Source organism: Malaya genurostris, chromosome 3 (genome assembly GCF_030247185.1).
Source record: "Malaya genurostris strain Urasoe2022 chromosome 3, Malgen_1.1, whole genome shotgun sequence".
NCBI classification, from domain to species: Eukaryota; Metazoa; Arthropoda; class Insecta; order Diptera; family Culicidae; genus Malaya; species Malaya genurostris.
This window is the reverse complement of record NC_080572.1, coordinates 218,986,365-219,058,453: the sequence shown is the minus strand read 5'-3', so window position 1 is coordinate 219,058,453 and position 72,089 is coordinate 218,986,365. Positions and strand designations below refer to the sequence as shown.

The 72,089-nt window shown below is 37.4% G+C and overlaps 7 protein-coding genes across 7 annotated transcripts; 4 read left to right on the top strand and 3 right to left on the bottom strand.

Moving 5' to 3' along the window:
* Positions 1 to 2,708: 2,708 nt before the first annotated feature.
* On the top strand, positions 2,709 to 13,422 carry LOC131434209 (uncharacterized). The gene is made up of 5 exons (XM_058600863.1): positions 2,709 to 2,758; positions 2,836 to 3,167; positions 11,986 to 12,268; positions 12,936 to 12,992; positions 13,074 to 13,422. The coding sequence occupies exons 1-5, from the start codon at positions 2,750 to 2,752 to the stop codon at positions 13,377 to 13,379; spliced, it is 987 nt and encodes a 328-aa protein (XP_058456846.1). The 5' UTR covers positions 2,709 to 2,749; the 3' UTR covers positions 13,380 to 13,422.
* A 7,304-nt stretch (positions 13,423 to 20,726) lies between these two features.
* On the top strand, positions 20,727 to 21,303 carry LOC131436499 (cuticle protein 19-like). Its single transcript, XM_058605230.1, has 2 exons — positions 20,727 to 20,798; positions 20,915 to 21,303. The coding sequence occupies exons 1-2, from the start codon at positions 20,790 to 20,792 to the stop codon at positions 21,287 to 21,289; spliced, it is 384 nt and encodes a 127-aa protein (XP_058461213.1). The 5' UTR covers positions 20,727 to 20,789; the 3' UTR covers positions 21,290 to 21,303.
* Positions 21,304 to 33,867: 12,564 nt separating this feature from the next.
* LOC131436500 (cuticle protein 19-like) lies at positions 33,868 to 34,507 on the bottom strand. The gene is made up of 2 exons (XM_058605231.1): positions 34,432 to 34,507; positions 33,868 to 34,351 (listed from the first exon to the last, which is right to left on the bottom strand). Exons 1-2 carry the CDS (start codon positions 34,438 to 34,440, stop codon positions 34,010 to 34,012), a joined length of 351 nt encoding a protein of 116 aa, XP_058461214.1. The 5' UTR covers positions 34,441 to 34,507; the 3' UTR covers positions 33,868 to 34,009.
* A 783-nt stretch (positions 34,508 to 35,290) lies between these two features.
* On the top strand, positions 35,291 to 35,776 carry LOC131436315 (cuticle protein 19-like). The gene is made up of 2 exons (XM_058604977.1): positions 35,291 to 35,340; positions 35,417 to 35,776. The coding sequence occupies exons 1-2, from the start codon at positions 35,332 to 35,334 to the stop codon at positions 35,708 to 35,710; spliced, it is 303 nt and encodes a 100-aa protein (XP_058460960.1). The 5' UTR covers positions 35,291 to 35,331; the 3' UTR covers positions 35,711 to 35,776.
* Positions 35,777 to 54,164: 18,388 nt separating this feature from the next.
* LOC131434208 (cuticle protein 19-like) lies at positions 54,165 to 54,609 on the bottom strand. The gene is made up of 2 exons (XM_058600862.1): positions 54,601 to 54,609; positions 54,165 to 54,539 (listed from the first exon to the last, which is right to left on the bottom strand). Exons 1-2 carry the CDS (start codon positions 54,607 to 54,609, stop codon positions 54,165 to 54,167), a joined length of 384 nt encoding a protein of 127 aa, XP_058456845.1.
* Positions 54,610 to 60,723: 6,114 nt separating this feature from the next.
* LOC131438082 (adult-specific cuticular protein ACP-20-like) lies at positions 60,724 to 61,301 on the bottom strand. The gene is made up of 2 exons (XM_058607880.1): positions 61,254 to 61,301; positions 60,724 to 61,196 (listed from the first exon to the last, which is right to left on the bottom strand). The coding sequence occupies exons 1-2, from the start codon at positions 61,260 to 61,262 to the stop codon at positions 60,780 to 60,782; spliced, it is 426 nt and encodes a 141-aa protein (XP_058463863.1). The 5' UTR covers positions 61,263 to 61,301; the 3' UTR covers positions 60,724 to 60,779.
* An 8,316-nt stretch (positions 61,302 to 69,617) lies between these two features.
* LOC131434207 (cuticle protein 19-like) lies at positions 69,618 to 70,129 on the top strand. Its single transcript, XM_058600861.1, has 2 exons — positions 69,618 to 69,626; positions 69,690 to 70,129. Exons 1-2 carry the CDS (start codon positions 69,618 to 69,620, stop codon positions 70,062 to 70,064), a joined length of 384 nt encoding a protein of 127 aa, XP_058456844.1. The 3' UTR covers positions 70,065 to 70,129.
* The last annotated feature ends 1,960 nt before the right edge of the window (positions 70,130 to 72,089 follow it).

Here is a 72,089-nt window from a genome sequence, read left to right as displayed (position 1 = left end):
TCCTAGTGAGACCATCAATAATGATGTGTACGAGGAAGAATGTCTGCGAAAGTGGTGTTCTTGAAGCCCTTTACCTAAAGTCACGAGTCTTATACTCTGTTTTGGTATCGTTTGGCGTCTTGCCACTTTGCGAAATCTGACCTGAAATGATTTAAGGTAAAATTGGTCGAATACGTATCAAAAACAACTAATCCACTAAACTGTCCAGAGCTTCGCCCAATAGAGAAGTGCGTTGGCTCTAGTTTAGCGGAAACTCTTCGAAACGAAGAAGAAAGCGAATTGTAGCGATGACTTCAAGAGAAAATGGTGTGGCGTTTCACGGCGGGCGTATCTTAGGATACCGTACCTAATGGTGGGTGTACCGCAGAAAGCTCGAAAATTTTACATAAAGAAGGAGTAGCATCTTAATCAACTAATTCAAGTACATTCTCATATACCATTACCTTAAACACATTGATATACAAGTGTAAAGTGTTATTCCCCGCTCAGAAAGTATAATCTCCACCTACAGGTTCGACACTAACATCCGCTCGATTCTTTCGATCCCCTTCCCTGTCCACCATCTTCATTGGAACTAACAAGATCTTTTTTTGTCACTAACTTTTTCGTTCCCCCTCCCCTGTCTCTTCACCATCTCGATGGCAACTAATTAGATCTCTGTCGTTTTCAGACATTTTGTTCCCACATCCCCCTTTTTACCCCGTTTCCACAATACTTACTTTCTTTTTCATCCTCTTCCGTAACATCACCATAACCGCCCACGGAAGACCGCTCCAGTCGAAAACCCTGCATGCGGGCCACCCGCCGGGCTTTCGTAGCCTGCGGGTGTTTCCCGCGGACCCACACGGACCGAAGGATGCGGCCAGCGCTTAATATTTACCAACGCCATCTGGAAGACTCGTGCAATATTGAATACATCGACCGCTGCCGATCGCCAGCTGAACGCTGTATTTTCGAGAAGCTAAGACCACATATTCTAATGATACTATTCTAGTTTTAAGTTAGTCGTTAATTAAGATAAGAAAATAACCTTGGCATCTTAGAGCTTAAGCAGTGTGCCTAAAAATATATTGTAATATTAAATAAAAAATAAAAAAAGTCTCTTGACTCGAAGTCTCTGTTGTTGGCAGAAATTTTACCGCTATTTTTTCAAACGTTACTTCCGGCGTATCTTGTTCTTGATTGCAGATGATAGATTCGTCGGGGAGAGTATTTCATTGTTGTTGATGGCTCTCTCAGAAGTACTGGGGATGCTTGTGGCCGAAGTAGAAGTTGTCCAGGTACTCACAGCGTTTATCATAGTGAACGAGTTTTTGGAAATATTGACTTGTGACTAGTTTATGCTCGTAGGTGACAAATGATTTACACGAAATTCGTGTGCTCTGGCCGAATGTCACATTAGAAGGTATAGTAATCTTAAAGCGCATGCACAACCATCGTACTCCATTGAGAATACCCGGGAAAATTCTTGCAAATTTACTTTCAGATCTCTCCGTACTGTTCTGTGGTGTCACGAATATACTGTTCGCTGGTACAGTTTGGTATGATGTACTTCATATTTTCATGCTCCACATAGTGAACGTTGTTGTTATTGAGTTCAATTGCATTTCACTTCTCGTAAATAAGTCCAGGTCCAACTGTTCCCTTACGAGTTAAATGCACTCAACAGTGTTCAATATCAAAGAACATGAACAATCCTTTTTATTTGTATCCACATTATCCGATTAAGTATCTGACACTACCCACCCAAAGCATAATTTCATTGCAAACTATTACAATTTAACTCATAATCGAGCAATATTTGATCACAATTATGAAATTTCCACACAATTTTTAATCCACGCGAAGTTTCTCAATAATCTTGACAATATATGAATGACTTTCCAGCAATATTTAGTACGAGAAAAAATTCAGTCTTGATCTCAGTCCAATGTAGCATAAGTACAAGACATTCGATTATACAACATATACGCATCTACGCATGATAGATTATACGTTGGATTTTTGATTTTGCAAGCACAAGACTTTGGTAGCACTGTGAAAAATATTCATATCGAACAGCTACTGGCAACAATAGTGACTACTGATTCGTTCGGTTCGTTAAGGAATTCATCAAGATTAACAACAATGATATCACCTTTATCTGCACAATAAAACCGTAAACAAATCAAAAGCGCTTGTTAATTTCTTTGAACAGCCTAAACACGAATAAAAAGGGTAGACATAACAAATTAAGCTGGGAAACTCGGAAATTTTTCCATCTCAAAAGAGCCGGTCGTCGCTGTCGTCTGTGACATGATATAATAGCGACGCACGGTGCCGTTAATGAACGAGCGAAAGTTTTGGCCAGAAATTGGTACGTTTTGTCATCTTGGCCAATTTATGACTCCCGTGTAAGTGGCACTCGGCGACCGGTGGTGGAGGTGGCAACCAGTGGTCGTCTATTCAATGCTTTGCTAAATCGAACATATCTCAGTTTCAATGTCCCTCAAGGCCAGCTCGTCAAATCGTCCAAACCATCCGACCGACGAAGCGTGCCTCAAGTGCCCCGAAAACTGAGTGGAAAAGATTAAATTTCGATTCGTTTGCATCGGTTTGGTGCCTATTTAGGATACCCATCTTCTGGACGAGCAGCCCAAAGACAGGTTAGTATAAATATTGTTCTCCGAGCTAGCCGTGGCATCAGTTTACTCACTGCAGTTGTTCTATTCACTTGTCTTTGGGAAGCATCCATCACAGGAGATCCAAAATGTTGAAGGTGTGCCGCGTTGTGCGAGAGTTTAGTTAAAAGTGCAAGTGTGACTGATTAATTTGGTTTGTATCTCACCCGTCTAGATTGTCGCTTTGGTTGCCTGTTTAGCCGTTTTCGTTTCGGCCGAATACTACCTGGCAGAACACGTGGAAGCCAAGGATTATTACTCGCACCCGAAGTACAAGTTCGAGTACGGTGTGCACGATCCTCACACCGGAGACCACAAGAGTCAGTGGGAACACCGCGACGGGGATGTCGTCGTGGGATCGTACACCGTGGATGAAGCCGACGGCACTCACCGTGTTGTCTCGTACAACTCGGATGACCACAACGGATTCCAGGCCCATGTGCAACGAGTCGGACATGCCCACCACCCACACGGAGAGAGTTACGCCAACATTGACCAGCATCACTAGCAGACTGATTTCTGGAACTCTGTAGTGGCGTTTTGATGCTTCTCACAAGTCAGTTGTTGTTAGTTATGTAAACTCCGAATGCCAAAACAATTAAATGTTCCTTGTTAGTCAAACAAATTCGTTTGTTTCAATGATGTACAGACACCCAAATCTGTTTTTACACGCTTTTCCGAATGGAATAATTTTTACAGAAACTTTTACGACTTATAACGACTGCTGGTCTGGATAAATAAATGCCAATTTAAAACATTAAGGGGCTCATATACACTTCAGAAATAGGACGTTAAGCCGAAATACTTCATCTTTTCGAATGATTTTTAATATTTTGTTGGTTTCAAATAAGTGAAACTAAATACATACAAACTAAATCGCATCCACTCTTTCTGCTACTAACGCAGAGATGATACCACCCAGTTGACATCGGTCAATAGAAACCAAATGTCATCATAGACACACGGGAAGGCATGAACCAAGAACTATCTGGAGAATTGTTTTAACTTTAGTTAAAGTTTGACAAGCAAACAGTTATTTTGTCATTATCGAGAATAACCTTGCTCGAGAGCACGGCTATTTTTGACAGTTCCGACACAGACAAAAAAAAACAAATTTCAGACCTTTAGTAGAAATTACTTCTGTGTAATTTCTTTTCACCATTATAAAAAGTTTTAGAAAAACATAAAATTTGAAAGTTTCAGTAGAAGAAAACACCACAATAAAAAGTTTCAATACATTGTCAAGTAAGTTTTTCTCTAAACAAGATTTTCCCGAAGTTCTGCTTACGTACACTGTATTGCAATTGTTATACTACTTGATATCATATTATTTCCAGTGCAAAACAAACCCAAATAACTTTCCATTTGTGAAACTTTTGAATTTTTTCACTAGTGTCTTTTAAGTAATACTGTTTTTGACAGATCGAGCGTGAACTGTATCATTGTCAAAATTGTTCAATTTGATCTATAATTTAATCATGAATTAGCGCTAGCAAATCTAAAGGAATATTTACTTTTCTGCCCAAAAAAATTTCATCAAATTTTCTTAAATTTTTTGTGTTATTTTGAAATCAAATACCTCTTAAAAAAACACCCTTTAGGTAAACTACTTGATAAAAAAAACAATAACGAAATTTAAATTTCAATCAAAAGAAAAAATCATTTGCAAAGTGGTTCACAGCCTGATATGGGCTTCTTGGGTTCAGTCGATTAACTGACGTACTTCGTGATCTAATGTTTCTCGGTAATGTAAAATCACAAGGTTTTTTCGAACTGTTACATATGTATGATATATGAATGTTATATGTTACAATGTTCTACGTGAACGATATTACATGACATATATTCATTTCATTCAGTTGCCTGTCTAGATTAAATTTTAGTTTTGTTACAATCTGAAGTAATATATGGGACATTCCACGTAAAATCAGCCACCCACAATTTATTTTCCATCTAACTATTTTTTTGCGGTAAAGAACTCGAAAATATTCGACACGTATTTTTTTACTTCAATATGGTACGTTGATTTTTCGAGATAAGATTTTTTGAAGTTTCGCGTTTACCAAAAAGATCCTTTCTTCAACAGCCTATACTGTAAAATCTAATCAAGATACAAAAATTCGTCCAAGCATCTTATCCTTAGCTTTCAAATAAGCGATTCCATAAAACAACCTTTAGCTTAATTTAATGAAAACAGTTAAAATCAATAAACAAATAAAAAAATTCAAACTTGGGCCTATTGTTTTTCCTTTTTCTAGTTGAAAAAAGAAGCCTAAGCCAAAAAGTAAAAACGTAATTTTTTTATCAAACTTTTGATGTTATTATATTAAAAATCATGAATATCAATATTTTGCAGAAAAACCAATTTGCCCTATTTCACACGGTGCATACGACTGCACATCATTTGCTTGAAAAAAATCGAAATTCTGAAGAAGGGAAGAATAAACTCGACGTAAAGAATGTTTTTGATTTTTGAATTCATTTTCACACGACGATCTTAACTGGAACGTTGCTAACAATAAACTGTCAAAGTTAAAATTCGATCAGTGGCGCGACATGTGTCGACAAGTTAAGCCCGTATTCGAACGAGTTGCACTGCGGTACACTCCTCCGGTGCGGGTCGTGATTGAAAAATTCACTGCTCCTAAAATATTGATCTTTTCAAGCTGAAACTTTGCCAAAATTGAGTTAAACCTCTAAGGCTTTTTTATCAACTTCTTGTACCAGTCGGATTAGATTCAAGAACCATTTTCACTGGGCTGTCATCCGACATCCTTATGACATGCCCAGTCCATCGTAGACGTCCGATTTTAGCTGTCCGTACGATAGGTGGTTCTCCTAGCAGCTGTTGCAATTCGTGATTCATACGCCGTCTCCACGTTCCGTCTTCCATCTGCACTCCGCCATAGGTGGTCCTCAGTACCTTTCTTTCGAAAACACTGAGGGCGCGTTGGTCCTCTGCCAACATAGTCCAGGTCTCGTGGCCATAGAGAACAACCGGTCTAATGAGCGTTTTGTAGATGGTCAATTTCGTGCGATTGCGTACTTTTCTCGATCGAAGGGTTTTTCTGAGTCCAAAGTACGCACGATTCCCTGCCAAAATATGTCTATGAATTTCTCTGCTGATGTCATTATCGGCGGTCATCAGTGAGCCCAAATACACGAGCTCGTCAACCACCTCGATATCGTCACCGTCTATCAATATTCGTGGTAGGAGGCGTAGTGTTTCTTCTCTAGAGCCTCTTCATCTCATGTATTTTGTTTTCGACGCATTTATGGCCAGTCCGATACGCCTAGCTTCAGTTTTCAGTCCGATGTAGGTTTCCATCATCTTCTCAAGGTTACGTGTCACAATATCAATATCGTCAGCGAAGCCAAAAAGTTGTACGGACTTTCGGAAGATCGTGTCACTCGTGTCGATCTTCGCTCTTCGAATCACACCTTCCAGGGCAATATTGAACAAGATACAGGAAAGTCCATCACCTTGACGTAGTCCTCTCCGAGATTCGAAGGGACTCGAGAGCGCCCCAGATACTCGAACGTAGCACATCACTCTATCCATCGTTGCTTTGACCAATCGCGTCAGTTTATCAGAGAAACCGTATTCGTGCATTATCTGCCATAGCTGCTCTCGATCGATTGTGTCGTATACCGCTTTGAAGTCAATGAATAGGTAATGCGTGGGTACGTTGTATTCACGACACTTCTGGAGTACTTGTCTTATCGCGAATATGTGATCCGTAGTGGCGCGGGCTCCAGTAAATCCCGCTTCGTACGGCCCTACGAATTCCTTAGCTATTGGTGATAGACGACGGCAAAGGATTTGGAAGAGTACCTTGTAGGCGGCGTTCAGCAATGTGATTGCGCGGTAATTGCAACAGTCTAGCTTATCGCCCTTTTTGTAGACGGGACATACCACTCCATCCATCCATTCCTGCGGTAGAATCTCCTCCTCCCAAATCCTAGTAATCATCCAGTGCAGCGCTCTAGCCAGTGCTTCTCCTCCATGTTTGAGCAGCTCGCCTGGCAACTGGTCATTGCCCGCGGCTTTGTTGTTCCTCAGCTTGCCGATCTCCTCACTTATCTCCGACAGATCAGGGGCTGGGAATCTGTCGTCGGCTGAGCGTGCACCCAGAATGATTCCTGTACCGTTCTCTGTATCTTGTGCTTCGCCATTCAGATGCTCGTCATAGTACTGCTTCCACCTGTCGATCACCTCACGTTCGTTCGTGAGAAGGTTACCACTGGTATCTCTGCACATTTCGGCCTGTGGCGTGTAGCCTTTACGTGAGCGGTTCACCTTTTCATAGAACTTCCGTGTGTCATTTGCGCGGTACAGCTGTTCCATCGCTTCGCGATCTTGGTCTTCCTGGTGGCGCTTTTTCCTCCGGATAACCGTGTTCTGTCTGTTCCGTGCCTGTCTGTATCGTTCCTCGTTCGCCCTCGTGCGGTGTTGCAGCATCCTCGCCCTTGCTGCATTCTTCTCTTCGACCAACTGCTGACATTCGCCGTCAAACCAGTCATTTCCTCGATTCGATAACCTCGTACCTAGTACGGTTGCAGCAATGCTACTCACGGCGGATCTTACATTCCTCCAGCCGTCTTCAAGAGTCGCCGCCCCAAGCTGCTCTTCCGTTGGTAGCACTAGCTCCAGTTGTTGTGCGTATTCCTCTGCAGTACGAACGCAACGTAGCTGCTCGAGATTGAATCCCGGCGTTCCTGTGCGACGAGTGTTGTGCACCGTCGATAGTTTTGAACGCATACAAACCCCGACAATGTAGGGGTCAGAATCAATGTTGGCACTGCGGTAAGTGCGGACATTGATGACGTCGGAGAAGAATCGCCCGTCGATGAGAACGTGGTCGATTTGGTTTTCCGTATGTTGATCAGGTGATCTCCAGGTGGCTTTGTGGATATCTTTGCGGGGGAAGAAGGTGCTTCGAACTACCATTCCTCGGGAGGCTGCAAAGTTTACGCATCGTAGACCTTTGTTACTCGTACCCCAGCCGGCACCGCGGGAAGGTAGGAATAGGAGTTACTGGACAAGAGGCTAAGAACCACATTGGGGCCTGAATTGCGCATTGTCCAGTCGTTTACCAAGCGTGGTATGTACCATATATTATATGATATTTCACAACAAAGTAACATCAATCATTGAGCTAATCAGAGTTGGACAATACTAACATTATAAATGTCAGTTACCTTGAAAACTGCACGATTTCTTATAACCCCAATTTTATTGTTTTCAACTCTTTTTTGAATCATTTACGTTTCGCATTCAGCTCATCAGTGTATTAGCAGATTATGTTGATCAACTAATGCCACCTCGCGGACCAACATAATCCGCTAAGCAGACGTAAAATCATTGCTTTTTTCTATAAATACGTTTATTTCATAGGCAATATACATAAGTTTTTCTTCGCCTTGGCATACACAATACATAGTACTTTAAACCTAATACATTTCGAATATCATATTAATATTTTGGTATTCATTAGTTAAAATCATTGCTATTTGCAACGCACTTATTTTACACTAAAAGTGCTTTGTCTATTCTGACCGAAAGTAACGAAACCAATTGACATAATCTGCTAATGCACTGATGAGCTGAATGCGAAACGTAAATGATTTAAACTAGTCATGTGCACTTTAGCACAAACCGGAACCAAAGAGGCTCCAAATTAAAGGCTCCCATAAGAGGTTTTCTGAATTTCATTCGAATCCGATTTCTGGTTCCGGAGTGTGACAAATTTTATATCGTGACTTAAAACGGCAAAAAAACAAACAATATTTTTTTTTTTAAATTGAAGTTTGAAACTTCAAGCCGTCGTTAAGAGCAACGACACAAAAAAAGGGGAAAATCATTCTAAATTTGGCTAAAAACTGTTCCAATTTGTCGAACATACAGGGTCCGCCATTTATTTTTTTTTTATCTAGCGGTTATTTCGACATTGGTAACCTTAATGTCACTTCTGATTTGACAGAAACTTAGTTTTATCCTTCCGCTGAACGAAACTGGTTGTGTATACGCTTGAGGAACGCGAGAAAATAGTGCAGTTCTACTTTGAAAATCATGGTAATGTTGCGGAATGTGTGCCAAAAATCATCTTCTCGGATGAGGCACATTTTCATCTCGGCGGGTATGTTAATGAGCAGGAGCCGCCGCCACATAAAAATGAATGTTCTTTCCGTTACTTGAAGAGGAAGACTTGGACACCATTTGATTCCAAGAAGACGGTGCTCCGTGCCACACAGCCAACGCTACGATCGATCTTCTACCCACAGTCTTCGAAGATCTAATTCACAGTCGAAATTCGGGGGCTGTCAAAGATAAGTGTTATATGGACAAGCCAGAGACAGTTTAAGCCTTGAAGGACAACATTCGTGCAACCATAGATGAAATAAAGCTGCATACAATCGAAAATGTACTAAAAAACTGGACCGACCGTATGGCGTACTGCAAGGCCAGCCGAGGCAGCCATTTGAATGAAATTATATTCCACAATTAACCGGAAGGATTGTACTTTAATATGAAAAACTAAATTTTTAAATCAGATGAACCGTTTGTGTTTTATCGCATGTTTTAAAAAAAAGTTACATGGCGGACTACAAACCGACTTAAGTTACGTTTTCCAGTTCATGCTTCCGGAAGTACCGGAAACGGTGGTCAAAAACTAGGAAGCGGATCTAGTTTCATTCTCCCAGAGAAAGCCAAACCCATTTTTAGAAGCTTAGACCCAAGTGGAAGAGATTATTGTCCCAAAGGATGCTACTGAATTTTATCCGAATCAAACTACCGTTTCCGGACCTACTAGATTTTTCTGTTTGAAAGAGTTGCTAGTTTACACCAAGTGTTTCTATTTAATGAACTGTTTTTTAGGAATCCCATAGTAATATTCGTGATGGTATAAGTAATATAAGATCGGCATCATTACACCACTGGGTGGATAAAAAAGGATTCTGTTCTATCAGCTCAGTTTTCTTGAAAATTCAAATTTTAGCTCAATAAAAAAAACGTTTTCATGAAACTATTTGAATGGCAAGAGAAAAGCATTCTGACACTAATAGATGAATTAAGAAGAGATTTTACCTTTTTTTATATATATAAATAATTGGTATAGAATTCACTCAAATATTAGAAAAATTTTCCGAGGCCGAATGTCATATATAAATCGATTCAGCTCGACGAACTGAGCAAATGTCCGCGTGTGTGTGTGTGTATGTGTGTGTGTGTGTATGTATGCGTGTGGGTCTGTATGTGTGTTGTCAACAAAGAGGTCGAGATCTCAGAGATGGCTGGACCGATTTTGATCAAACTAATCTCTAATGAAAGGTCTCCCCGTCACCCAGAACGCTATTGAATGGTTTTGAGATCTGTTGTTTACTTTTTGAGTTATACGAAGTTTTTTTGTCAAAATTTTCAGTTTTTTAACAATATCTGTCACACTTGGCCTTGTAAACGGAATATGTTTGCAGACTTAGATTGCGCACGGTAATAACTATCCAACAAGCCATAGATTGTTAAAATCCGTCCATTTCTAATGGAGATATCGACATTTTTGTGTAAGCGACTTTTCCCCCTATTCCAGCAGCAGGAGTTTTGAGCGCTGTATGTAAAAAGCAATGCTTGGGAGCAACGTGAAACACGATTTTTTATACTGTAACATACAATTGTTTCTAAGTGTCAAAAGGCTGTGTACAGCATCCCTTTTCGTGATATTTTGCTTCGGACCGTTTTTAACACGGTTCGTTTTTGGCAACATAATCGTTCGAATATGACATAAGTTGAAAGCAATACCATAATTATATTGGTTTAAACTACTTACATGCTGGAAGAACATAACACCCATATACCATTCGAATCAGTTCGTCGAGATCAGCAAATGAGTGTGTGATAAATAATTTCACTCAATTTTCTCGAAGATGACTCAACCGTTTACTACAAACACAGATTCATATGAAAAGTCGTACGCTCCCAAACAAGGTTCCTGAATTATGTTTGGATTCGACTTCTGGTTCCGGAACTACAGAATATGTGAAACGAAATTAAAATAGTGTAACTCATTTTTCTTGTAGATGGCTGAACCGATCAAAGATTCAAATGAAATCTAAGAACCATCTAAAATTCAAATAAAAAGTCATGCTTTCTAGTCAGATCCAATTTCCGGTTGATTAGTTTAACAATGTCCATTTCACATAAATTAATCAGGTTTATCGGGTTTGCAGATTTGTTTCTCAAAGCTCAATCATTTTCACAAAAAAGGTCAAATCGAATCTCGTAAACAATAATTCAAATTGAAAGACTTATGGTCCCATACAAAATTGGTGAATTTTATCGATTCCGGCTTCCGATTCTGGAATTACAGGGTGATGAGTTTTTTAAATTCAAACCGATATAGAAGTTAGACTCAACACTATTGCAATTTGTTCGTCATATTAATTTACTGTCGTATGAACCGTTTTGGGTTATGCTGATTCCTGAATACCGGCTCTGGTAGTACCGTAAATAATGACGAAAAACTATAAATAACAACTTACTTCCACATCTCATGGAATGTTCAATCGATTGTCACACGTTTAGATTCAAACTCGATCCGATTTGCAGTTTCCACGTTACAGGGTAATGAGTGATTAGAATCTCAAATTTCCGCTTAAAACGACGGTCATTAAAATAATGCCATGAGAATTAAACACCTAAAAATATTCATGCAAAAAACATATACGAATTGTTCAAAAAAAGGTATCATTTCACTGTAAGGTGGATTAAACACGTTATTTTTGTTATTTTTGAGGGCAGCGGAAACTGTCTCGGAAATACTGAACAAAAGTAAAATTGAATACCCAAAATGGTTTAACAGCTCAAGAAACAACTCAGCAACATAATAATTAAAGTCTAAACACGCAATTAGGACTGGCACAGATTTGTCTCGATAGCAATTTGCACAAGTTTATCGAAATGTGCGTTTACATAATTACCCGCAATGCTTGCGTTTTATTGCGTGTGACAAACGCACCTTTGCGAGATCATTGACTGATCATCATCATTGAAACTCCGTTGCACATTTCATCTGCTGATGCACCCGCCCACATTCATCGATGAGCATGATGCAAGACAAAATTTGGAGACGAAAAAGAGAAATAACAAAATCATAATATATCATAGCCATTTTGAAATTGACCATGAAATAAAGCTGAAAATGGAAAGTCAATGCAACTTTAAATGGACAGAATGTCAAACTAAATTTTTCTTTCTTTCAATTACGCTTCAATCGGGACCCAGAAATTGATTTTCAATAAATTTCTATATTTTCAACAATTGGTCTAGTTCTTTGGTAACGAGTTCAGGTTCAGTAGTGCTGGTGGATGTTGGCATAGCTTTCTCCGTGTGGGTGGTGAGCATGTCCTTTACGTTGGACATGAGGCTGGAATCCGGTTTTGTGATCCGAGCTGTAGTCAACAATGCGGTGGGTTCCGTCGGCTTCATCGAGAGTGTATTGTCCCTTAACGTGATCTCCATCACGATGTTCCCACTGGCTCTTGTGATCGTGGGTGTGCAGATCCTTAACACCGTATTCGTATTTGTACTTTGGGTAGCTGTAGATTTCCTCGTAAGCCGACACGACAACGGCGAGGCAAGCAACTAGAGCGATGATCTGAAAGTAAAAAGTTTTTGAATTTAGATTCCGGAAACCGACTAAACTTCGACTTTTGACTGTTGATTCCGACAAACCTTGAACATCTTGGAGCCTAGCGAATCGAGCGATTGTTGTTCAAAGTGGAACGTTGGAACTTGACTGATACCAACCAGGTGCTGCGATAGAATATTTATACGAAGCGCCTAGCCTCACCGTAGGGTTGTTTTTCCATTCTTGTAACAAGTATGGCCACACGAGTGAACACAAATTTCACTCGACTATTTGTCAAGCAATCAGAGGAAAAAATGCATGTTGCACACACATATGTCGGCCGCCATACATGATTGATTATTGTTCGATCGGGGGAGAGTTGAATTTGCCCGCTCTGCAAGCACGAGATAGTCAGCGAACCATGAGTTTCGGGCTATTTTACATAGACTATAACAAGGTTAATATTGAAAACTGAACGAGCGAAAAAAAATGGACTTTCAATTAGACTGTATGGCACTTGAGTAGGTGCGAAATCGTTTGAATCGTTTATGCTGCGGGCCAACACTGGAACAACCGTGGAAGCGAAGACAACTTGTTTTTGGTATAAATATTCTGCTTCATGCAACACAAGACATCAGTGTCATTCCAGCTTTCCAGTTGCAAGAGTTTTCAGCTCCAAACCAGCATCAGCTTCGAGATGTTCAAGGTAGTGGCAATCTCCTCGGTGCATCGGATAGACGGAAGTAACTGATAAAACTTGTTTTTTATTTTTATCTCTTCCTATCAGATTATCGCCCTGGTCGTCTGCCTTGCTATCGCCGTTTCGGCTTACGAGGATTATCACACCCATCCGAAGTACAAGTACGAGTATGGTGTCAAGGATAGTCACACCCACGACCACAAGAGCCAATGGGAACATCGCGACGGGGACCATGTCAAGGGTCAGTACACTCTGGACGAAGCCGACGGTACGCACCGGGTCGTAGATTACACCTCGGACCACAAAACTGGATTCCAGCCGCATGTTCAGCGTAATGGCCATGCCCACCATCCACACGGAGAAAGTTATGCCAACATTCATCAGCATTACTAAGCAAGTTGATCTCAAGCCAAAGAAATAAATGCTCTAAACTCAACCAATTATGTTTATTTTATTTTTTACATTCTGATAACTATTTTCTGGATGTGTCGAGTTAGGTAATAATAGGTGCCATATCGGGAAGTATTTTAACTAGGTGCGAGATAGTTTTTTGTAAAAAAAACTCGCAACTAACTCCACATCATCCGAAAAAACAACTATATTCCTTGGTTCAAACATTGAACAATTTTAACGGTTTATAGAATGAAGATTTTTATTATCAAGTATCTCTATACAAGGTGAGATGAAAAAACTGCAACAAAGTAAAACGCCATAATTTTTTCATTTTTTTTTAAATTTTATTGAATGAAAGCAAAAAATGTCGGAAATAACATCAAATTTGAGAATCGGTTTAGATTTGTTCGAATTGGCCACCTTTGGCACGAACTATGGCCTTCAAACGGCCAATGAAACCATCACACGCTGCCCGAAAGTGGCTCTGCGGTATTTTGTCCCATTCTCGGCGAAGCGCTTGCTTGAGATGATCGACACTTTGGTATTTTTTAGTGCCAACCTTGCTTTCCAAAATACCCCAGGCACAATAGTCCAACGGATTGGCATCCGGAGATTTTGGTGGCCATTGTGCGGTGGAAATGAAGCGAGGAACCTCATTTCTTAACCATTCTTGGGTGGCGCGTGCTGAGTGCGATGGTGCTGAGTCCTGTTGGAATGTCCAAGGTCTGCGGCCGAAATGTTTGCGTGCCCAGGGCTTCAGAACTCCCTCCAAAATATTTTCGCGATAGATTTGCGCATTTATTTTGACCCCACGGTCGATGAATACGAGCGGCGAGCGACCATCGGCTGTTATGGCGGCCCACACCATCACCATGGCCGGCTTTTGAGTTCTGGTGGCCAACCGAAGTTGCAAATTTTCAGCTGACCTCTCTGGCAAGTAAACACGATCATTTTGTTTGTTTACAAACTGCTGGATAACGAATGGTTTCTCATCGGAGAAAACCAAATTCGGCAGTTCACCACTTTCGGCCAAGCGAAGCAACTCTTTAGCTTTTTCGAGTCTAACTTTTTTTTGCGCATCAGTAAGATCTTGCACTTTTTGGAACTTCAATGGCTTTAGTCCAAGCTCATTTTTCAATATTTGCCGAATGGCATATTGCGATATGTTCAGCTCACGAGCCATTTTTCGGCCACTGCGACGCGGATTTCGTTCAATTCGCTTCTTCACTTTTCGAACCATTTCTGCCGATGTTGCTGTTTTTTTTCGTCCACTTCCTTGACGTCGGGCTACGCTACCAGTATCACCGTAACGAGCGATGGTACGAGACACAAAAGATTTATTCACTTTTAAATGCTGGAGGGCTCTAACGATAGCCACTTGTGGTTTTCCAGCCAAATGCAAAGCAATCACACTATCACACTTGAATTCCATCACAAATAACTTTTTTTCTGAAAAATTCCCACCAAAATGCTTTTGTGCGCTTGTAAATAATATAATGAGCTGTCACTAGAATAAATCTGACAGCTGTGGGACGAGCGGTTTAGAAATGACAGCAGTCTGAAGTTGGTTGCAGTTTTTTCATCTCACCTTGTATATTAACGAACAGAGATATCTATATTTAATATACTGTCAAATCTCGAGATAAAGTCCTTCTGAGAAAATTCTAAATGTGTGTAGAATTCCTGCTGATCTCCATGTTAAGCCCGTCGTTGGACGATACGATACGGAGATTGTGTAAACTTCCGGCATTCTATATTAGGTTTCAATTTCAAAAGTTTGCATGTGAAGCTGTGAAGATTTTGCATTAATTGAATTGATCGCACTACAATTGCAAGTTGACTTACGTACTTAGAGTACTCAGAGTACTTAGAGTACGCTCATCAAACATAATGCCTACTGTTTAATTTCGATATTTGCTTCTTGATCGTTCAAATCTCATCGAAGCAAGAATAGTAACGAGTCAAAATTTTACTCTGCCATTGCGAAAATCCAAACTGCTCGCACGCACCCAAACAATCGAAATTGATGATTGTAGCAAAACCAACTGTTACAAATGTGATAAAATTATTTGTCGATTGCCAGGAAAACTGAATCGGAATGGGTTGAAATAGAACGCCTTAGGGAATATTCAGTAGTGTTTCAGTTCTAGATGCATAAATCATGTCAGTTACAAAATTTAAATATGGATTTTATAACGAGAAAAACTGGCAGCCCCAGCAGTGTTTTACTCGTGTTTCAAATAAACAACAAATGAAACGGCATCGTAGACCAGTTTTAAATTTGACAGAAAAACTGGTCGAATAAATAAAACTAGAACGGCTTACTGGGGATACGTTTGTTTCAGTTTCTGTTCTATTATAGATCTTCCATATAGAACTTCTAGCTGCTGAATTTGCTCTTATGTTGCAAAATTGTCGAAAATATTTGTTTCAAGCGGAACCCCGCAAGCAAACTAGGAATGTCGTCCACAACCGTGCATCGAATTAAAAAAAACTAGCAGGACATCAAGACAAATCTCGCGATAAACAAATCAGTCAGTCGGTAGCGTAAGCAGCTTATGAAGTTCGATTACAGGGTACATGATGATAAAACCTACATCAACACTTTTTGATTTTAAAGTGCTTTCGGAACAGGAATATTCACTTTAAATATACTTGATCATCACAACCGGAATCAAATAAACCAAAAAATTTATGTGCCGAAGCTGCTGGACAAAATTTTGTTTCCTTTTCTCAAGCAGTATAAGTGCTCCGTTCTGTTTAGGCAAGAATTTTAAGTATCTTTAATTAAGGAATGCTATTTCACGAACAACGTCCTGCTCAAAGAAAATCAACTCACTTTCCAAGATTCAGGAAGAAGCAGCGAAAAGTTATTGCTAGCGAATTGCAGTTCAAGGGAAACTGACAAGATGCAGTTCTTCTGGTGCTCACTTTTATTGTGTTTCTTAAAAATCTCACAAGAATTTAATGTTACACAATTAACTTCATTTTCACAACCTGGACCGAATTTAGCAAAAGTTTTTTGAATAAACTTGTTTTAAATACATTTGCTTTGACCCTTTCTCAGATAGATTTTTTTCTAATAGGAAAGCCCATTAGTTGAGATTTATTGCCCGCCTGTTGATCACTAAGAGTTTACTGCCCACTAAAAATAAGCTAGCGCCTACAGGTGAACAGTAGGGACCAGTTTGGGAATCACTGCTCTAACCAATGCCCCCCCCCCCTTCCCTACAAAAGTAAAAAATTATTAGGGGTGGCAGAAGCTAGACCGAACACGGGGTTAAAGCGGACGAACTAAACCTGCAATTATTTCGATTCATGGACTGACTTTGTAAACGCGCTTAGAGTTGACGTGGTAGAGATGACTTGGGTAAAAACCCAGTTGTAATGGATATTTTTTTCAATTTCTAAAAACTGTCCGATTTAGCCCTGGTCTATCCTATGTTATAATTGGTCGAAGCAGTAAGTTTTTTATTGATCGAAATTTGCTGATTCGCGAAACTAAAAATTTTTCAAGCGACAGAAACTGCTAATTTACCACCCAAAATTAAACGACGTCATCTGATCGAAGCGCCACCTGCTTATAATTTTTGGTGTTATCAGATGTATATGGAATGTGAAAAAATTTACAAGTCAATTGTTTGATTCAAACTAAAAATCTAAAATTTGTCTGCAGCAAACCCATCCGTGAGTGTCTATTTTTTTTTCTGTAGTGGTGTGTCATCTCGCGTTGTTTACATTGTTGCGAATAAGAGAAACAGAATACTGGTGAGATCGTTAATTTTTTTATTAACAATGTTATTGTAGACAAGGATGGCTTTAATCGTATCAAATAACGCTCTCTAGCAGCTCTTCACACGATTCAATCAGTGCCATCAAAAAGAGACGGATATCATCGCAGCAACAAAAAACCGGCATGGTTCATTTAACATAGAATATACACCATTGCTAGAGCGAATTTCTCTCGATGACCTGTCTGAGAATCAAAGGTTAGGTCGTTGCTGTGGCGATTCCCTCTGAAGCAACAAACGGTCGCTAACTATGTGCATATAACCTATGCATAAGTTGTGTCTATGAAAATGTATGTGAATGCTCCACACAAGGGTTTTGAAATATTGCAACCTAGTATGAGAATCATCAAGTTGAATCATCGATTTGATTTTCTGCGAAAATTGTCAACTTGCGATTTTCTCTTGATAAATTCCACACAGCATTGATAATTATCAGACTGTAATTTTTTTAAGGGCCGTGAAATACTCAGAGTATGAAGTGGAGCGAAGAAATGTACAAAAATTCTCTCACGATTCATGCATTGAGAGACTCGAGTTCTTGTAGCATCTTCTACCGGATTGAAAATGTTATACACTGAGGTCTTTTTTATGCGGTCTTTTTTTATGCGGTTTTTTACGCGACTTTTTTTATGCGAATTTTCAGAGTTATGCGGTTTTTTTTTATGCGAAGTATCAGAGTTATGCGGTTTTTTTATGCGAATTTTCAGAGCTATGCGTTTTTTTATGCGGTTTTTTTATGCGGTAAATTCGCATAAAAAAAGACTTCAGTGTATAGATAAATATCGAGCCGCATCTGTCAAATTTTCGGCAATCACCAACACTGATTGTAAGATATCGAAATTACTTCGCATTGCGTTAGGTGTTGTTGTACGATTGATGATGATCGAGTGATATTTTGCCACGAATATCTATTGACGCCTATTGAAAAAAAACCTGTTTTAATCTACCTAGTGGTGTAATGATGGCTTTCTCATATCTCTCATATATAAATGTGCGGCATTCTCAAAATGCCTTTGGATGCTTTAAAAGTGGTTCACCGGCTGCAGTCTACTCAGGTGACGATTATTTTGATCCCGGAGTGATATGATGGATCCATGCTTCATCCATTGTCGAATATCGATGCGAAAGTCTAATTTATTACTTGTAAGCATGGCCAAACACTGCTCTGAATCGTAATCGCGCACCCACTTTGAACAAAAATCTTTCTCATGGTCAAATGTTCATGAATAATCATAAACAAACTGACTCCTGATACCTTTACGGACTCAGCTCTCTCAGTCAATTTCAAATAACGATGATATATTGATTTTTGATGTTTTTTTTGAGTTACTACCACAATTTGACGACCAGAACATTTACCATTAATAGCTGAGGACAGTACCGTAAAGTGGTAGTTTTTTTTGCTATTTTCCCGTTTCAAACTAAATTTTCTTGGAAACGGTGCAGAATATAGAAAAACCCACCTGACAATGTCTTCGAAATTTAGTTGAGAATATTCTGTGAAATTTTCAGAATGATTCATTAAGTTTAGCGGTGTGTTGTATTTTTTTCTGACTGAAGAACTGCTGAAAATTGGAACGCTCGGAAATGCATACCTCTACTTGTTCATCGAATATCTCGGCTTTGAAGGCTTGTATCATAAATCTACCGTGACAAAGTCTAGATAATTTAGTTTAGATGCGATTCGTACATAAAAAGATATATATTATCGCGATAAAAATAAAATCTTGTATTTTTCTGTGAAACAAAGTCAGTTTCAATGCATCCGCTATTTTTTTCGCTTTGGTTTCCTGATAGCATTCTGAAAAAGGAGAGAGAAATAAAATTGGCCCGACAAGGCTGCCAAACGCACAGACATTCAATCTTTGTGAAAGTTGAATATTTTTTCATTGTTCATTGGAATCTATGTAATTTCCAACCCATACGATAGATTAATGTAATAAAACTTCTCATCTGAATAATAAAATGTATTATGGCAACCAGGTACAGTTTGCTCATATGTGAGAGAGTACAAGAGAAATACGATGCGCAAAGGGAATTGAGCGAGCCACGTGGTCGATTTAAAACTCGACACGCGACCCTCTGTCCTCAGACCTTAACGGTGTCTGTACGACCACGTTTAAATTCAGCAAACCAGAAACGATTCTTTTCGATCAAACAGATTTCAGATTACACTTTTGATGCTATTACTAAGCTTGTACAATTTTCTGATCAAGAAGCAACTGATAGCTACACTCAAAGTCACTTTTTTTGTCATGAGATTTTTATACATAGTCTTTTGGCAGTTGATACTTGATAAACGTCATATGGATGATATGACAATGACAGTGCATTTGTTTATCAGTAACACGACTTATTCAGTGATGTGTTATACTCAGGGTGACTTGAAATAATAGCTTTTGAACACTTAATTATCTTAGGGAAAGCCGAAAATGACCGAGAAAAGAAATCGCCGAAATCATCAGGTTGAAAGACAAGAAGCAATTAAAAATGATAATGAGTGTCGGTAGGTCTGATGGCAAATGATTAATTGCGAGAAAATTGAAACTACCTGTGCCTATAGCAATATGCAAAATTTAACGAATCCTAATCAATAGTCTGTACCAGAACCAAACCTATCGACAATTTTTTAATTAATCCGAATTGATCAGTGAAAAATGAAGATATTTCAAACAGTTTAGATACATTTTTTCGATTTATTCTATTTCTTACTGGGACATGAAAGCACAATATTTCCGGCTAAAGTAGACTTTTTTCGACTCTGATGTTAAAATCAGAAAGTAAAAAATAACGTATCGAAATACTTATTTCTTAACTAATATTAATTTGCATGAAAAATTTTTGGTCACCGCAACCTGTACATTACCAAAATAGATTCGAATTGAATAATTAGTCATATGGTAGCGAGGGCAAATACCAGTGTTGATAAGGGTGACAAAGGTTTAGGAAAAAAATGATGGCGATCTTGGTGGTTATTTTTTAAAAGTGTAATAAAAGCTCAGACCAAGGGTGATGTTCCGAAATAAATGACTATAACTACTTCTAAGAATACAGTAGGCTAAACTTTTTACAACATTCTTTCTTTCGTCTTATGATTCATTAACAGCATCTCTGGTGTTAGCGCCATTTCTATTGAAATTAGTTTTTACCACTCGGTATTCGGTTACATTTGAAATGCTAATTTCAGTTTAATCAAACCCTGGCTTGAATATACATTACAATTACTAACATGTTTCCTGAAGCACCTGCTGAAATCAACTAATGAAACATAAAACGGAAGTCATGGCCTGAGATGACCAGAGAACTACTTCCCTTAACCAACATCGTATTTTCCCTCCTGGGCATTCACAAGAGCTCATAGTGAATGTAAAAATAACAAAAACCGCATCTCAATGACTGCACCTATGTATGGCATTGTGCAGTAATTTAATTGAACATATGATTACAAATTGCCGCTGGTTTGCCAAATTGAGCCAAATGTTTGCCACGGTTATCGCCCACCTCATCTCGCTATAAATATTCACTGGCCGTGGCTATCTATCATCAGTCAGTCAGCACACAGCATCCGATCAACCATCTCTCGACGAGTCGAACAAAAAAACCAAGTCAGCGATCCAAAATGTACAAGGTAAATTACTGGACGCCACCAATTGATCTTGTTTGTTTATCATTTCTTTCTCTTTCTTTCATTGCAATTGAAACCCTCGCTTTGCTTTATTACATCACTGTTGTTAATACCCGCAGGTTATCGCCGTCGTTGCCTGTTTGGCTGCCGTAGCCGTCGCCCTGCCATACAAACCGGTAGCCCAGCAGCCGGAGCATTACAGTGAACCGAAGGACGGGCCAGCGCAGTACAAGTTCGAGTACGGTGTTAAGGATGATCACACCGGTGACCACAAGGTACAGTGGGAACAACGGGACGGAGACGTCGTCAAGGGTTCGTACAGTTTGGATGAACCCGACGGTGGCCACCGTATTGTCGAGTACCACACCGATGCCCACGGTGGAATCCAGATCCAGGTGAAGAAAGTCGGGGGACATGCTCCAGCTCCGGTTGCTCACCATGAACCCATCCCGGTGGCACCGGTTCCCATTAAGATCAAGAAACATCGGTATTAGGAGCAGTTAATGGTGTGATAATTGCGATTTCGTGTGTTTGAGCGTGTTTGAACAAGCGTTGAGCGGTTTCTTTTGTTTTAGGAAGAACTGAATAAATGAATAGTGATTATCGTGTATCAATGTGAATCGAATGGGTCTTTTATTCATCATTTGAAACATCGTAGTGGATTGGAAACTGTTACTGCTGCATCATATGTTGAACGTTGTATCATTATCAATGTACTTCGAAAGCTTTTTTTTATACTTACAAAAATAATAGAGCAGTTAGCATTACTACTAACTCAACGAAGGAAGCAAGGTGCTGGTAGACACAAGCGAGCTCTTGTATGATTGAACCCTGACCAGGAAGGAAGTTCTTAGTGTCAGTAGAATCGAGACATTAGTCAAACAATAATCATATAAATCTAGGAATCGGTTGCGAAGCCTATTGTAACAGAAGCCCGCCAGTTCATAAATTGGGTTATATTGGGTTGGCAGGAATGTTGCTATTAATTTGCAATCTGATAATGCTGGTCATTTCTCTTCGAGTTGTTAGCCAAAAATTTCTTAATTGATCGCTCGGTAGTTTGGTAAAAGTCTCTAGAGTTGGTATTGATTGCAATCATTTTGTGGAAGCTCTCATCTGATTATTGGCGTACAGAGCCATTGCATAACTAGTGCTAGGATCGCGTTGACTCATAGAATTCTTCCAAGCCGGGGCTCTATAAGACGGCAGTTGGCTTTCAAAACCAGCGTTCTATTGAAACGTCAACCCAAGCTGTTCAACGGTTCGTATGTCGAGGTAGCTCGCCGAAAACGCTAACGTTATTTAGGATTTGATTCATTAAAAAAGTTTACGTTATTAGGAATTTACTTCGTAAAAAAAATTAGTGTAATGAATGTGGAAACTCAAAATCAAACGAGCTAATATCAATAGTCGTTTCTAAGTCCAAGATTGCGACATCCTGTTTATTGATATTTTCTGAAGACCCCTACAATTTGGGTATTTTCGGAACAGGTGGAAAACGATGTTTGAGGTGGCTCTGAAATCCGAGATGGTGACTTCCGATTTATTGGTGTTCTTTGAAAACCTTTACAATTTGGATATTTTCGGAACGGTTATGTTTAGTTACCGAAAAATAATGTTTGAGGTCGATCCGAAATCTAAGATGTCATCTTCCAGTTTATTGATATTCTTCGAAAACTTTACAATATTATTGAGGGCTTTGAAGAAATGTCGGTATACCGGAAGTCACCATATTGAACTCCGAAACGAGCTGTAACATCGGGTTCTGATATCCAATCTGTTCCGACAATACCTTTATTTTAAGGTGACCGTGGATAGAAGCCAAGGAAAATAAATGTAAAAGTATTGGTGAAACAATACTTTTTCATATAGTAATAGTATTTGTGAGTAGAGTGGAATGAAATGATAATATTTGTGTGCTGAAAGGAATACAGTTGCAAGAACAAAATATGAACATTGAAACTATTCAAAACACCTAGCAGAATAGAGTGGACTTATCTCATCTTCATGCTCATTCTGGAGTTAACAAATTGCAATCATGAGAATATAATGATTGTGCCAAAGAAGATAGTTTACTATTTGCCTTCGTTTGGTTCTTGGCATTTTTCTTACATTACAAAGTTAAAAGGAAGCTGTTACATTGACGGATTAAGTACAGTAACACCACACGAAATCAGAACAAACTCTGTTGCAATGGCTTTTTGTATTAATTTTAATTTTTGAATATGAAGCTCACATATTCCAAAAAATACAAACCAACAAATTCTACATTTTCCATTTTGTCGACTACATCATCGCTTTCGGATAGGGAAGCAACCTCACCCAGAGAACAGTCAAGTGGCACTTGACGAGAGGGCTTGATGATAAATCGGCTATTTGCTCTGAAAAGATTTATCATGCAAATTTCAAGATATAATTTCCTATATTGACGAAAATATTTTAGAACTTTACCTATTGATACCAAATTATTGGATCAAGTACAGTTTCCAAATTCTGTGGTATTGTTTTGAACCGGCACTCTGGCAGTTCTTGCACTGTTTGAACTGATGAGTCCCGCACATACTCGCTACCCAAAACACACTCTATCAACGTATTCCATCTATTTTTCTATTGATTTTCGCGAATGAGCGCTGCTTTCTTATTCTTATATGGACGAGGCATTTCGAAAAGATTGCAATACTTGAACTGTTTGTTTATTTTTTGCATTCCATAGCGACGGTAAATAAGACAACAGGGTTGCGGATAACTAGGAGGGGAATCAGTATTTGAAATGGAAATTAGGCAAACGTTATCGTTTTTTTTTAAATATTGAAATTTTAGATGGTGACGTACGAAAGTAGTTTTGATCCGTAATTTTAACTATATCAATGTGCGACTAATTAAAAATATTGCCATTTTTAGTGCACTGCAAGATTTTTTTCTCTAATTATGTATGGCATCACTGCCGATATAAAAGGGTGGTATTACCAATGCTGAAGCAGCCCGGCAAACTTTTTATCGTGGATTTTCGGAAAATTTTCAAAACCAGAATTGTGAGTTATTCAAAGGTTTTATAATAAAATGTTTAGAGCAGATGATAAGTTTACCAGTGAAGAACAACTCAAAAGTGTTTCATAAAGCTTACTTATGTCACAGAGCTATAAACAACAGTTGAAATCTTGAGGTGAGTGAAAAATAATAACATTCTAAGAAGAAACCTTCTAATGAAGGTCCGAAAAAGTTTTGCACAAATCATTCTTCAGAGATGATAGATTATCGTAAACATATATCAATACGATGAGTGATTATGTCACCAAATTGCAGTAGCAATTCTACGCAACATATTTACCCCTACGCGTAGAAAAAATGTTTTTCATGGTTTGTTTACATCAAGAGCAGGGCAAAATAGCGGAAGGTGGAGTGGGAGGGTAGGCGGTTTCTTGGTTGCCATGCCATGGTCACCTTAAGGGGTTTTCAAGAAATACCGATATACCGTTATTTTGGAATTCGAAACGACATCAAGCATCGTTTCCAGGCAAAGAAACTAAAATATCGTTCTCTGATGTCTGTTCATAATATCCAATCCGAAAATATCCAGTCCGGACCAAAAGTACCCATATTCAAGGAATATCTATAAACCGGAAGTCTTGGATTTCGAAACGACCTCAAACATTGTTTTCTAATACCTACACATCAAATCAGTCCAAAAAATATCCATATTGTAAGGGTTTTGAAGAAATATGAACAAACCGGAAGTCGTCATCTTGGATTTTGGAACGACCCTAAACATTGTTTTGCGGTACCTGTTCATCAATGCCGTTCCGGAATAACTATATTGTAAGGGGTTTCAAGGAATATCAATAATCCAGAAGTCACCATCATGGATTTCCAAAATACCTCAAAAATAATTTTCCGGATATTTCCCATTTAATCCCATTCCAAAAATACCCATATTGTTGTATTTTCCATGAAATATAAATGAGCCGGAAATCGTTTTCATTGTATGCTAAAACATAGAAACCGTACCCGACCTGAACCCGACACAGTTTGAAAAAAATTTGTGATATACATGTCTTGAATTCGAATGAAATAAAAAAAGATCGATATCAGCAGCGCGACTTGAACCCTGAAATATTATATCACAAGCAAATCGGTTACTCGACTGGGCCGCAGAGCTCATATCTGTTCATTGAATAGTTGATAAATATAAATCCATACAGCGGCACTTGGTAGTCGAATGCAAATTACACTTGGAGCATGTAAAATTCTGTACGAGTGTAATATTGCGTCACTTGAAAAATTAAGTAGTTGTGAATTGTATCGTTTGTAGAATTCTGTCACCTGTAAAATTCATTATTTTTTTCTGTGGAGATTATTTTTTATTCCAAACTCGAACTCGACCGGTACCCCACGAAAAAATATGAATCTTTGCTTTCGACCTGAACCCGAAAAAAGCTCAGAAACCCGAAAAAACTCGAATCCTGATCAAATTTTTTAACACGTACCCGTTGAAAATGAAAAAATTGGCAACCGGTCCCGATCTTAACAAAAAAAACATTTTTTTTGTAGCCTAACCCAAAAAATATCCATTGAGTTCAAGTTCGAGTCGGGTTTCGAGTACAAATACCCGAGATCCAACCATCTTTAGTAGCGAGGACAGACGTCACTCAAACCTGGGATCTACGCGTTTACCTAAATTGATGACTATATTAAATTACAGGCTTATAAGTCCGTATAGCTTCTATATCAAATTAGAGACTTTTAGATCCGTTTACCTTACCTCGGCTTAACTACACAGCAAAAAAAAAGAATTGTAACAATCTCGATGTGATTATCAATCAGAGTTGAATATACAAAGCAAATAAAAAAAATTGTAACAATCTCGATGTGATTAATAATCGATGTAAGAAAATATTAGACGTACTGAACATCAAAAGCAATAATTTTCTGTTTTGAAGAAATATTGAAGATAAATCACACGTTATTACATCGAAGCAACGTCTTGACTAGATTACATCAGCTTGACTGAATACTTAAACGATTCTGATAAGAAATTATGTTTCTTTTCGTGTGATATTACAACATTTAGAACGACACCAAGATTGTTGTAATATTATATCGTAATCGCTGAACATCAGTAGTGAGTAGTGATGTGCAGCAATTTTGATGTAATATCACAAATGTTGGTTGTAATATCACACGAAAAGATGCATAATTTTCTATCATAATCGTCTTAGTATTCTGTCAAGCTGATGTAATCTACTCAATACGTTGCTTCGATGTAATAACGTGTGATTTATCTGCAATATTTCTTGAAAACAGAAAATGGTCGTCAAATGGTGAGATAACTAAGTCCTCACAAGATCCTATCTCATGCCTCCCCGTGTGTCTATGATGACATTTGGTCAATAGAACGGCGTCGACTGGGTGCTATCGCCTTCTGCGTTAGTAGCAGAATGAGAGGGTGCGAAATGACTTATAAGTTAAAGCCGATCCTAAAGTGTTTATCATAGTATATTACAACATATAATTCTGTTGTTTATTACATCGTGTATTATTATTATTATTATTATTATTATTATTATTATTATTATTATTATTATTATTATTATTATTATTATTATTATTATTATTATTAAAAGAGCATAACTTACATTGCGACATTAACTGTTATATTGTATCATAGCATATTATTTCATATATTATCGTCTTACATTATTTTATTTTATTATATATGTTGTATGGTATTATACTGCATTGCATTACATCATATTATATTGTATTATATTATATTATAGGGTTTATTATGAGTAGTACTATGTACCACTGCGCAACATATAAATTTTTTTTCTTTATAAGTCAAAGTAATTCAAAGTAATCTTTTAACTAAATATCAAGGTCGTCACAAGGTGAGCTTGGTCCTCACAGATTCCTGTCTCATGCCTACACGTGTGTCTTTGGTGACAATTGGTCAATGGAATGCGTTGATGGCAGAATGAGAGGATGCGAAATGGTATATAAATTCAAGCTCATTATATATCACAGTATGTCGCAACATATCATTTTTTTCATTCTATTATTTATTATATATTTGATTGTACTATATTTTATTGTACTATATTTTATTGTTTTATTAATTATTATTATTAGAAGAGAAATATTTTACTTCCTACAGTATTGCGAAGATCGAAGAGCATAACTGACACTCTATATTAACTGTTATTTTGTATATTGTTTTGTAAATAATATATTATAAAACAATATACAAAATAACGGTTAATTATTGTATATTATATTATATTGTATGGCATTGTATTATATAATATTAAATTAAATTTAATTATATTATATTGTGTTGCATTATATTATATTATATTATATTACATTATTTTGTAATCTTTTATATCAATTTCATTACACTATGTTTCATTGTATTTTATCAATATAAAACATTTATTACGGGGACGTAAAGAGGAGGGAGCATCAGGGCATCGGACGAATTGATGACTGGACGAGGGATTGTGGATAGCCAGCCCAAGTCACTCGAAGGAAACTTGTTTCCTTCTGAAGGTTTGAAATGAGTCTGACGCGCCCTTCTCAAACAAACCATCAGGCGGGTTCAAGCATGTATAGCGATATGCTTCATCCATGCACTGGATATTATGGTTGGAAGAGCATCTTTTATTCCCGCGGAATACGAGTAAGTGACTCTACTTACATATCCGCCCAACCCTTTTTGTTGGCTTTTCGGTAACATCTATAGTAAGAAGGTGAATGGATGAGTCATATGTAAGTCTACCCGCATCCACTGGCAAGTCCTTGAACTGATGGTGGCTTCACTTCACATCATTCACATCACATCAATATTTCTTGAAAACAGAAAATTATTGCATTTGATGTTCAGTACGTCTAATATTTTCTTACATCGATTGATAATCACATCGAGATTGTTACAATTCTTTTTTTTTTTGCTGTGTGTATTCAACTCCGAAGATTAATTTAGTTTAATAGTTGATAATTACAGTTGATATTCAACAAACCGTATTCGTTTTTTTGTCTCTTTCGGCTGTACCTGCTCTACCTTACAGTTATTTGACTATTTGTTGCATTCGACCTCTCGATATATTCGAAGTTTTGTTATATAGACTTTTTGTCGTATTCGACCATTTGACGCACTCGGCTTTTTGTTGTTCGAACCCTTTGGTGTTTCGACTTTTAATTCATCGATATTTGTCATTCGACCTTCTGTTATTCGACATTTCAGTACATATTCAGTGTTATAAATCATTCAACTCAATTCGACCAGATTGGAAAATGTTTGTGTGTACGAGTGAATTTTTCCTCGGCACAATTTTCTAAGAGATAGCTTAACTGATTTCTACAAGCTAAAACTTGTTTGGAAGCTATTATTGGGTTGTGAATTCAGTAGCTGTAACTTTCGGTTCCGAAAATATAGTGGTATAGGTGACGTAACTGACAATGCTCAAAAAGATTGTTTTCGAGTGTGCGACGTAAACGTTGAGTCACACGTTGAGTTTTAAAAAAATTATTCTCTTCTGAAAGCTTGGGTCATTGATCAAATTTAAAGATTAAATTTATTTCATTTCTGATTCCGGGGACATAATGGTATAAGTGACGCAAACGGTAAAACTCATTACCAATTACTCAATTTGTTGGATATGGATGAACCGATATCAGTAATTTCAGGTTCGTTCAAGATGTGGGTCATTTTCGAATATACTGTAGCTGACACTTCAAAACCGTACAAGTGACAAAATCGACCATTTTCTTTGTCCGCATTATTACTTGGGATAGTTAAATATGATCTTGTTCAAATGTATTATGGCTGATACGCTTGGTTTAAGATATGTTGCCGAACACGTTACATAAACGCTGAAGCATGCTTTCGTGAACTATCCGAATCAATCTGATTGAAAAAGGAACCCAAATTAGTGTCAGGAATTACTAAAGAATAGGAATCAATCAATGAAATTGTATCGATGAAAGAGAAAGGCATCATCACACCACTAGATGGATTAAGAATAGATTTTTGCCATCGGAATAGTTTGTTTCAATCAATATTTTGATAGAAGAAACAAATATTTTACTTTTGCGTTCCTGCCAATCTCATGACAAACAGTTTCAACAACACAAAAATTTAATTTGAAAAATCAGTTTTCACTGCACGAACTTTGTATTAAGTTAATAATTTATTTATTTTATTTATTTATGTTTAATCAACAGACAAACTAAAGTCCTAATGTTTATTTCTAAGACTATTCAAAAAATCACTTACATTCTGCTACGAGGAAAGTGGACCGTTAATTTCATAGTTAGTATGTTATAACTTAGAGGCACTCTGAAGAGGTTTTTGTTGCGAAAAGCTCTAAAACGAACATTTATGTTGATGAGGGTAATCAATATTGTTAGTCAAAATATTTACCATTGCACGGAACAGGACTCGGCGCATTTGCAAAGTATCGAGACCGATAAGCATCTCACGGCTTCCGTGACTTGGCAGAGTTATACCAAGGGCGAATAACGAAGAGTGAAACGAAACGATTTACAAACTTTTGAGTTGAAACAAATGAACCTAAATCGATTAGTTATTTCAACTAACGCTTTTGTTTGTTAAAATTATACATTTCCGTTTGCTTTTATGAATGAAATGATGCCAGTTCGCTAAGTGATGTTTTGTAATACTTTTATTCCGATTTAAACTCGATTTCAAATTTTTGAAACCCAAGATTTCGATTGATATTGAAAACTTTAAAGACATTTTCGTTATGACTCCGTAATAACCGAGAGAGTAAACAAAGAGTGGCTTGCGCTTGCTCATTTTGTTGCGAGACGATCGAATTATTCAAATACCACATTGAAGGTCTGGTATTTTAATTCTTCTAGTAACCAATGATTCGGTGCTACATTTCTCTGTGTGTATAAATACAAGTACCAACAGATAAAAATCATTGTGAATCGTTTTTACACAGAATACAATTTTTACTGAAAATCGAATATGACTGAAAGGGTCAACAAAACATACAGTTCTGAAACTATCAGGTGTACAACTTTGCTTCCGCCGTTTTCCGATAAGTGGCTGTACCGGCTGAGACTGGTCAAAATACATAGCCATCAAAGTGAGTGTGTACAGTGTCTAAGGAATTGTCGTCGCCGTTTCAGTGACAGTTGTTCTTGTTTTCGTATTATTCACGTTCGAAAATGTCTGTGTATGTGCCCAATTCTCGCCATTTCCGGGAAGTTTTACTTTTCTGTTACAATTCGAAAAAAATGCAGCTGAAGCGCATCGAATGCTTTAAGAAACTTACGGTGATGCTGCTCTGAGTAAAAGAACATGTCGGGAGTGGTTTCAACGTTTTAAAAATGGTGATTTCGATGTCGAAGACAAACATGATGGTCGAAGAGAAAAAACCTTCAAAGATGAATAACAATTTACTACGAGCTCTAAAGACCGGGTGAAACCATCACAGGAGATCGCTACCGAACGCAACTGATGCGCCATAGTCGCGCACTAAAAGAAAAGCGGCCACAGTATCAAGAGCGACATGGCAAAGTCATCCTCCAACACGACAATGCTCGGCCTCACGTCGCAAAAGTGGTCAAAAAGTACCTGGAAACGCTGAAATGGGAAGTCTTGTCCCACCCGCCGTATGTCGCCCCTTCTGACTTCCACCTATTCCGTTCGATGGCACACGGCCTAGCAGATCAACTTGGATTGCTTCATGGATAGCGTCAAAAAAGGACTCCTTTTTTCGAGCCGGGATCCGAAAATTTCCGGAAAGATGGGAGAAAGTTGTCGCTAGCGACGGACAATACTTTGAATAATACATCTGTAAGCACTTTTTCGCAATAAAGCTTTAAACTTTGGAAAAAACGGCGGAAGCAAAGTTGTACACCTAATGTTTCATTAAAATCTCAATCTAAGCGAAATCAATTTACCAGAATTTAATTTGCGCGACTTTTTGGAGCGTTTTATTTGAAACAACGCGATTTTCTATATAATTTACGCGATGAAAAAAGTTTTAGCATGATTCAGAAAATTTTGATTTATGCGTTTACAAAACAACCCAACATGCTTCAGTAAATTGAATTTTATGAAATGTACATTACAGAATTGTTTGGTTTTATAGAATGGAATGGAAGCGGGTCATTTCGCCGAAAGTCATTTCTCCGAATGGATCATTCCGTCGAATGTCGTTTCGCCGAAGAGGTCATTCCACCGAAAGGGTTATTTCGCCGAAAGGGTCATTTCGCCGAGAGGGTCATTTCACCATAAGGGTCATTTCACCATAAGGGTCATTTCGCCGAAAGGGTTATTTCGCCGAAATGGTCATTTCGTCGAACGCCATTTCACCGAATTCTTCAATATTCTTCAAATCGTGATTGGAATTGATTTGAAATAACGACAAATGAAAAATGATCATGTTTATTCCCGTTTTGTTGAACTACAATCGTACTTCTGAAATAATCCAGAAAGGCTTGAATGATTTTTTTGATTTTCTTTTTTATTTTATTTTTGTTTCATAATCTTCAAAACGGAATTCCCAAGAAAACTTGTTGACTTTATTAGAGTATCCGCCAGGCAATTGTTTGCGATATTTCCCGATAGCTGAGAACGATAACAGTGAGTTTCTTTTTGTGGCCCATATTCGTGGTATCCTTCAGAATAACAAAATGTATTAAAATACTTAATCTTCACGCTCCATAATCGCGATTCACAGAAGTCCTTGAATGACTGAAAATGTTCCTGAAACATATCAGAATAATTGACTTTTTTTTATTCATTAATATAATATAATATTAAGGCACACTGCTTAAGCTCCAAGGGTATTTTCAAATCTTAATTATCGTCTAACTTAACTAGAAAACTAGAATAGTATCGTTATGTAATGTAGTATCGGGGTCGCGGATTCTCGAGAATCCAGCTTTCAGCTGGCGATCGGTAGTGGCCGGTGAATTGAATTTAGCATGAAAGTCTTCCAGATGGCGTCTGTAATTATCTATGTTGGCCGCATTCTTCGGTCCGTGTGGGTCCGCGGGAAACAACCCCAGGCTACGAAGGCCCGGCGGGTGTCCCGCATGCCGGTCATCGACTGGAGCGGTCTTCCGTGGGCGATGATGGTGATGTTATAGAAGAGAATGAACAAGAAAGTAAATATTTTGGGAAACGGGGTGAAAAGGGGGTGTGGGAACAAAATGTTTGAAAACGACAGAGATCTAATTAGTTGTCATCGAGATGGTGAAGAGACGGGAAAGGGGGAACGAAAAAGTTAGTAACAAAAGAAAAAAGATCTTGTTAGATCCAATGAAGATGGTGAACAGGGGCGTGGATCGAGAGAATCGGGCGGATGTTACTACCGATCCTGTAGATAGAGATTATACTTTCTGAGCAAGATTTACTTATAGTAAAACATTCTAAGAATATTCTGTAAAATTTTCATGCCTATTTGAACGAAACTCTGGAAGTTATAGTCCTTTATCTATGGCTATCTCATTCTGCGAAGAAGCAAGAACTCGACGCACAGGCCCAAGATTTCTACTTCGGTTGACTTCAAAACTCGACAAAACATTCTTCAAATGTTTCATTATAATAAATTATAAAAGAAAAGATATACTTTTTTTAAAAAGGGAGACCCTACGGGCTCCCTTGAGTAATAGATTGTTTCCATTGATTTCATAGACAAAAACTTTAAACGCGTTTTTCTCGAAAGCAGGTTTCGAAATTCCGTGTCCATCGTCATTCAAAAACTACTGCACCAATTTTTTTCAAATTTTGCACACACTTTCTACATATAAAAAACCAGACCCCAACGTTTTCCTTTTTGTTGTTTGTTACTTTGGGGAGGTTTTACAGCTACAAAATGGCGGATTTTTTTGTGAAAAATCGTAGTTTTCACGAGCAACCACCAAAAATTAAAAATAAATCAAACAAAAACGTTGGGGTCTAGAAAAACTTCTACTCTAACTTTGCAGCTTTGATTTGTTCACTTTTGATTAGTCTGCGCTGAGATACAGTGGACACCGCAAATCACGATTTTTAAGAAGCGTCCTCAAAAATACCTTTTCACCGACCTAGTTCTAAATATTTTTACATGAAAAAACTACAAAATGTTGTTCCTATGATACTTTTTATCATGCAAAACATTGGAATTTATTTTGTTGAAATATAGTTCTGGAAAAAAATCGCTAAAATGATGATTTTTTTCATGGTAGCGCGTATGCACAGAGTGCATAAAAACGCAGGTTCGAGTCGTCTTTTGAGTGACATTTATTTTTCGTATTTTTTGTCAATCTTGAGTCTATGACTTTTAATTTTTCTTATGATGAGAGCTTAAACTATCAGGCCATCCTTTAGAGCGATGATGCAAAAACGTAAGCAATCTTCTAAATTGAGCTCAAAGCTAATTCAATTCATGAATCATGTTCGTTGCTGAGCATTAGAACTGACTTAGGCTTACCGGTCCCCAGACTCCGGTTCCGAAACTACCGAGAGCAGTGGTAGCAAACTCCAAAATATAACTCGTTGACTGGCTGGGCCGATTTTCTCAAACTTAGGTTCAAATTAAAGTTTTTATTGCGCAATGAAAATACGCTCCATTTTATCTGGATCGTACTTCCTGCTTCGGGATTACAGTTTGAAGAGTACCCAAAATTCCAAACCGTCGCTTGAATGGTTTGAAAGGTTTAGACTTTGAACGAAGTCTTCACGTGTTGTCTATAGAATCCAAGAAATATGTTTCGAAAGCATATCAGGACTCATAAACTTGAAAAATATACATCTCTATCACCACCTGTAATAATTATTTCAACAAATATTGTACAACATATCGCGTTTCTTGGTGTTCCGAAAGATCGCGAATGAATAAAAATAAAAATTCATTGGACCAACTGATTCACTAATTCACTTCGAATTCAATCATTAACTCGCAAAAAAAATGTATCCTTTGCAATCAGAATTCCAGTTTTCGAACTTGAACCCGATGATTCATATCTAAACACACCTTTGAAAACGATTCATGACCTCCGACGACCAACGAAAAATTTCTTTCTCCTTACAAAACAAACAGTCGATAGATCACATAACTCTAACAAGTCTTTATTTCACAGTCCACAAAGGGTGCATAAATGCGATAAATGCAACAACACCCTTTTCTTACCTCTCTGCAACGAATGACAGAGTCCATAATAACAACAACAACAATAATAACAACGAGACCTTAGTGATGCTGATCAATGTTGGCATAACTCTCACCACCGTGTCCGTGTCCGTCATGGTGTTCACCGTAAACGGCCGGATGACTGGCGTGTCCAGCGCGCTGCACGTGGGCCTGGAATCCAACGTGTTTGTCCGATTTGTAGTTCACCACCCGGTGGGTGCCGTCCGGTTCATGCAGCGAGTACGATCCTTGCACGGCATCGCCATCCCGGTGTTCCCACTGTTCCTTGTTGTCACCGGTATGGGAATCCTTGACACCGTACTCGAACTTGTACTTCGGGTGGGCATGATATTCCTCGTACGCCAGCACGGCGACGGCCAAACAGGCAACCAGTGCTATAATCTGCAAAAATAATTAGAAAGGAAAACGAGTTACGGTGGAACAAAGAAAACCGGAGGAAAGTGCCCCGCCGTCAATGCTACCTTAAACATGTTGCTTTTCCTGCTTCAACTGCTGAAAAGAGGCTGCTGACCTATTGCTTGAGAGCTGTTCTGAGACTGATACCAAACACCACTGGGCAGTGAATATTTATACACGAAACTGTATTTTGTTTTAACCTGAGGTGAATGTGGTAAGTGAGGTTATTACCAGTGCGAGTGTTAATTTACACACTGCTCTCTTTGCTATGTAATCATATGTCAGAAAGACCGTTCATGTTTCGATCTGTACTGACACGATTTTCCCTTTCGCCTCACTCCAAAAAAAGTTCTTGAACAAGTTTCGGCGACCACTGATGGCTTGCAAATAGCTGAAAATAGCTCTCGAAGAACGGCACCATTATTACTCGGGTGAGTTCAATTTAACACACTACATATTTCCAAACCGGCCGATTCCACTACTTCGGTTCGACGGTCATGACTTTGATGCACCTGCCAACCCAAAATGACAAAATTTTCCCAAAACCGAGCGAGCGAACGAACGAACGAACGATGCAATTTTTCTGCGGCTTCTCTTTCATTACCATCGCTATTTCGTGTCACTGTTTTTACTACGGAGGCCAAGATGTTTCACGGCCCAAGGCTCGTGGCGGTCATCAGCTAAGATGATTGATTTTAATGGAAAATTTGAGCAACGCACTTCGATCGAACAAGCCGATACTTCATTCGTGTAGATTTCGGACCACCGACATCACACACCGTCCAACACGCCCCATCTTTCTGAGTGATTCGTCATTTTAAACCAGCCTAGAGCATCGCACAGTGGTTAATTTCTCCGACGCATCTCACACGAGTGTATAAATACATCAATCTGCTCGGATCAAGGTATCAGTTTCGGTGAAATCATCCTCTAGTAAACATACCAACCGATTTACGCACGGCAAAATGATCAAGGTAAGAATCCAAAGGTCGCAAATTAACTCCAGCCACCCAACATTTGAATGACATTGTTTTTTATGCTTTTGAACAGATCATCGCACTACTAGCCTGTCTGGCTGTCGTCGCTTCTGCCCAATACCCGTCGGGAGACTATAAAGAAGAACATCATTCCCATCCCAAGTACAAGTTCGAGTACGGAGTCCATGATCCCCACACGGGCGATCACAAGTCCCAGTGGGAGGTGCGTGATGGGGATGTCGTCAAGGGTCAGTACACACTAGTCGAATCGGATGGCAGCGAGCGCATCGTTGATTACAAAGCCGACGACCACAATGGATTCGAAGCCGTCGTCAAGAATGTCCACCACGGTCACTCTTTGCATTGATGATGGACCCAGGAACGATTTTCCTTTGAAATTTCAAATTGCTAGACATGTTTTTTCCATACCAAATGTGATATTGTAATTAATAATAGTGAATTTTTATTTATCCAACTCCAAAGTCAAACTGTTTTAATTGGTGTGTTGTGTGTTTGAAAAATTCCATGCGTTTTGATTATACGTGCAAAACAATTTAAACCTGAGATCAAGTAAGTTTTGGCATAATCACATTTCGATGACCCGTTTTATCTTGTGCCATCAACCAGTTCCGCAACAATTTGAATCAAATGAACATTCTGCAGAGACTTTCGATCTCTTGCAGTTGCAAAGTTTCTGCTACCACTGTTAAAATCGAATTTTGAACCGAGGCCCGGAGGAGTGTCATAAATAATTCGAAACAGTTCTTCGAGGTCACCAAATGACTGACAAAAATTACCACTTATTTTTCTCGAAGATGGTTGGCCCGATTTTTACAAACCTAGATTTAAATTAAAAAAAATCTAGGGTCCCATACTAGATTCCTAAACTTCATATAGATTTTCTGGTTCCGGAATTACACGGTGATATGCACCAAATATATGCAAATTATATCAATAACTTTTGTCTGAGGATTCTGAGCCTATTTTCACAGACTTAAATTCAAATGAAAGCTATTATAGTCCCTGAATTTCATCCGGATCCAGTTTTCAGTCCCGGAATTACAGTGGGGTCTCCTACAATGTGGTTGACCAAGGGCGTGAATAAAGAATCCGCATTGTAAGAGACCCAGAACATATAGGATTTCGGCTGATTGGGGTTGAGAACGATTATAATGCACAGATAACCCAATACAGTCTTTAATGAACTTGTTGAAGTTACTTGAACTTAAAATTTAGAACCATTTTGTAGGAAATTAGTTAAGAACTGCTTCACCAGGGGCATAAAATAATGCATTTGTGTACAATAAACAAAATGGTTCAAGAATGAAGAAGCACGAAAGCTACAGCGTCCGGAAGAATTTGAGCTTCAAACAAGGAGCTCAAAGTTTTTGTCAAACGATGAAAACTTTAATTTGGAATCACTCTATCAGATGGAGTTAGTGTGCTAGAATATTTTTACCATATTGCATATAGAAGGGCTATGCAATCGCTGTGAAAACCGATTTTATAACCGAAGCCCAGAGGATCGATTGCCATATACCATTCGACTCAGTTCGTCGAGATCACAAAATATCTGTGAGTGTATGTTTGTATGTGTGTATGTGATAAATAATGTCACTCACATTTTTCAGAGATGGCTAAACCGAATTTCGCAAACGAAAAGCCTTATGGTAGCCTGCTATTGAATTTGATCTTTATTCGACTTCCGGTTCCGGTATTACAAAGTAATATGTGCAAATCTACGAGAAAATGCATCCCCAATTTTCGCAGAAAGTTCTTAATCGATTTTCACAAACAAAGATGCAAATAAAAGGTCTTGATTTTTTTACATCCCCGGAAAGTCGATCCGGATCCGACCTCCGGTTCCGGTATTACAGCGCGATAAGTGAATATTTTTTTAATTTCTAGCGTATTTTTTCACAAGCAAAACGAGGTGCAAATTTATTTAAAAATTACAGATAAATTTATCTAGTTAGCAGATATTGTTGGTTGGGAGGGGGGGGACTACTTATCCCCGTTTTCTGTTTCCGAGCGCACCGATAATAGTGAAGAAAAGCTCCGAGAACTGAGCTCACTTTGATTTCTCAGCTACAGCTTTACAAATATTGATTGAAATTAAAGTTCCCATTGGCTTAAAAGATACTGTGCGATTTCATACAGATCCTGCTTTCGAAACTTTCAAATCGTCATACAAAATTATGATGCAAAACCGGTACTCATCGGTACGTGCGGTACGGAAGAAGAAAACACCACCGCCTTTCCAGTTCGTGTTCGTATCTCATCCGACACAGTCGAAATTTGCTTACGGTCGAGACGACAAAAACAAAGACAATACATTGTAGTGAACAATAGAGCGTACCAAATGGGCAAATACCTGAAACTTGACCAATAAGGCCAAATTCAATATGTATTGAAGTTAGACCAGCAGCAAACGAAATTGAAATCTTACTTACCCAAGTAACAATTTTTGTTACTCCAGCTTGTTTGTGACTAGTTTGCAACCAGATATTTGAGTGATTGTTACTAACATCTAATCACTTGCATGACTTAAAAAGCGCAGTTTCTACTAGTTGTTAGGTCGGCTAAAAATAAGTTGTCGTTACGTTGTAATGTCATACTGAAAGATAACTTGAAAATAACTTGTTTTCAAGTAAACTAGTCGAAACTTAGTCACCATCGATATTATAAACATTGAATGAATACAGAACACTTATCTATCATCAATAAAAAAAACAGAAGAGTGCTTTAAATCACAAACTTGATACAAGGTACAAATTTCACAACGATTTTAAAACTGTCGAGCGGAATTAAATTTTACTTAACTGTTTATAAAGATATAAAAATAAACAGGAAAATAACCCTATGTTCAGAATGCTCAAAATTATTCCAAGTAGAGTGATTTCTCATCATTTTAAATTCATATATCATGGGAATTATAGAATTATCACAATCGATGTTCAATCCCTATATTATTTTCTTCGTGTTTATGACAATGCATAGAACAAAAATGACTATTCTGCCTTTCACTATTTTCGGCAAAAAGTAGTTTTGAAAAAAGTGATATCCTGGTTTTTTTTATGTTTCACACACTTCTTGAGACTTTATATTGTGTTCGCCATATTCAAGCCAACAAAGGTTGTTTTGTTTGCATTTTCGTTATCATAACATTGGGAAAACCTACCGATAACTGTTTGAATCAATGAAGAAATTATATGTTATAATCTTATAATATCTAAGTTATTACTACATCAATTCACAGTAACGATTTACATATACGCTTACGTATTTATAATGGTTTCGCAACGGAAAATAAACCTTTTTTCAACTAGTAGCTAAAAGCATAGCTGTGATTAAAGATATGTTAGAATCAAGTAACGATAACTTACAAATGATAGCTAGTTCAATGTTTACGTTATAAAGAAACATTGCTGTCACCTTGTTTTAACCAATATAACATAAAAAACATGTTCGTGCTCTTGTTGCAACACAGTTGGGTTAAGTAGTATCAAAACTAGTTACGGGTGGCTACTATTGAAGTCAAATAAACTTATTTTCAACTAGTAGCTAGAAGCATTGTTGTGATTAAAGATATGTTTGGATTAAGTAACGATAGCTTATAAATTATATTTAATTCAATATGACACAAAGACGTTATTATTGGAAACCTAAATAACTATTTCGTAACTAGTTATGTTATGATGAAACATTGCTGTCACCATGTTTTAACCAGTATAACATAAAAAACATATTCGTGCTCTTGTTGCAAAATAGTTTGGATTTTGTCGTATCAGAACTAGTTGCGGATTGCTATTTGGGTAAGCAACGAATGCATCTAGACGTAAATGATGTAAATGAGATTCAATTCAACAAGGTTACTAGCTCTTTGTACATTATGTTTAAACGTGAAAGAGATACGATTGCATTCGCTTCGGTTAACAACGAGGTGCACAGTGTCGAGTATAACAATGATAAATTCAAAATCCCTGTGTATGTGGAGCACGATGCCATAGAAGTACATGTACATGACCTCCCCCCGCAGGCTAGTGACGATTTTGTTCGCGAAAATATGTCACATTACGGAGAAATTCTTTCCATCGAAAGGGAAGTATAGCGGATTTTCCCCGGTATCCGGAATGGCGTGCGAGTGGTACGTATGCAACTACATAAGGCAATTCTATCTCACATCATTTGTGGACAACGCGCTACACACCCGTGTAAAACGTTGATTACCTATGAGAATCAGTTGATTACCTCTCAGTTTTGTTAACAACCTGCACACTACGGTAAACCATGCTCTGAAACTTCGAAAAAGACGTCTTCAACCAAAGACAAGGACAACCGTTCAGCAACAGTAACTGGTGAATCCAATACTTCTGCTTCAAAAACACTTTCAGCATCAAACCAGCAGGCAACTGCAATCAATGTCCAACAAAACGTATCTACAGCAACTAGCAATAAGCACAAGACTGCGAACAACAGCGAGAAGAACATGGAAACCACTTATAACAATAGGTTTGGAAACAACAATATCACCGTTGCGGCAATGGATAACGAGACGAGCCACGAACAAAGTGCTCCTCAATCCTCGCTGAAAGGAGGCTTCTCTTCCCCTAGAAAAAGAGTGACAACCAAATCCAATATAAAAAATAAGCTTATTCAAAACTGGACTCAATCGGCCACGTAAAGCTTGTACGCATATAGTCCTGAATAAATATATATATATATATATATATATATATATATATATATATATATATATATATATATATATATATATATATATATATATATATATATATATATATATATATATATATATATATATATATATATATATATATATATATATATATATATATATATAGGTATATTGAATAGAAAAAAACAACCGTCTTAGCGAACGTAGCATACAGGGAGCTTTGTTCAATTTCGTATAGCGTGCAGGGATACCACATTTTGAATTATATTCTTCAGAAGAAAAATCTGTAAAATAATAAGAAATTAAAGTGCAACGAAAGGAAAAATTATTATATCGAATCTGAAAATGACAGCTACGTTTTGTTTGCAAAGTGTCCTATACCATTCGACTCAGTTCATCGAGCTGAGCAAATTTTGTGTGTGTATGTATGTATGTATGTATGTGTGTGTATGTGTCAAATATTGCCATTTTTCTCGGGGATAGCTTGACTGATTTTCACAAACTAAGGCTCAAATAAAAGGTCTTATGATCCCATAGGTTGCTATTGGATTTCATCCGTATCCGACTTCCGTTTTCATAATTATAGGGTAAAGTGTATTTAAAATTGCACTCCATCATTTAGTGCGACGATGCAAAATAAAGTAAAATTCTTATTAATTTGACATAACTGTTTACAAATTGAAAATATTATGTTATTTTCTACCCAAAGAAAGTTTCTAATTTAATTCAAACTTGAAAAAAAAAATTCTTGGCAGAATCTTCCAGCGATATTTTCGAAAATACAAGTAATATGAGAATGGCATCATTATACTACTAGGTGAACGGCGGGTCAGCGGCCAACAGAGTTTTCTAAATATTAAAATAATACACTTATAAAACTAAAAAAAATAGAACGAACTAGTTTTCTAAAAAGATTTTCGGGCTGCCCAGGACTACGTAATGAATAACATGTTAGCTAAGAACTTACCCACCGGAAGGCGCTTATGGACTTGCAAGTTTACGATAGAAAATATTTTATGCTTTATTTATAAAACCTGATTATGTAGAATATTCGATTTGTAGGTAATAATACTCGGGAGTTTAAAACAATTCAATTAGTGTCAGAAGTAATTTAAAATTATCTCACTTGATGGTGCTAGTTGGCAATTCCTGTAATTTAAGATCATGATGACTAATTAAGATGCTTTTTTTCAATAAATTGTTTCAGGGTTTCAAGACATATTATATGATTGCCAGATAGCTCCTGTAATATCTGCCAGGCGTTAGTGAGCATGTAAAGCATGAATTCGGAAACTTTTTCTGTAGGGAGCGATAGTAAGTTACTATGGCATTAAGATAAGTTAGCTATCGACATCTGAAATTTTGAACAGTTTGATAGAGTAAAAGCTCGAACTTCGCACAAAAAATTAGATTGTATATATAGTTGGATGTAACTTTTTGTGTATATTCTGAGCGGGTTCGATAATTAGGAGAGCGGGTCATTTCACCGAATGCCATTTCACCGAAAGTCATTTCACCGAAAGTCGTTTCACCGTAGAGGCCATTTCGCCGAAAGGGTAATTTCGTCGAAAGGGTAATTTCGTTTACATCACATAATGATTGAGAAAACTGCAAATTCTGGTTATTCATCAAAATTATCTATTTGTTTTATGCCTCCTGGATAATTGATGTGGTGCAGTCACATAACCGAAACCATGATGACTCGGTGGTACTAAGCCGCCGAGGTGACGCCAGCTGAGTTGGCCGCCGACCCGCCGTCGGAAGCGACGTCGACCTCTTGTTTGCTCGGTCTATTAAAAGCTAGGTTTCTTTACTTCAGAGCGGTTGCAAGGCCGAATAGCACACGAGCAAAACGATGTGGCCAAGTGGCGAATTCGAGATTTTTTTCATTTGCACTCTGTTATCGAGAAATAACGCAAACAATTGCCTGGATTTGAAATACAAGAATATAAAAAAACCATTCAAGTCTTTCTGGATTATTTCAGAAGTACGATTGTAGTTCAACAAACCGGGAGTAAACATTATCGTTTTTCATTTGTCTTTATTTCAAATCAATGCCAATCACAATATGAAGACTATTGAAGAAGTCGGCGAAATGGCATTCAGCGAGAAGACATTCAGCGAAATGATATTCGGTAAAATAACCCGTTTGGCGAAATAACCCTCATCCGATAATTAAATGCTGGTAAATGATATTTGAAATTTCAAATTCAAATTCCATTCAAATTCTACTGGTTAATTAACATTTCTTGAAAACTCTCACACTAGAAATATTTTCGGTTTGAAATTTTTAACACATTTTACTCTCTAGATCCAGAGCTTATAAGACCATAAGACTTTTCATTCGAAACTCAGTTTGTGAAAAACGACTCAGCCTTCTTTAAGAAAAAGAATTGAGTTCGGTTTTGAGTTTTTGACCACTGTCTCCGATACTTCCGAAACCGGAAACTGGGAATCAGTAGAGCCCAAGTCGGTTCGTATAGCGGTTGTATTGAGTTGAAATTTGAAATAGCTTTGAGTCATATTTAGAAGAATTTTTCCAATTTTTGCAACATAGCTCTAAATGACGGTTCGAAATTTTTAACACAAGCCGGAAAACGAAACTCGCTACTCTTTCTCCGGTTCCACTAAAGTGACGCTCTGTTTTGGCTGGATTTGGCATCGTGTCATGGTGTGATGCAGTGGTAAGAAGTCTACGATGGTAATTATGTGCCGAAGGAGCCAAATGCGGCAAGCTCGAACTTTGTCCAATAGAAAAATTCTGGGTGATTATAATGGGAAATGTAAGGGAGTAATCTCATAACGTCTGACTTAGTGCACATTATGCGGACATCTATACATCAATGAAAAGCTAAAGTCCCTTACTAACAACTGATTAAGAAACTAAGTTGATTCATTTTATTGAAAATAAATTATTATCAATTTAGTAAAGTGATAAATTTTGGCAATTTCAAAAAAGGTGTTCGGTTACCGGCACCCTAAGAAATTTCGGAAAAATATAAGTAAAAACTTGTTTTAATCCACCTAGTGGTGTAATGATGCCTTTCTCATATCAATCATACTATCATATATAATACTGTGGTATTCTTCAAAATAATTTTCTTCGATTTATAAAAGAATAACCGAAATCGGTTTGTTTGACCGTCTACTGATAAAAACTATCAATTGGAAAAGATTTAAGGTCGATTTAGAAATTGTTTTAAGGTTTTTCCCCATTTTAAGTTATAGTATACATTTTTTAACACCTGGGACCACCTTTCATTTGAACCTAAGTTTGTGAAAATCGGTCGCGCCATCTATGAGAAAAGTTAGAACACATATTTTTTTTGCGCATTTTACCCCATAACTCCCGAACCGGAAGTCGGATCCAAATTATGTTTGATTATTTCACCGAAAGTCGTTTCACCGTAGAGGCCATTTCGCCGAAAGGGTAATTTCGTCGAAAGGGTAATTTCGTTTACATCACATAATGATTGAGAAAACTGCAAATTCTGGTTATTCATCAAAATTATCTATTTGTTTTATGCCTCCTGGATAATTGATGTGGTGCAGTCACATAACCGAAACCATGATGACTCGGTGGTACTAAGCCGCCGAGGTGACGCCAGCTGAGTTGGCCGCCGACTCGCCGTCGGAAGCGACGTCGACCTCTTGTTTGCTCGGTCTATTAAAAGCTAGGTTTCTTTACTTCAGAGCGGTTGCAAGGCCGAATAGCACACGAGCAAAACGATGTGGCCAAGTGGCGAATTCGAGATTTTTTTCATTTGCACTCTGTTATCGAGAAATAACGCAAACAATTGCCTGGATTTGAAATACAAGAATATAAAAAAACCATTCAAGTCTTTCTGGATTATTTCAGAAGTACGATTGTAGTTCAACAAACCGAGAGTAAACATTATCGTTTTTCATTTGTCTTTATTTCAAATCAATGCCAATCACAATATGAAAACTATTGAAGAAGTCGGCGAAATGACCCTTTCGGCGAAATGGCATTCAGCGAGAAGACATTCAGCGAAATGATATTCGGTAAAATAACCCGTTTGGCGAAATAACCCTCATCCGATAATTAAATGCTGGTAAATGATATTTGAAATTTCAAATTCAAATTCCATTCAAATTCTACTGGTTAATTAACATTTCTTGAAAACTCTCACACTAGAAATATTTTCGGTTTGAAATTTTTAACACATTTTACTCTCTAGATCCAGAGCTTATAAGACCATAAGACTTTTCATTCGAAACTCAGTTTGTGAAAAACGACTCAGCCTTCTTTAAGAAAAAGAATTGAGTTCGGTTTTGAGTTTTTGACCACTGTCTCCGATACTTCCGAAACCGGAAACTGGGAATCAGTAGAGCCCAAGTCGGTTCGTATAGCGGTTGTATTGAGTTGAAATTTGAAATAGCTTTGAGTCATATTTAGAAGAATTTTTCCAATTTTTGCAACATAGCTCTAAATGACGGTTCGAAATTTTTAACACAAGCCGGAAAACGAAACTCGCTACTCTTTCTCCGGTTCCACTAAAGTGACGCTCTGTTTTGGCTGGATTTGGCATCGTGTCATGGTGTGATGCAGTGGTAAGAAGTCTACGATGGTAATTATGTGCCGAAGGAGCCAAATGCGGCAAGCTCGAACTTTGTCCAATAGAAAAATTCTGGGTGATTATAATGGGAAATGTAAGGGAGTAATCTCATAACGTCTGACTTAGTGCACATTATGCGGACATCTATACATCAATGAAAAGCTAAAGTCCCTAACTAACAACTGATTAAGAAACTAAGTTGATTAATTTTATTGAAAATAAATTATTATCAATTTAGTAAAGTGATAAATTTTGGCAATTTCAAAAAAGGTGTTCGGTTACCGGCACCCTAAGAAATTTCGGAAAAATATAAGTAAAAACTTGTTTTAATCCACCTAGTGGTGTAATGATGCCTTTCTCATATCAATCATACTATCATATATAATACTGTGGTATTCTTCAAAATAATTTTCTTCGATTTATAAAAGAATAACCGAAATCGGTTTGTTTGACCGTCTACTGATAAAAACTATCAATTGGAAAAGATTTAAGGTCGATTTAGAAATTGTTTTAAGGTTTTTCCCCATTTTAAGTTATGGTATACATTTTTTAACACCTGGGACCACCTTTCATTTGAACCTAAGTTTGTGAAAATCGGTCGCGCCATCTATGAGAAAAGTTAGAACACATATTTTTTTTGCGCATTTTACCCCATAACTCCCGAACCGGAAGTCGGATCCAAATTATGTTCAGGAATTTTTATAGGACCTCAAGACCTTTCATTTGAATCTAAGTTTGTGAAAATCGGTTCAGCCATCTCTGAGAAAAGTTATTGCAAAAAAACGTTACATACACACACAGAAATTTTGCGTACTCGACGAACTGAATCGAATGGTATATGTCACTCGTCCCTCCGGGCCCCGGTTCAAAAGTCGATTTTCACAGTGATTGCATAACCTTTCTATATGAGAAAAGCAAAAAGATATTAAACAAGATAAGAAACTTACAATTCAAAATATCTGCTTTGTTTTGTTTTTATTTCCATAAATTTAATCTGAATTTCGCAGCCGGCTTACATCACCACGCAAAGAACCACAATAACATATGTCGAGATAGTTGCACTACGGGAATAGAGTAAGATTGACTAATAAATCTTGTAATTTTGAAAGTTGCTCTATTGGCAAGTCTGTAAAAATCGACGCTAAACAGTGCAAGAGCTCCTGCTACTATTCCTGCGTTCCTCACATGCTTCTAAGGACTGCAACCGTCTCTAAAGATGACAAACACAACACTCTTTAAAAATGACATGCAGATTTGTAAGCCATGTTTTTTCATCTCATAGAAAAATTTACAACTCATGCATTTATCGGCAGAATGAAAAATAAACAATCACTGACAGTAACGGTATAGAATCTGTATCAATTTAAGGAAAAGAAAACCTTTAAAAGATAGGTCACTTGGCGAAAATTTTACCAGTAACTATTTCGTTACAGTTCGGTCAACACTTGCACCCCAATATTACTCGAAAATGTTGAAGGTAAAAAATTAAATTCAAGACTGCAGTTTCAATTGCGATTCTTTCGTTTCCTCAGATTATATTTATAACGTACCTATTGGTAATCGTCTGCCGGGCTAAGTATGCTCCATCGAACGACATGTTCGAACATGGCGTGCAGGACCAGGATTCTGGAAACAACAAGAACCGATGGGAATCTAATGACGGTTACGCTCTGGATGAATCCGATGGAGCCGAACCGCTTGATCTTTATAAAACTTATAAATGGAACGATTTTCAGGCGTTTGAAAAGCGCATTGGAAAAGCCGTTCGCCCACCAACGTACGAAGTACTCAACTACGGACACAATATCTGGAAGCAACCATACGAATGGATTGATCAACAAGCAAGCGCCAGTAATTAATGAAAGACCAAAGCCGGTTCCAGCCTGCCAGCAGCTACACGAACCAGAATATCTACTAGCAAATATCGAGGAAACCGCACTGGGAGAAAGACACGATCCTCGGTCGATGTCGAGACGTTGGGGCCTTACGGGAGCCTGGCGTAATTAGGAAAAATAGTTATTTTGTATTTATCTTCCACTTTGTTAGTTGGTTTATATAATCAGTTGTAATTGAACGTGTTTACTCGCCAATACAACCCGCTCTGCTCCGCACGAACGGCCAGTGGAAAAGCGAAATCTATGGAGTGTGAATTGTCTTGCTTACGTTTTACTTTGGATTGGTTTTGATTGTATCCGATCAACTTGTACCGACTTACGAGCCTTCAAGGCGCGAATCAAGTATCCACCTATTCTGACTGGTGGTAGATTAAAATTCAGCGAAAGCCAATTTGTACCAAGGCAGGAATAACCACCGGAGACCGGTCTTTATAAATAGGTAACTTAATTGAAATAAAGAGTATCATGGTAATAGGCTATTGAAGTAGACAATTCCACGACAAACAAGCGAAACGTTATTGTTTGTAATATCTACAATCCTACTAGGCAAATCTCAAATCAATTAGCCTCTCTTACGTCCGCTTTCCGACATATATTTTTGTAAAAAAATACAACACTAAAACGTAAAAAAAGTAATTTTGATTGCTTCTAATTTGTATGCTAGAAGCAAAAAATGAAAAACTATTATATGCGCTACTAAATAAGGGAACAGCAGTAAGAGCTGATCGATTTGTACGAACATGAAAAAGGCCTGTTTTAGTGGTGTATTGATGCCTTTCTCATGTAATTCATACTTTCATAAATATTACTAAGGGTTGTAAAAAAACTATTCTTTGAATCGGGAATGAGAACAAATCCAAAAGTTTTTACGGCTTTCAAATGGCCAGGTCTACAAGTTGAAATAAATTAAAATTCTGCTTTAAAACTGGTGTACTTTTTTGTGTGTCATTGCCCTGTATTGTCATAGCTGGAAGACAGATCCGGACAAAATTACTTCTGCATTCAATGGAACAGTAGCCACAGTAAGTTTTCAGGGCCAATCAATTGCCAGTCCTGAAAGCTTGAATAATTTTAAAATTTACTTCGAAAGTTTCGTACTTTTTTATGTCGTCACTTATACGTAAGTTAGGCATTTTCTATCATTCACTATCCTGGAAGTTGGATCCGGATGTAATTCAACCTCATTCAATAGAATAAAAGACTATTATTTGAATCAAAGTTGGACCGATTCGGTCATTATTGGTTTGTTTGGTTGTAATCTAATAATCGTGAAAAACTGTCAGTGATATGTAGAGATGCCAATTTTGTTTTAACCATCTTCACTCTGCAATTCCGAAACCAGAAGTCGGACGAAATTCACGAATTTAATACGGGACTATAAGATATTTCCTTTCAAGGATCAAGAGTAAACCAAGTTAACTTGTGTCGGTAATTTGGGTATTACGTAGGTTAAGGGCTCCCTATTTCATCTGAGCTCCTATTTCCACCTCATCCCTTCACCTCATTACTTTGAACATGAATAATATCTTACAACGTACTTGAACCAAACTGTGAAATGTTTAAAAATGAATACTTAAGCTATTGTCACATTTTTCCATTGGAAGAAATGGCTTTAAATTCTTCGGTGATCGTTTTTTTTTTCATTTAAAACAAACTCACTTTTCGATTTAGGACACACAAGATGTACAGTTCGTCATGTTTCTGAATATCTACTAATCGAATCGTCTCAAAACATGATCACTATTTCGCACCATTACACTTCTATTGAATGATGTATGACTTCATAACTAGTAATGCTCACTTGTCACTTATTTAATTCACGATTAAGAACTTCAAAAATTACCCGACAAGCAATAAAAGTCTTCAAAAATATTAGATGAAAGTTTTTTACTTAGTTCAATTGATTGCGCTTTGTTTTCATCTCATTTGGTTTCGCAAAGTTGCCAGGTTTTCTCATAATGTTACAAAACAAAATTGTTTTTCTTATTCAAATTATCATCAACAAGTTTTTTTTTTTTGATATCCGTGACATTAGTTTAATTATATTATTGATATTTATGTTTCAAAAAAACTATTTCGGCTTCGAATATTACCAAAAAAAGCGTGTTAAATACTAATGAAATAACCATTGTGACAAATCTAGTAGCACTGGTTTCTTTCCGCTATATGTCAACATAACGCCGTTAAGTGTGTGTGTGTTTCATCGGCTGTGCACAGAGATGCCAGATATTTTTATAGAAAATATGTATTACTTTGCATGAAAAGTCTATATCTGCTCTACCTGTTTTCACTAATAAAATGATGTTAAAAGATAACTCTTCATATCTGCGAAGATTTCCATTTTAACATGCGATTTGTCCGTTGATTAATGAACTTTCAAAGAATTACTGCGATCAAATAGTAATTCTAAGTCTAATTTTTCACTTCTCACTTTTTATGAACCTGTACAAATCTGTATTACATTTAGGAAATCTGTATAAAATCTGTACTCTGATTTAAATCAACGCAAAAATCTATACAATACAAATACATCTGTATAAATGGCATCTCTGGCTCTGCATTTTGTTTTTAGAAGGGCTAATGCCTAAATAAAAACAATTCCTTTTTTTGTTTTGTTGTTAAATTTACCAAATTAACTGCACAGTAAAATTTTAAATTTAAAACGAAAGGCAACGAAAACGACCCAAAAATTTTTAAACGTCGAAATGATTCAAAACTGGTTCTAAAAATATCGTGTGTTGTCTTATAGTTGGCATCAGGCCATTTTTAAGAAAAATTCGGACATTTTGAGCCTGAGAGTGTAATAGTGCAATGTTTTGTTTTGATTGCTGTCGCCATTACTAATTAATAGGATGAATAAAGGACCAAAGATAGGATGGTAAAAAATCCTTTGAGATGGAATTAGGAGCAGAGTAATGAACATATCAGAAGTGTTTTTAGCTGATTTTTTGAACATTATTTTAATTTCCAAGAAATGTGAATCAATTAAGCAGAAATATGAAAAAAATCATAGTGGTTTTAGTAGATAAATCAGGTTTTTAAGGTAACGTTCTTACAAAGGAGATAAAATAAGGAGCCCTTAACCTATATTTTATTTGGTACGTATCTCATAGATCTAGATATGCATTCATATATGCAGTGCAACCAGTTTATCAAAGTAGCTTGAACGATTGAGTTTCAAACAATCTTTTTTAGCAATAATTTATTCTCAAATGAATGTTAAGCCTGACTTTTCGGATGAAATATCAGCTTTGATCAATTGTTCACCAAACGTTTGCTTAAATATTATGAATGTAGATTTTAATTCCTTAATAAAAATATTAACAACACTGCTTCAATGCATTTATATTAGATTGCGCTACACAAAATAAACTAAACTAAATGTTTTCTGTTAAAAAGCAGTTTTCCGGAAAAATAAATAGTTTTACGAAAACCTTCCATATCCATTGCCTTTTGCGTGTTAAATTAAAGGTTCCTATTTTGCGGGATAGCTAAAAAAAGGTGCGTAAATCTTTACTTCGCAATAATTTCTACAAGAGGAAATCTATATAAGAATGTGTGCATTGCTAATCAAATGTGTTAGTAGAAGTAAGCTGAAACTGAAATAATTTTTCTCGAGCAGTTTTCAGGCAAACGGAAAAGTTTTAGACTAAGAAAGGCGAAAACCTTTCGTGAATTGCAATTCTAAGCTGGATGAACTGATTTGTTTATTTTTCAATTATATGAAAATTTTTAGATTAAAATCAGGAAAAGAAGAGCAGGAATTTGTTTTTTCGCACACATTGTTGATATTACTCATACGCTTGCAAGGTGTCTTTCTCCTTAACCTGAGTTTGTGTAAATCGATCAAGCCATCGCTAAGAAAAATTAGTAAAATTCATTTTGGAATATATAAACACTATTTACGGTGCTTCCGGAATCGAAAATCGAAAACCAGGATAACCGAAATCGATTTGTTTAGTTGTCTACTGACAATGGCTACCGACTGGAGTAGTTTCCGAGGCCAGATTAGAAATTGTTTTACATTGTTTTACTTCGCCGCTTTAAGTGACGGTATCAAATTATTAACACATTTTACCGTAGAATTCCGGATCCGGAGCTCAGATCCGGATGAAAGTTCCGGAACCAGAAGTCGGATCGAAACAAAATTCAAGAACTTTGTATGAAATAATTATACATTTCATTTGAATCAAATTAGTGAGAATGAGTTTAGCCGTCTCTGAGAAAAGTAAGCACACATATATAATTTTTTTTTGCGCATATCACCCTGTAATTCCGAAACCGGAAGTCGGATTCAAATAAAATTCAGGAATTTTGTATGGGGTTACAAGACCTTTCAATCTAATCTAAGCTCATGAAAATAGGTTCAGCCTTCTCGGAGAAAAGCGAGTGCAAAAAACTGACGTGCCGAACGAAGACGTCATTTTCGGTTAATACTGGCCAATTTAGGTATGGTCATTAAGGGGTTAACCTAAGTTTGTGCTTTGGGCACATAACCGTTTTTATTTTTCTTTGCGTTCCGTAGTTCTATAACCGGAAGTCTGACCGAAATGAATTTCAGAAGTTATGTATGGAAACATGAGATTTTTCATTTTAACCTAGAGTTGTGAAAATCGGTCCAGCCTTCCTTGAGTAATTTCGAAATCGAAATTTTCGCACTTATCGATCTGTTACTCCGGAATCGGATATCGGATTCAATTAAAATCAGGATTTTTTAATAGGACTTTAATATCCTTCATTCGAATCAGCCAGGTTTAGCCATCTCGAAAAATAACTAGTGCTTTTTTTTGGTCATTTTACCCCATAATTCCGGAATTATTTACAAACCAAGCATTGAAATTCAATAAGCAAACCGTTTCCTCAATATTCAATTTAGCTCTTATGCAGGTAATCCAGTGCGTATTATCTGCATAAGAGCTAAATTTTTCAAGCTATATTATTTCAAGCTACATGAAAGGCATTGATTCACCCATCACGTTGTACACCAAAACCTCCGTTCACGTAAACTTTTTTTACGTTACCAAATTTTACGTAACTCTTTTTACGAACAAAATCCCAAATAACGTAAACCTTATTTTACAAGCCTACTTCGTAAAAAGAGGTCCTTACATACAATGAGAATCATTTCCGGCTCATTTATATTCCATGGAAATTACTACAATATGGGTATTTTTGGAACGGGTTGGATGAGTAGACGTCGAAAAACGATGATTGAGGTGGTTCTGAAATTCAAGATGGCGACTTCCACTTTATTGATATTCCTTGAAAACCCTTACAATATGGGTAATTTTGGAAAGAATTAGATTTCAAAACGATCACAAGCATCTCTCTGTTTTGGTACCTACACACCAAATCTGTTCTGAAAATATCCATATTGAGTAAGGGTTTTCGAAGAATATAAAAAAACTGGAAGTCGCTATCTTGAATTTCAGAACCACCTTGAACATCGTTTTTCGACATCTACTCATCAATCCCGTTCCGAAAATACCCATATTGTTAGGAGTTTTAAGCAATACACTCAGATCTCGTTTTACGCGGTGGATACGTACCGCGTAAAAAAAACCTCGCAAAAAAACCGCGTAACTTCGGAAATCCGCTTAAAAAAACCGCGTCACTTCGGAAATCCGCGTAAAAAACCGCGTAACTTCGGAAATCCGCGTGAAAAAAAATTTTCACGCCAAATATCTCTGAGATCTCGTTTTACGCGGTAGATACGTACCGCGTAAAAAAATTACCTCGCAAAAAAAACCGCGTAACTTTGGAATTCTGCTTAAAAAAACCGCGTCACTTCGGAAATCCGCGTAAAAAACCGCGTAACTTCGGAAATCCGCTTGAAAAAAAATGTTCGCGCCAATTATCTCTGAGATCTCGTTTTACGCGGTGGATACGTACCGCGTAAAAAAAAACCTCGCAAAAAAAACCGCGTAACTTCGGAAATCCGCTTAAAAAAAACCGCGTCACTTCGGAAATCCGCGTAAAAAACCGCGTAACTTCGGAAATCCGCGTTAAAAAAAATTTTTCACGCCAAATATCACTGGGATCTCGTTTTACGCGGTAGATACGTACCGCGTAAAAAAATTACCTCGCAAAAAAAACCGCGTAACTTCGGAAATCCGCTTAAAAAAACCGCGTCACTTCGGAAATTCGCGTAAAAAACCGCGTAACTTCGGAAATCCGCGTGAAAAAAAATGTTCACGCCAATTATCTCTGAGATCTCGTTTTACGCGGTGGATACATACCGCGTAAAAAAATACCTCGCAAAAAAACCGCGTAACTTCGGAAATCCGCTTAAAAAAAACCGCGTCGCTTCGGAAATCCGCGTAAAAAACCGCGTAACTTCGGAAATCCGCGTGAAAAAAAATTTTCACGCCAAATATCTCTGAGATCTCGTTTTACGCGGTGAATACGTACCGCGTAAAAAAAACCTCACAAAAAAAACCGCGTAACTTCGGAAATCCGCTTAAAAAAAACCGCGTCGCTTCGGAAATCCGCGTAAAAAACCGCGTAACTTCGGAAATCCGCGTGAAAAAAAATTTTCACGCCAAATATCTCTCAGATCTCGTTTTACGCGGTGGATACGTACCGCGTAAAAAAAATACCTCGCAAAAAAAACCGCGTCACTTCGGAAATCCGCTTAAAAAACCGCGTAACTTCGGAAATCCGCGTGGAAAAAAATTTTCACGCCAAATATCTTAGAAATGCATGAAACGTCCAGTTCTGGTGTAATCTAAAAGAAATTTTTTTTGGTAAAATCGACTTTGGGACATAGAAAAATTTTGAGACTTCCAAATCGAAATTTTTTTTGGTGCCGAAAAAAAATCGCGTAACTTTGGAAATCCGCGTAAAAAAAACCGCGTAACTTCGGAAATCCGCGTAAAAAAAACCGCGTGAATTCGGAAATCCGCGTAAAAAAAACCGCGTAACTTCGGAAATCCGCGTAAAAAAAACCACGTGAATTCGGAAATCCGCGTAAAAAAAGCCGCGAAAAAAAACCGGATAAAAAAAACCGCGTAAAAAGAGACCCCAGTGTATCAATAAATCGGAAGCCGCAATCTTGGATTTTGTAACGAACGCAAACTTCATTTTCTTGGACTTACTCTTCACATCCGTTTCGAAAAAGCCACATTCATTACACAAAACTTTTTTTACGAAGCAAATCTCAAATAAGGTAAACTTATTTTACGAACTACCTCTACCCGTTTAGTTTGTAAAAGGAGCTTTCGGTGTATCATGGTATAAATGACGTAACCAACAAAACGTGTTGTTTTTTAGCGATCAATTTTCTCAGAGATTCGCTAAGGCGATTTTAAGAAACCTAGACTTATCTGAAAGCTACTATTGAATTGTGCATCAAGTTTGAAGATCAAATGGCTGTCTCTTCCGGTACTGAAAAGATAATAGTATAAGTGACGTAAACGACTAATTGCACAGTTTTTATCGGCCGAGTTCTCTCGAACTCTGCAAAGAATTTCACACCACACCACTAGGTGGACAGCTTCGAGTATCAATACTTTTGAATATACTACATTGAGCTGAAATCAAAAGAGTAAGTTTTGCTAATTTATGAAACTGAATATCACTCAGTTCTGGCCTTATATTTTACATTCTAACAGTCAAATTTCATTTTATCACGACAATGCGACTATCTCATAGATGATGCTGATATAGATTAGCATAGCTACTGGCATGACTGTGATCATGATTTTCCACGGTTTGATGGGCATGACCATCTTCCTGGTGACCGTAGATTTTCGGATGTTCGGCATGTCCCACTCGTTTCACGTGAGCCTGGAATCCATGATGCTTGTCGGAACTGTACTCCACGATTCTTTTGGTACCATCCGACTCGTACACGGTGTACTGGCCTTTGACTACATCCCCATCCCGATGCTCCCACTGATCCTTGTTATCACCGGTGTGGAAATCTTTCACTCCATATTCAAATTTATACTTCGGGTGAGCGTAATGTTCTTCGTGAATCTTAGCAGCGACGATAACTGCCAGAGTCAGAACAAAGATGAACTGAAAGAATTAGAACAGAATTGTTAACCTTTTTCCACAATCTACATCAGGCACTACCTACTCGGAACATTTTGTTTGAGTTGACTGAAATCGTTGTTCGGCTAGCTTTGGTAGAACTGATTTCGAGTAAGTCACATCCAACCATTTTATAGATCTAGTTGAAGTGTAAAGAGAAACTTTCATCATACCAATTTGGCATCATGATATGTTTAATAACGCTACACCCTTAGAAGCTCGGATACAATTAATACCGGCCCAGATTTCTGGTTTCGTTCGCTACAAACCGACCGAACTTACTTTCCCAGGGTGGCGTGGCCAAGGTACAGATGAATAGGCTCACCACCAGCAGTTGCATGCGATCTTGAAAACAGTCCACCAAAAGGCATAAACCACCCGTCATTCGGTTTGTGGTTGTACTTGTTCTTTGTAGAAAAAAATAAACACCTGAACGCGATACTAGCGAGGGAAGAAAATTTCAACATACCGATTTCAATGAGGTTTATGCATTTTTCTGCTGTTTAATCGGCGACGGTTCAATTGCTGTTTTGAGTGATTTTTATTGCAGTGGTTTTTTAAGCGAAAATGAGTAGTCATTATTTATGGTAATTATTGCTTTCGTACGTTAATCATTCCAATTTGTTTTCATTCTTTATCATATCCATGAACTGGACTTAGAACGCAAATTAGATAACTGTTAATGAATAATTTGATGAGAGCATTAAGTAAATGCTTATTCACATAACGAGCCGCTGTTATTCATGGTTGTTTTGAAAGTATCCTTCCAATGCACAGTGGTTCAAAAGCGCAATTTCACGCTCTTAATTGATAACTCATTTGATCGTGGTTCTTGAGGTAAAGTATTTTCAGCAAAGTTGCTCAGAATGATAGACGCCATCTTTTGGCCAATTTCATTTATGTGATTAATCCCCCTAAAAGTGAGATAAACATTTTATTTTAGCTCAGGGCCAACATAGGGGCTAAGTTACTTCGACAAAGTTGTGCAGAAAGTTATTTCAAACAAGTTTGCTGAAGGTACTATTCCCGTAACTTGAGTGTAATTCAAAATATAACGTATTTTCTGAAAAGGGTGTCCAAAAACCAGTTTTTATAAGAAAACATATATATTTTCAATTTATATGAGTTTTTCATGTTATACAAAGTTTTTCATCTTTAAAAAATACACAACTTTCTCGAACTTACTATGCTGCTATCATTTGAGTTTTATGAAATAGAGCAATTTTTAATGTTTTTTAAAATAAAATTTCAACTTGTTCATTATCCAAAGGCGCAGGAAGGTGCAGATGAGACTACTTACATATTAAAGTACTTCAAAAGAGCTTTCATACCGTGGTTGAATTACTCGTCTGCGATCGTCTGCAGGCGAGATATGTTCTTTTCAAATATCCTTATCCTTGACATTTTCAATGATAAGGTTCATTGTATTTCAGATCAGATTTCAGTATATATTCATTACTATGGTACTTGCCACAAAATATTATTTTTTTGTGCACATTGAAGTCTATGAATTGAATAGTTTAGTAACTGTTTTGTCACGACTTTCAAAAAAGTCATCATCAAATCGAATTAAGTTATGTCATCTTCTGGTAGAGAGAAGTATGATCAAAACTAATTTTTTAGTTATTTGTATTTATTTTATGATAACTGGCAATGTTCTTAACCAGCTAAAAGACTCTTAGCATCGTTCGACAGATTCTCCTTGGACTGTTTTGGCCATTCACGAATATTTGTAACCAAAGGATCCAATGAAACTAATTACCAATTCATGGGATCCCGATTCGTAAGTGATCTGGATTGCTCGCGTGTATAATACTCCCGACATCTGTATAAAAGAAACTTCTTAATCATTATGAACAGTACAATATAGCAAGCGTTTATCGATCTCCATTTTAATTGATGAATAGAAGATATTTATCCACAGAGCTTTTCTATATGAAAAAACTTACCAAAAAATGACATAACGTAATTCGACTTGATAATTGACTTTTTTCAAAGCCGTGGCTTCTTATCTCACTTTTAAAAAACGTCGGACAGTTACTTTCAAAAACCTGTCTGTAATTATTACTAAACTTTTCTATTTGTGAACTTCGATGTCCATAAAAACCTTTTATTGTAAGAATTTCCGTGGTAACGAATATATACTGAAAAATGATCTGAAATACAATGAGCCTTATCATTGAAAATGTCAAGGACAAGGATATTTGAAAAGAACATATCTAGCCTGCAGACGATCGCAGACGAGTAATTCAACCACGGTATGAAAGCTCTTTTGAAGTACTTTAATATGTAAGTAGTCTCATCTGCACCTTCCTGCGCCTTTGGATAATGAACAAGCTGAAATTTTATTTTAAAAAACATGAAAAATTGCTTTTTTTCATAAAACTGAAATGATAGCAGCATAGTATGTTCGAGAAAGTTGTGTATTTTTTAAAGATAAAAAACTTTGTATAACATGAAAAACTCATATAAATTGAAAATATATATGTTTTCTTACAAAAACTGGTTTTTGGCCACCCTTTTCAGAAAATACATTATATTTTGAAAAACACTCAAGTTACGGGAATAGTACCTTCAGCAAACTTGTTTGAAATAACTTTCTGCACAACTTTGTCGAAGTAACTTAGCCCCTATGTTGGCCCTGAGCTATAATAAAATGTTTATCTCACTTTTAGGGGGATTATTCACATAAATGAAATTGGCCAAAAGATGGCGTCTATCATTCTGAGCAACTTTGCCGAAGATACTTTACCTCAAAAACCACGATCCAATAAGTTATCAATTAAGAGCGTGAAATTGCGCTTTTGAACCACTGTGCAATGCCGCTATTTACTGATAAATTCATCTAGTAGGCATACTTTGTTAGTTAGGAGATATATAAATCTACTTTGGGACTACTAGTCCCCGGTTTCCGCGTCCAAAAGCACCGATAATAGTGAAGAAAAGATCCAAAAACGGAACTCATTTCGATTTTTCTGCAACGGTTAAACCAAATTTCAAAAATCATTTTTTTTTTATTCAATATTATAATATAATTTTTTAGGCACACTGCTTAAGCTCTAAGATGCCAAGGGTTTTTACTAATCTTAATTACGACTAACTTAAAACTAGAATAGTATCATTATGTAATGTGGTATCGGGGTAGCGGATTCTCGAGTATTCAGCTTTCAGCAGGCGACTATCCATGTTGGCCGCATCCTTCGGTCCTCGTGGGTCCGCGAAATTTCAAAAATCATGATTCAAATTGATTTAAATCATTGTCTTAAAAATACGGGACAATTTCAGCAGATTCGACTTCCTGTTCCGAAATTATGGGACGATGAGTGTCAAAATATTCGAATCGTCATTCAAAATGACGATGCAAAAACTGGTACGCATCGGTACGAGCGGTACGGAAGAAGAAAACACCACCGGATTTGATCCGTTCGCAGCGTGCTGTGTTCAATTTCGTAGAGTGTGCATAGTTGCCACATTGAAACCAGGTGGAAAATATGTAAATCTTTTTTTCAATTTACACCTACTTGTTATGTTATGTTATGTTATGTTAATGGTTATGCAATCACTAGAAAAATTGACTAGTGAAAATTGGCCCGGAGGGCAAAGTTTTCTATACCATTGGACATCGTTCATCAAGTTGAGCAATGTTTGTATGTATGTGCACTCACGTGAGTATCACTCATTTAGTAAAAAATCTCATAGTCTCATAGGTTGCTATAGAATTGCATCATGCTTTCATGGGGTAAAGTATGTTTAAAATTACACACCGTCATTTAGAGCGGTACAAAATAGGGTAAAATTCATCTAGATTTGGCTCAAAACTGATTTAATTTGTAGGTTATATTAGTTACTTACTAAACGAACCTACTTCGGCCGTATCGGTTTCCAATTTCCAGTTCCAGAAGTCCCGGAAATAGTGGTCAAAAACTCTAAAACGAGACTCACTCAATTTTCTCAGAGATGATTTGATAGATTTCCACAAACATAAGCTCAAATGTAAGTTCCTATAGTCTTAAAAGTTGCTGAAGTGGCCAAAACACCTCTGTTGCCCTATAGGGTAAAGTGTGTTTAATAATTCAGTGCGACGATGCAGAATAAAGAAAAAAACCTGTTTTAATCCACCTAGTGGTATAATGATGCTTTTCTCATGGATATATAATATTGTGGTATTCTATTCAAAATTTTTCTCTTCGATTTTTGAAAGAAACCAAGATATTGTTTGTGCATAAAATACATAATAATACAGTGCTTTGATTGCGTAAGTCATCTTTAAGAAAAAGAAGTGGGTTCACTATTATATGCACTTCCGGCACCGGAACCCGAGAACCGGTATAATCAAAGTCGAAAATATTTTAAGGGACGGTGTACAATATTGAACACACTTTACTTTATAACTCCGGAGCCGGACGTGGGATCCAGATGAAATTCAGGAATTCCGTAAGGGACCTGGAGACCTTTCATTTGAACCTAAGTTTGTGGAAATCGGTCAAACCATCGCTGAGAAAAATGAATGAGATCTATATGACAACTATTTCCGGTATTTCCGGAACCGAATACCGGGAACCACCCAAGTAGCATTTAAAACTTGTTATAATTGGCATGTTTCACAATTGCTTCATATTGGTAATTTTTGTTAGATATGTTAGACAATTGATTCAACACGTTTTTGTAAGGGATGTAAGATTCATTCATATTACTGCTTGTGAAACCAACTCAAAAACCTGAATGGATTAAGTTCCACATCCGGTTTTTCAACTGACTGTAGACCATTTGAGCAGTTTCAATTCCGGTCTGCACATAGCATATATTACTGTTGTGAAACATATGAAATCAGAGACTTGTTGCACATCATTCAAGAGAAGTGCGCTTTTCCAATCGCATAATCATTGCGAGAAGAGTTAATAAACTCAGTACTAGAACAATGTTTGCTACTTGGACAGGATAACCGGAATCGGTTTGTTTAGTTGCCTACTGATAATGACTATCGATTTGTGTAGTCTTGAGACCAGTTTAGGAAATTTTTTACGTTTTTTGTTTCGCCGGTTTAAGTGACGATGTACAATATTGAACACACTTTACCCTATAACTCCGGAAGTCGGGTCCGGATGAAATTCAGGAATTCCGTATGGGACCACGAGACCTTTCATTTGAATCTAAGTTTGTTAAAATCGGTTCAGCCATCTCCGAGAAAACCTAGTGAGATTATTTGACACACACACACAGACATTGCTCAGCTCGATGAACTGAGTCAAATGGTATATTACACTTGGCCCTCCGGGCCAATTTTCACTACTAGGGTTTTCAAGTGATTGCCTAACCTTTCTATATGAGAAAGGCAAAAATTACAAATTGAAAATGTTATGTGAGTCCATACCCAAAAAAAGTTTCTTATTTTATTCAAGAGTGAAAAAAAATTTCTTGACAGAGTCTTCGAGTGATATTTTTGCAAGTATAAGTAATATGAGAAAGGCATCATTACACCACAAGATGACTTAAAAAAGTTTTTTTTTATAATTAACCATATAACGAGCTGGAAGTTCCTTGGAAATAGTTCATAATTTTTTCTAATTTGTAGATCTTGGTGGCAGATGTTGGGATAATCTCACTTTAGTTATACCGGACCTCTGCTTCCGGTTTCAGAAGTACCGTAAATAGCGATCCAATATCCAAATCCAAACAGAGTTCAGTCCGACTTCTCAGAGACATCTGAGCAAATTTGCAAGAACGTATAATCAAATAAAAGGTATTATGGCTTCCGGTCCTGGAATTACAAGGTGATGGCTAGAGCTTTCAAGCCGTCGTTTAAGAACGACGAAGCAAAACACGGATAAAGTCTTCTAAATTTGACTTAACACTGTTTACAAAATGAAACTGTTATCTAAGTTTGTAAAATCGTTCCAAACATTTCCGAGCAAGGTAACATTCTTCAAATAGAGACATTCTACTATCTCGACAATCTGCCAACTTTTTCTAACCCACGAAACTGTTTTGACTACTAGAACCTACAATGAAGAATATACCCCATGCTTTAGCATTTTAAAGAGAGTTCCTGTCCAAAATTTGAATATATGTCACGTTACAGTATTCGGTTTGCATACTGGAGGTGAAATCAAAATGACTAAGAAATTTTAATTGAAATTATAAACATTTTATTTACAAGAACAAAGTACACAGGCAGTCGATAGAATTAGAAAAATAGGCGTGAGATCAGGATGACTTGCGAGGAGTTCAATGGTGATGCGAGTACAGATTCGAGTTGGCATAGCTGCTAGCGTGACCGTGGCCATGCCCGTGCCCTCCGAACGACGATTCTCCGCCGAATCCTCCCTCATGGTGATGTGCGTAAATTTGTGGATGATGTGCATGTCCAACCCGTTTCACGTGAGCTTGGAATCCGTTGTGTTTGTCCGACGAGTACTCGACGATACGCTCAGTACCGTCAGGTTCGTGCAGTGAGTACTGTCCCTTCACCACATCTCCGTCCCGGTGTTCCCACTGGCTTTTGTGGTCTCCCGTTTTGTGATCCTTCACGCCGTACTCAAACTTGTACTTTGGATAGGCGTAGTGGTCCTTGTGCTCATCACCTCCATAACCACCTTCCCATTGGGCCGATACGGCTACCGCCAAAGCGAGGACTAGAAAGAACTAAACAGAACCGAAATTTAAAATAAGAAACTAATCACCAAACAGTTTTGAGCTCACTTTAAACATGTTTGTGATCGCTAAGATCTACTTGATTGGAACGCTAGATGAAAACTGATACTCGACGGTTCTGTAAGACGCTAATTTATACTATACCCAGCAAAGTCCACTGTCCCTTGGCTATACCTTGGCTATTATACCAGATCTCTCCGATTTAATACTGATCGCGTAATTTCGAAATTTTTGTCTATATGTTTTACACGCCGCGCCAGCCCGGTAAATCTAGTTCTCTAGCACGGCGACTAGGAAGCGTTGGTGTCTCCTGAGACCTGCCACTCGCACGAGAACTTCCAATTGGTGGAACAATAAATTTTCCAAAATTTGCATCTGGCGCAATGCGCAATTTTAACGCTACGGGCAAGTCTTTTCGCAAGCCGCCGCCACCGTCGCCGCCTCCACTCACTTTGCTGTAAATTAATCGCATTACATTAGCCGATCATTTGTCAACTTTTCGACATTAATAATTGAAATAAGTGAAAATCGCTCAAGCAGTAAATCAGACATATGTGAAAACGAATGGAAACAGCGTAAAATAAATCACAAGAACTTACTGCACGGAGCATGATTGGTAGCAATGCTCGGGAAGGCCTCTTCACGGCTTACGGTACGGTACACGCGGTCAATCCATTTATGCTCAATCATGTGCAAAATTTCGATGCCGAACGTAACGACCCGCTAGTCGCTAGAAAAAAAATGAGTGGTAAACAACACATGAAACAAATCACAACAAATATGGCAAGAATAAACACTTGCAGTAAATTTACTTGCATGTAAAGGATGATTGTGGGTACGATTGTTCTATCACATTAGCTATTCGCTACAGGGCAGAGTGGAATGTTGTTTTCCGGCCTCGGTGGTTAACGATTTGTTATCGTTATTAAAGTCTAGGCCTGTCCGTTTTAGGACAGATATTAATAATTAAACTGAAGCAAATTCTTTTGAGCTAATTACAATCAAATTGGACTAGTTTTATTCACGACGATGGACTAACGAGCGACGCAAATGACAACCTACTTCACTGTTTAGATTGGAGGCAGCATTTTAATTATGTCACATATTAATTTGATTGATCTTAATTGAGTTCATGAAGTTCTCTATATGAACTCGAAAATAACGACCAAGACAATTTGCGAACAAAACTAGTGACCATCTATGCAATGAATGACTTACTTTCTATGAAAATGTGTTTTAAAAAACTGAAAGTAGGAAAATTTTTTTCCCTATTAACCATTTCGCACTGCAAAAACTGATTAGTATGCCACCATTTGTTTGCCAGAAGTTTTTCGTGAAGTAAAGAAAACAAACGCAAGACGCAAAATCATTTTTCATCACGATAATGCAGGGTCTCACACATCGGCTCAAACAACCGAATTTTTGAGCACCCGAAACGTCGAATTAATGGGCCACCCGCCGTATAGTCCTGACTTAGCACCTAACGACTTCTATTTGTTCCCTTCCGTGAATAATGAACTGCGTGGGAAACGTATCGATACTCCTGAAGAAGCTGTTGAAACGTTCAAAAACCATATTTTGGGATACTTCAAGAAGAATGGTAAAAATGTTAAGAAAATTGGTTCAAGCGTATGCAAAAGTGTATTGATCATCTAGGGGAGTATTTTGACAAACCATTTCCGATCATACAGAATACTGTTTTCATTTTTAGGCTAAATACATAAGTAACAACCCTCATAACAATCTATTGGTTCCACTATCCATAATATTCAACTGCTCTTTACGTTCAGAAACTTACTCTGATACAATGGAAGAAATCCTATATGTTTCCAGTTTATAAAAGAGGGAACAAGTGTACATTAACCAACTACCGCGGAATAGCAGCTTTGCGTGCCGTATCAACGCAGATTTAAATTACATTTCTGGATTTTATAACACATAATTTCTCTAAATATGAGACTCAACGTGGTTTTCTGCTAACTCGTTCGACGCCTTCAAACTTAGTATCTTTTACTTCCTTTATCAAACGTTTGGTACAATCACGACTACAAGTAGATTTTATTTACACCAATTTCGCTGCGTTCGACAAAATTGATCATCACATAAAAATCTCAAAGTTAAATAGACTAGGATTAAACCGGTCATTTCTGAATTGACTTCACTCACATCTTACCGGTCGCGAAAGAAAAGTGAAAACAGGACACTGTACAACCTTACCATCCGCTGTTACCGCTGGAGTCCCTCAAGGAAGTCACCTTGGACCGTCTATATTTTTACTTTATCTCAACGATTTGAATTTTTCGATCTAGTGTATGAAAACACTTCAAATTATTTCATGTCATCAAATCCACAGCTGACGCAGAATTTCTACAAAAGCAGTTGAATAATTTGACTAATTGATGTACTATCAACAGAATTGTTTTGAACGATTCTTCCATCTCTTTTAGTTGAGAACAATCTGTAGTCAGTTTCAACTATACTATTTTACAAATTGTTCTGGAACGCATATGAACGCATGTGAAGGACCTTGGTGTCTTCCGGAACTCTAAGTTGAATGTCAAAGAGCACATTGAATTTACGATGCTCAAAGTCTCTAAGCTACTTGGTTTCATTTTCCGCGTTACTAACAAATTCGATTATGCACGTTGCTTGGAAGCATTGTATTGTGCCTTAGTTCGTTCTACGCTCGAATATACCTGTCGGTTGTCTGGTCATCTTACTATGAAAACGATATCCAACGCATTTAAGTAATCCAACGAAAATTTGTTCGATTCGCTCTGCGTCGGCTTCCTTGGAGATACCCTAGAAACCTTTCAAGTTACCATGACAGATGCAAACTGATTGATCTCGATTTGTTATCTGTCCATCGTGATGATTAGTAAAACATGCAATTATACAAATTGGAAGCATTATTTAGTCATTTCAATAATAGAATAATACCTAAATAACCAATGATAGTTAAATGACCTATTACTTTGAAATAAGTTTGCTATCGTTATTAAATTGAGGGAGTGATGAGCGTTTGAAATTTCAAGCCGTCGTTTAGAACAACGATTCAAAATTGGAAATAATTATTTTAAATTGGACTACCACATATTCCAATTTACAGGACATCCGAACCTACTTTCGGCTTTACTTGTCCCCGGAATCCAGCTTCAAAAGTAGTGGAAATAAAGGACCGTAATTCCAAACTCCCTCTTTTTCTCATAGATGGCATAACCGATTTGTTCAAACTTAGGTTCAAATGAAACGGTACGGTCTTCTAAATTGCTATTGCATTTCATCCGAATCAGAAAAAAAAATTCTAACTGCTGTCATGACATCTAGAAAACTGTTTGTTTCAGTGTAAATTTAATGATTGTCCTAGTCTAAATTTACAGAATCCTTAGCGCATATACAACTACAAGGTGAACTAAATGAATTGAGTTTGTTCTCTATTATTATAACTTATTAAAATTTCAAAATAGAAGTAATTAGACTATTTTATCTGAAGTTTTCCAAGAAAGAATTTTTTTGTTCGATTTCAATGTAGTCAAAAAATGGCGAATAGTTTATATTTGTTTTCAGATAATCAGAACAGTCGGAATCATGCAGAAGATAGACACCTGTTTTTTATTCTGTTACTGTTTAGTAGTTTCCAAATATTGTATAAATGAATTCGGAAGAGAGCTGATATATGATACTAATAAATAAATAAAATTGGTAGACGGGTATAGCCTGATGGATAAGCCAATGTATTTCACGCAGTCCGCCAGGGTTCGATTCCAAACCCTGCGAATAAGATCGACAAGTTTTTCTTGCCCGTAGTGGCGAATAACGATAAGATTAAAACCTCTATTATCGAAACAAAATAATCAAATAAATAAGACTGTTTTATTTCAACAGTTTTTCGAAAACTAATTTCTAAATTGTTCAAAAAAAGCCGTCGCACTAGAGAATTTCCTTAAAGATTTATAAACGAAGTAGCGGCTTAGAAAAACGAAAAATATTATTGCATATTCTGAAAAATACTTTAAAAAAATATCAGATTGAAATTTCATCCAGATCAGATCACTAGATTTCAAAGAAAGCCGTCTGCAGCGCGCTGGTTCGCTGGTTTGCAGTAGGTGAGAAAAACATCAAATATGGTTATTAGGGTGAGACAAAATTTTGATTTCAGCTCCTCCACACTTTCCGTGTTCCTTTTGGGTCCCAATAGAACTATTAAACTATTAAAAATTTTAGGTCGATCGATGAAACTATATTTTCACATCCGAGGTGTAGAGTTTGTATGGAATTTAGTATGGGTAAACTGACTTTTGTACAAACAAAAATCGCTTGAAGATCATCCTAATATAGGTGTAGAAAAAGTTATTAAAAGAAATCCGACACAAAGTCCAAACAATGGTTAATATATCTATCACTACTGCTGCTCGTGTTAATCTAAGTTATTTGATGTCTTCATGACAGTTACTCAGTTTAGTATGAAGATTCTTTTTAATGTTCCAAAACTTACTGTAAAGACACACAAAAGTCATGTTAATTATTGTTTTGTTTGCATAAAATAGTATCGTCCATAACAATACGAGATAGATAGTTAATGTCTTTGGTAAAGTTATTGGATTTGAGTTTATCTATAACATTGTCGAAGGCACCAAAAATATCTTTTTTTTTTTCAAATTAAAAAGTCTGACTTTTTTGCGTCTTTACAGAAAATTTTGAAGCCTGGCTTGTCACTTAAAAGAAATCTTGCGGTCCTCGAATGTTTGCTTCCTCGTTAAATGTCCTACTAAAAAAACGCAAGCACTGATTTTTAAAGTCAATAGGGTGATTTTTTGTAAAAAGTCAGTTTCCCCGTACTAAATCCCATAGAAACTAATATTATGGGGCCGTTGATCCTGTAGATTGCACCGTAAGATAAAGATTTTGAGAGTTACGTGATGGTCAAATCTTGTGTGGCGAAAAAGTACGCAACGGCAGGCCCTACGAAACAGAACAGAGTCAAACCCACATAAAATGGAGGATGAAATCAGGCTAAAATAAATGACAACAAAAATAATATATAAAATACATAAAGTAGTAGTTTAGCTCTTGAGGCTATATATGTTTTCAAGGCCTATCTGAGTCAAGTAAAAGTACCATGAAATTTTTTTTTGTTCCGATTATAGAGCTTTTAGCGTTAAGGTACTTCGCCTCTTTGGGAATCGAACCCAGGTGGGTTGCGTAAAAAGCATCTACTTACTAATCACGCTATGCCCGTCCCCAATATGTACAAATGTTCAATTTGACAAAGCGTTTCACTCGATATTGATGAGATTAGAAGCGTTACGTTACGTTTAAGAAGCTAGAAAGTGTTGCATGTGATAATTTTCTTAAAATTAGGGCTACAAAACATATGAGCTATTTTGTGGAAAATAAGAATGTTGAAACCCGTTACAAGGGTTAGATTCTTGCGTTAAACGAGTTACGTTTAATGAAATTATAAGTGTTACGAAGCATCAAATGAGTTACTTTTCAGTAATTTACAGACGTTACAAACGTTACTGTTTTGTAAGTTATAGGCTTTACGAAGCGTTGCATGCCTTACTTTTTTGTAAGTTATAGGCATTACGAAGCGTTACATGAGTTACTTTTTAGTAAGTTACCGGAGTTACGAAGCGTTACAAAAGTTACTGTTTTGTAAGTCATGGGCGTTACATGCGATACTATTTTGTAAGCAATAGGCGCTACGAAGCGTTGCATGCGTTACTTTTTTGTAAGTTAGAAGCGTTACGGAGTGTTACATGCGTTACATTTTTTTAAGTTTTGAGTGTTACGAAGCGCTACATGCGTACTATTTTTGTAAGCTACAGGCATTACGAAGCGTTACAAACGTTATTGTTTCATAAGTTATAGGCGTTACGAAGCGTTACATGCGTTAATTTCTGTGAATTATAGGCGTTACGAAGCGTTACAAGCGTACTATTTTTGTAAGTTACAGGCATTACGAAGCGTTACAAATGATATTGTTTTATAAGTTACAGGCGTTACGAAGCGTTACAAAGCGTTACGAAGCGTTCCTTTTTTGTAAATTGAAGGCGTTACGAAGCGTTACATGCGTTACTTTTTTGCAGATTTTCAGCGTAACGAATCGTTACATGCGTTACTAATTAGTAAATTACAGCCGTTACAAAGCGTTACACAAACGTTACTGTTTTGTAAGTTATAGATGTTACGAAGCGTTATATGCGCTACTTTTTCGTGAATCATAAGCGTCACGAAGCGTTACATGCATTACTTTTTAGTAAGTTGTAGGCGTTACACGCGTTACTTCTTCGCAAGTTGTAGGAATTACAAAGCGTTATAATTGTTACGAAGCGTTACAATTGTTACTTTAAATAAGTTTTAGGCGTTATGAAGCATTACATGGCGGCACCTCCCGAAATCAGAAACAGAATCGAAAAAAAAATTGAAAAATTTTATGGGGCTGTTAATCCTGTAGATTACATCGTGAGATAGAGGTTTTGAGAGTGATGATGAAAACTCCATTGCCGATAAAGCACGCAGCGGCAGGTCCTACGAAGTAGAACAGAGTCAAAACCACATAAATTGAAGGATGAAACCGGGTTAAAATAAATGACAATAATGATAATACCTAAAATTGTACTGGACGATCGGAAAGAGAAAGTGCGCGAGAATGCCTTAGTTTAGCAAGATTCCGCAGATGAAAAAGATATCCTACCGCTGTATCCCGCACATACTTATTTAGGGTTGGAAAGACGAACGCAAGCGCACTTCGAATACATGTTTAACAGAATCCATTATTATACGCCAAAGAACAGAATGATTACCCGACAATAGACTGAAGTCAGCACGAGTGTTTCGAAGCGGCACGAATACCTCAAAGTGCGTCTCAATAGTATAGTTTACTTATGGTTAAAAATCAACGGTTTAGGTTTCAGCTACTAGGGCATCACCCTCGTTCGCCTAGTATGGCTTCCTCGTACTATTTTTCCTCATATCTGTGCTCAAACATTAATTTATATCCAAGACATTATGGCGATGTTCGGCGAGTTTCGTTTTGAAATTTCAGACCATTACTTCCGGAACCTGAATCCGAAACCAGTATAGCCGAAGTAAATTTGTATGACCATCTACTAATATGACCTTTAAACTTAGAGGATTTTTGTTGTTCTCCACGAATCAGCTGTGCTACTCTTTGCAGTGAATTGTCGTCTTTTAAAGTAGGAATGTAAATGATCTCCGAATATATGGCATCATCACAAGTCTTGTGGATTGTTGTGCTATATAAATATACAGAAGGCCTTAGACATGTGTTACAGAAATAACATGACAGTAAACGTAAAGAAATGCAATAATTTGAATACTCCATACTGACAGTTCCAGTGGAAAAGTTCAAAAAGTCTGGTGAAAGGCACACCGAGAATTAGTAATCTTCAGTAACAGTCCGTTCAAAAGTTATTTTTCTATGGAGAAAGGCAAAAACTAACCAACATTCACAATTTACACAAAGATCAACATTTTTTATCTTGAAAATAAGATAACGAAAATATCTCCAACTACTCAGTGAGCCTGCCTCTATTTATTTTTCTATCAAATTTATAATTCAGTATTTACCGGGTTTCTATTAAAATCGATCTGCAATACGCAATGTCTGGTCTGTAGTCCATCTCCAGCTTACATTGAAACGCATTTGTCATGATTACTCTGCCAAAACACTTTTACTGATAATAATAAGTAGGTAATCGTCATCTATGCAATAGTTCTAAAGTAATTTAATGCACATCATAACGATCGATCACAAGTTTCACCGAACCACCCAGGATCACCATGCTCAGAGTTACTGTGCGCAACAAAACCACTACCCATTCCGTTACGGTACATTGTCCGTTATTAGCGTAGCTAATCTGATCAACATTAGCAAATTTTCTTGCGCCCGGTTTCAAAGTCAAAATCAAGTTTGATTTTCCCTAAACGTGTACCTGCGATCGCTTTTCCTGCTTCGCACTGATCGCGACCACGAAAACTGAAAAATTTTCAAGGACAAGCACGCAATGTTCCACACCTAATCGACCCAGACCGATCGGTCGGCCTTCGAGAAAAATGAACTCAGTGGTTTTGTTTGCCTTTTTGCCTCCATCAATTTATGATTTTGTAACGGTAACCCATCAACAAGCCAATAAGTATTTGAGTGGTTTGAAATACGTTTCGATCCGGTGCATGGCACTTTGAGCAGTGGTGGGTGAAATTCTTCGGTCGCACGCCAGATCAAACCGCAAGGGAAATCGAATGGTAATCAAATGGTTTGCTGCCTGCTTAGTCAAAGTTCTTTGTTGTTCGCCAGGTTTGAACTGTCACCAATCAGAAGTATAAAACTCCTAGTAACTATTCGATTTCCATCAGTTCCATCACGTCAACCATTGTGTTAAGAAAATGTTCAAAGCAAGTTGTCACCTTATTTGTTTTTTACGATTGAATGCCTAACAAAAATTGTTTATTTTGCAGTTAGCCCTTTTCGTCCTTTGCAGCCTACTGGTAGTCGCCACGGCCCAGTACTGGGATGGTGAATATAAGGATCATTACTCGTATCCCAAATATAAGTACGAGTACGGTGTGAAGGATTATCACACGGGTGACCACAAGAGCCAATGGGAGCACCGGGATGGCGATGTGGTCAAGGGAGGATACACCCTGGATGAAGCCGACGGTACCAAGCGAGTCGTGGAGTACCACTCGGACAAACATCACGGTTTACAGGCGCACGTGAAACGCATCGGTCATGCCCACCATCCCCAGATTTACGGTCACTACGGAGGTCACTACGAAGGACACGGATACGGTTCCGGTTACAGCTACAACAATTTGGATCAACATTTTTGAATAGCAACGAAAACGACTGACGAGAATTAGAATTATAGGATATTTCAGAATAAAACTAGCCAATCATCGATGAATTAATAATCGAGTTGTTTAGATAGTGGCTGATCTTGCAACCACAATGTTTGGGTTGTAGGTTCCATAAATAATTTAAAAGTCATAGCCTCCAATTTCCTGAAACCATTTCTCAATAATTTCATAATAGGAAGAACAGGTAAGCTATCTTTCAAATTATGATGAAAAACGATATTTTATTCGAACTAAAAATTGATCCTTTATTGTACGAGGTTAAACTTTAGCATAATGAAAACCGGATGAAATTTAAGTTATTCCTGCACAAATTTTCGAACTTTTGATCGAACGCTCTTCATCAAATTCCGGACAAGTATTGCATCGCATTTTTTGGACGCTTGAGCCCAAATTTTTTTGAACTCCTGCATGTTCCCAGCTGCCTTACCAGTCTTCTTGAAGACCCTCTTCACGATTGCTCAGTAACGTTCAATGGGTCGAAGCTGAGGGCAATTTGGTGAATTGATATTTTTTTCAACGAAATTTATACCTTTTTTCGCAAGCCGATTGAGAGTGGTTTTGGCATAGTGAGCCGACGCTAAATCCGTCCAAAACAGTGGAGGTATACTATGCTTCTTATATAAAGGCAGCAATCTCTTCTGGAGTCACTAAGATCGATAGATTTCTGCATTTATAGTTCCGGTAGTGTAAAAAATGGTTGACTTCAAACCACAGGAACATATTGCTTGCCATACCAGTACCTTTCGACCGAATTTATCCACTTGAATCGACCTGTCCGCATCGCTCACATCCTCCTCAACGACGACAATAAAGTATTGTGGACCTGGAAGGGTTTTTGAGTCTTCCTTTACATAAGTCTCATCGTCCATCAAAACGCATGCATCCGGACACTGCAAAAGACGCGAATACAATTTTCGGGCCCTTATTTAATAACATATTTTAAGGCACATTGCGTTAAGCTATAAGATGCCGAGGGCATATGTTTAAACTACTTAAACTAGATTTTTTTTTTATTTTCACATCATATGAGCTTTGGGAGATCTAGTCTTCAACGGGTGGTCGGCATGGCTGGCTGGATCTTGTACGCTGGAGTAAACTGGCACGACGTTGGTACGTATCACTGTTGGTCGCATCTTTTCGTTCGTGTGGGTCCGCGGAAAACACCCCCGACTACGGGGAGCCGGCTGATGGCCCGGATTTTCGGGCCCTTGTTACTGCTCGCTTCTTCTGTTCTATACCTTGTTTCGAGATTTTCTGCTTCTTGTAGGTCTTCAGGTGATTTCGCCTCTTGAAACGCTTGTCATTCCGACACTCGTTCCTGCTTTTTTACCAAACCACGTATTGACATTGATTTTTTCTTCATGATTAGAGATATCACTTTCAGGTCTAGTTTCGGGTTGGAAGAACCGGGTTTTCTGCCTTCTCGTGATAACTCATCCAAAGAATAGTGCTCCCCAAACTTATTAATGATTGTTTCAACACTGGCATGATGAATTCCAAACCGCTTCGCCAATTTTCGCATAGTATTACCCTTCTCACTTAGCCGTGTGTCCAGAACCTTAATTTTCACTTCCTTTTCAATACGCGACATTTTGAAAACGCAGGATTCTACCGCACTAACAAATAAACAAACGAAAGCTGACAGCCAAACGCACAGCATGCTGTGATCTGAGCATAAAAAAAACCATCACAAATACAAGTACAACACAAATGTATGTGGATAGCTTATTTTCGATACATTGCTTACAACTCGGCCAACCAACCCCTCGCATAATTCGGCCAACCTACCCCAATGAATATCTTCGCGAACAATTACGACTTACAGAAAACAAAACCAAGGTCACACTAGAAACAATTGTACCATTTTGCTGGGTTTATTATAACCTTTGCAATAGTACCACGTTTTTGGAAATCAAACATCACACGTTTGCGTTACACGCATTACTTTACAAAAACAGAAAGTTGCTCACCAGCACCGTGAAAAGATCAAATGTGGTC

Coding starts and splice junctions, on each gene's coding strand:
- LOC131434209 (XM_058600863.1), top strand. Junction 3,168..11,985: donor AACATTGACCAGCATCACTA/GCAGACTGATTT, acceptor CAATTGGTCTAG/TTCTTTGGTAACGAGTTCAG. Junction 12,993..13,073: donor TCAGCTTCGAGATGTTCAAG/GTAGTGGCAATC, acceptor TCTTCCTATCAG/ATTATCGCCCTGGTCGTCTG.